Raw genomic sequence first — 72,089 nt, forward strand, 5'->3', positions numbered from 1 at the left:
ATAACATAAGAAAAATGTGGGGGTCTGAATACTTTCTGTATGAACTGAATGTGCTCGAGAAAAGGTGCATTGAGCGCCTTTTACATCACAGATATTTTGATTGTTGTGGTTTAGAATCTTCACATTTGTGTATTTAGAAACCAGGCAGTATAAATGAAGCAGTGTCCGAAAGAAAATTGTTTTAATGTGAAAATCTTTTTCTACATACAGGTAAGGTTTCCTGGCCATTCGAAATGGTCAGAATGGACCTCATTGGGAAAGTGACTGAAACCAGCCAAGTTTAGTTTTGTTTATTAGTTTATTGTGCGTGGACAGTCTCAATTAATCAACTGCATCAAATGACAGTAAAAAGGGCTTTAGCCAGCACGGCTAATATTCTGCTGTAGTCCCCGGCCAGATGACAATGGTCACCCTAAAAAACAACAACAACAACAACAGTATATTACAACACAATGATTAAAAAGAATCACTGATAGAACAGGTAGGCATCAGTACAACAATGCAGAGACAGCACATAGAAACATACAAGAGCAGCACATGCAACATACCAGTAATCACACACAATAGGCTACATCAGCACATCCTGTACTACACATTCTGGGATGCATGCAGACATCACGTAGACAGATAGAACACAGACAGGCAGCATGATCATGATGCAAATAGCACAATATCTTAGTGGGTACAGGTGTAATTATGAGCGAGCCATGTTTTTAGTTTGGATGTAAAAGTACAAGACAGATGTTCCTATATTTTATGACATCCTCCCAGCTCAGAAGCTTATGTTTGTGTAAGATGGTGCAATGATGCGAGCTGTTCGGAAAAGAAAGTCACATCATGCATAATCTAATTTGTCAATGCTGTAAATCCTTCAGTCCTAGGCAGATATTGTCTATATATTCTTGATCTATTAATTTTTTTGTAATTGTTTTTTTTTTTTTTTTTTAACAAATCTCTTAGATTTTTTGGTTCTGACATCTTGTAAATTTTGTTCTGGCAATATTTTGTGACTAGTATAGTTTTTGGAGTCTGCAACAATGAACTTTTAAAATATAAACTAAATGAATAAATAACTTAAAGCAGAAGTGAGTGATCCGGTCGTTTTGGCTAATGCTGCGTTCCAGGCAGGCTTTTGAAATCGTAAATTACAGCTTCAAGTCACAACTTACGACTTTGTAGCGTTCCAGGCAACCCACTCGTGTTTTTCCGACCTGTTTTACCGGTGAAAGTCACTATAACGGCCACTCGTAACTTCCGACCGGTGAACTCGTACCAGATCGAACTGGTACCACTTCACAGGTCGGAAAAACACAAGTTTCCTTGAACGCACCATAACAGTCCTCGTCCCTACGTCACCACATTCACGGCGTTCCTTGGCTGCACACACAGCCCTGCATGCCGTTCTCTCTCCTCATTGGATAAAAACTGTAGGATACGATAAATGTTTTCTCTTCGGCTCAGAGCAGAGCAGAGGGACTGAGAGACCCGTGTTTCAGACCAAACACTCTATGTAAGTGATTGCTGTCGGAAGATATAACTATTTAAGACTTATATTAACACAAATATATCACTCACTTCTGCTTTAATGTAACTTTAGTACATAACGGTTCTTGCTGTGGGGACTCTCTTTGTGAACCTTGGGGACATAGAGAGGAAAAAAGAGAACAAAAACAACAAAAACACGCATGTCTGCTTATTCAAGAATGCAGAAAACCAGAAAGTGCAATACATTGCTCCTTCCCTCAACAGTCCTGGGTTCGTGTTTCTCTTGTCTGTGGAGTTTAAACAGTCAACAGATTTCCCTCACTTCTTGTTGCAGCACTGAGTAACTCTTTGTCTTTCAAAGCGCTGTTGTAAAAACTGTGAACAGGACTGCTCAACTCCATTTGTTGGCCATTCTTGAAAATACCCTTTCCACATATCCAGTGGATGCTGGGATGCTCAAGATGTGGCTGAGGATAGACAGCATGTGAGGCCACACCTTTGGACTTCCATCCATCTTCAGCATCTTCTTTGAACCTCTTCAGAATGGGCTTTGCTGTGGAGCATTCACCATAAAGTTCATCCATGTTAACTTTATGGATGAGGTTGAGCTTTTTGGCTACCCTCTCAATAGTTGCATTTCCATCCACCTTTTTTTATTCGCATTTTCAAAAATTGCGAATAAATACTTGGATGGAAAAGGCAGTAAATAAGACTACACAAACATACGTTGTAATATCGTGGTATGTAACGTTTTCCACCGCTCCATTTATTGATGGATTTTTTTATCCTCTCCCAATAATCGCATAACAATAACGAATGGAAACGGGCATAAATTGGCATTTTCACAAAATCTGCTCTTAAATTCGATACATTTGGATGGAAACCCAGTTGATGTCACTGAAGGTCAAGGTGCCATGGTGCAGAGAATCGGAGCTTGTTAAGCGCAGTTTCTGGAGCAGGAAAACACACCAATCACAGCCCTCCAGCCTCCTATTTAAGCGGACCTAACCCTCCCCCCTCAGTCTCTCGCTCCTGCATTCACATTAGAATCAGAGACGCAACCAGAGAAACAAAACTCCCAGAGATCAGAGATGGCAAAAGTACCCAGATTCTTTACTTGAGTAGAAGTACAAGTACCTGTGTAAAAAACGACTTAAGTAAAAGTGAAAGTACTGATCCAAATATCTACTCAAGTGAAAGTAAAAAGTACAGGCTCTGAAATTTACTCAAAAGTATTATTAAAAGTAAAAAGTATTTCTATTGCACGATTCACTGCAAAGCTAATAACCACACGATAATTTATCTGGAATCCATTTCATCAATGTTATTGTTTGAACAAACATTGTTCACAAGTTTACCTGCCAGACACAAGATGTATCCTAATGTACTTCACTATGGTCAATCGTCGGCATTTGTATTGTACACTTCAGGTTCACACATCACACTTATGAACATTACATTTTGGACCAGGATTGGCTTCTAAACTGTGGTGTCACAAATCATGCTCATAGTCCCAATTAATCAACTTCTTTAATATCACAACAGGCAACAATTGTTTCTCACTGTACAGGTGGTGTGTTATTGTGAATGGCACACCCAGGGACTACGCATGAAAATAACTACGCAGCTCAAGTGGAGCTGCAATTTTATTTTGCTGTGGAAACCCTGATATGTATATTAAAAAAGTAACGAGCCTTTTGGGGAAATGTAAGGAGTAGAAAGTACCGATATTTGTGTTAAAAAATTACTGAGTAAAAGTAAAAAGTTTTCAGAAAAATAAATACTTCTAAAAGTACAAAGTACCTGACAATTCTACTTAAGTACAGTAACGAAGTATTTGTACTTTGTAGAGATAATGGATCTATTGTCCTTATCTCCCTCCGATGACGACTTCTTCGGAGGCAACCAATACCACCAACATGGAGGTCCACTGGAGCCACAAAGACCACCGTAACATCTCCAGTGATCTCCGTGCCCGAGACCCCTTCAACCGTGCTCCGAGCTCAGCAGAGGAAGAAGGGGACCCCAGCAAGCGGCACCGTGGTCATTCTTCTCCATCACCCTGGGTCCTTTAATATTCAGTATTTTCACATATGATTTACCGTATGTATTAGAGAAAGCTAACACAGTTATGTATGCGGATGACGCAACCATACATCAGCATCTACTAATAATAAATTAGAAGTTATTATAAATAAGGAACTGGAAAGTGTGGCTGAATGGGTTTTAGAAAACAAGCTTGTCCTGAACATATCTAAAACTAAGTGCATGATTGTAGGCTCAAATTATAATATTGTTAGAAATCCTGTATTAAATATTAAAATTAAGACCAGGGGCCTCATTTATCATTGTGGAAACACGTTTCTTTTACACCATTTTCCCCCCGTTTTGTGCGTACGCACTTTTCTCCGCCAAATTTGGGATCTATCAAGCCAAAACCTGACGGGGAAAAGTGCGGACATTTACACCCATTTTGACCCTGGCGTACCGTGATTTACACCTTTTTTGAGGAACAGGAGGAATTGGCGACACCGTTGCTGAGTCAGAGAACTGCAGTGTGAGAGGGAGAGAGGAGCGGAGTACATTTAGAAGAGCACAGTAGGATTTTATGAAGTAATTGTGGTAGTGGTGGACCGTTGATGCTGGCAATCCAACCTGCTCTATAATAACACTGGGCTCTATGTTAATTGATAAACAGAGCGGATTGAGGATTTTGCTTTTTTGATTAGGCTATGTGTGACGTCCGACAAGGATCAAACTATCCAAGTTTAAAAACACACCGGCAGCAGCGCAAACTGATCTACAGCCTAGACTGTTATTATTCTGTCACCTGAGTTAACGAGGTGCACGTGTGTTTGGAGCTGACGAGAGGAGAGAATAAAGAGTGAGACAACGCGGCCCTGAGGAGGAACTGTGAAGGACTCAGTTGTAATGGAAAATGACCTAAACCGAGTCCAGTAGAGCTGTAACTGTGTAGTGGAAAGGCGTTCAAAGTAATGGTAACTATCGTCCTGCTTTACATTTTTTTAACATCCAGGTAAAAAAATATATATATATTTTCTGGGATAAAGGGGCAGATTACATAAGATTCTTCTTCTTTCTGCTCCCTCTTGTTGAGATTTGGGAGGTTTTTGTTTTTATTGTAGCTTATTAAAATGCAAGATCATTTTTCTGACTGATTTATTGCCCGATATCGCCGTGTATCTGCTTTCGGAGAAGTTCCGCTTTTTTCCCCACCCTCCGCGCCCGTTGTCTTCGTTGTCACTTTGTAGCCGCTCCACAGAGCTCACATGGCTAATTAAATATGCACGTGCTGACCATATATAGTTGTATATAGGCGTTCCGGGGGCGGAGTAAGAGGTGTATTCACGTGTGCACCATTCTTGGGTCCGGTGTGATTTATTGCGGAGAGTTGTGTGTACGCACAGTTTGATAGATCTGAAAAAGGTGTAAATATTTTGGGTGTACGCCATTTTCGTCTTTAATAATAATCAGGTGCTGGAAAGGCCGTCCGACAGCGGGGATGTAATCTGAAGTCTATGTAAGCAGCAGCTCATTGTGTCTGGGGTCCGCAGCCAAATGACATTCATATTTAGAAGCTTATCTAGTAAATCCAAAGTCAGATCTCAAGCTCGAACTCAAATTTCTTAGTAGGCTACATCCTAGCTCTATGTGATCCTCTGTAGATTCTGAGACTTCTATGGCCCCATTTTTCCTTTATTTATCAACCAGGAGGCTGAGCAGGTATCCATGCAAATAACAAGAGAAATAGGATCAGTGCAACTTGAGTCAATGCAACAGCAGTGAAAATGTTTGAGTAATATTTGGGAACTGAGTGAGATATGAGGGAAGGAAGGGTTAGGGTTTGGAAATACATGTATTAAAGTTTTTAATCTGAAAGATCTACTGACACTGTTTCCCAGATAACATTCCTGAACAGATCTCTTTGAATGTTAATTGAAGACCTCCGCTCTATATCAGTATGTTGAAAAGGCCAGAGCGCTGATTCAGAAACACTGTCGGAGACAAGGAGAAAGGAGTGCTTCAATATGACACATGAAATGCTAGTGTTCCATGACTATTTGGAAAAATAAATGAGACAGGGAGAGGTTATTTATGCTTCGTTATTGTAGCTTTAAGTGTTGCGGCATAAAATAAATCTGGCATTTATCTTATCAGTGTCAACCATTTAAAGGTCACTGTAGTGTACCACATTTCCCTCAATGACAGTGAATGTAAGAGAGTCTGTGTCCAGCAGAATTTAATCAGTTGCAAAGGGTCTTTATATATATATATATATTTTTTTTTACAGTCACTGGGTATGTAAGAAAATGGTTCATGAATAGAATAGAAGGGAAAATCCCTTGTGAGTGGAAGGAAACATCAGTAAAGATGTCACAGACCAGTGACACGACAGCGTTACGATGTTTCTTCTGTTCTTTATGTGTTCTTTCATTTTGAAATGATTATGTGCGTGTCTGAGCATCACAAAAAGCACTACATAAATCAAGTGGATGTACATGTCACCATGGAGATGCTCGCCATACAACTCCAATCCAGCAATCTAAGCCTCTGATCATCACATCAGCTTTGCTTTGGTGTCCGAGCCAGAACCCAGAGGGAGATAAGGGTTTAAACAGCTTTAGTGTCACTCGTGTCAACGAACACCGACCAACATCCCACAACTACTATAGAAGAAAGACATCCAGCCACACTGACAATTCTACACACAAATAAATGCTGGGTTGTTTTTTCAACCCAACTGCTACGTTGAGCCTGTTGGTTAATTTAATTGGGTTATTTTCATTGAACTGGGTATTCTGAGAACCCAAGTCACTAGGTTATTTCTGTTGGGAATGGAGTTATTAGCTGTTGGGTTTTAATTTCTACAATGTTGTGTTGGTTTATTTTGGACTATCCAACACATTGGGTTGACGTTGGGGCATACGCAACCAAGCAAGTTGGGAGGTAGGTGGGAGGAGTTTCCCAGCATGCTTTGGGACAGTGTGTTTGTGAATATAAGTTTAGGTTATTTCTGTTAAATATCACCACAGATGTTATCTGCTACAGCTACACAATTCAATCAACACAATTCATTCAATGTTCTACTTAGTTTACAATTACTGTTATGTGTTTGGTTAGTGACCTTCCTTCCTTTATGTGCAGTTTGTGTGTGTGTGTTCTGAAGAAAATAAACAACATTCCTCTTGTAGTCAAGCGGTGTATGAGGCACAGGAGCTGCTACAAGATCTAAAGTTAGTCTCTGTTTGAGTTAATGTTACTATAGAACCTTAGCTTGCCACAATATGTTTTGTCAGTGAAATGGTAAGGTAATGTTTTGGAGCTGAAAGAAAAAAGTGCAGGCACTCAGGTGGGTTTGAACATTTTAGTGGGTACAAGTTAAAAAACACCAACGCGTGTCGGCTTGCGCCTTCCTAAGGGTGTATGGAAACAAGGGACAGCTCCAAGCAATTATAGTAAAATCAAGTTCAGCTGTGAATCCTTAGGTACCATATCTATTGGTCACTTATCTGTCATCTGCGTTGGTATGGACCCATGCATTTTTATTCTTATTGTCTGATGCATACTATTGGACAGTAGGGACACTTGTGGTTATGTCTACGACTTGTCGATTTTTACAGAAAATGATTTTCTCATGTTCTTTGTTTATATTTTTGTCATTGTTTTTTTACACGTGAATATTTTCAATTTTTCTATGGTGCTTAGACTTTTTTCTAGTATATCCTAACTGTTCGATGTATTATTTATGAATTTTACCTGACATGTTAATGTTAATGGGAACCAGCTGGCTCTTGTTAAAAGGGGTGTCACACCCACTAACCAGTTAACGCTGAGGACGGCTGACTGCCGAAACGCGCCCGTTTGCTTGCTATTGTGCAGCTTCATGAACTAAAGACTTATAGTGAGTGCTGTCAAAACTTTTTTGTACTTTGCTGATTTTTTAGAGTTGAGCACGCAGAGCACGAGTCTGCTGATTGAGTATATTTATTACAAAGATTATGAGACACTTGCACGACTGGTTATGGAGACTGTCACTGCTCATCTCAATTGCCAAAATTATAATGTAATAATCTTTGTTTATTCCAGATCCTAAGAAAGGGAGATACAAAGACAAGGGTGTACTACATTAATTGGACATGTGGCATGCAGCCAAAACATTTGACCAAGAAACTTCATGTGGTAATTATACTATCAATGGATGTTACTGTTTTTACTTTTTGTGAAAAATAATGAAAAAATATTTTTTGTTGTCTTTTTTTTCCTGTTTAAGTTCACAGGCTGGGATTGTAAAGGGTCATTCCATCATACTACGTGTGGCTGAGGGACATCGTCAACCAATTTTGGTACATTTGCCAGAAAGCCGAACATCGTGATATGTTCAATGTAAGTAGTGTGACATTTGGACAACACAACAACAATACATGTTGAAGTAACTATCTTTCTGCTCGGATGATTGCTACCCTACTTGCTTCTGGTGGTGGAGGAGCGTTTCTGTCACGTGACAAATGTATCTCTACTCAAAATGTTATTTTGTTGTAGGACATGGGGGTGGGGGTGCTTTATCATGTCACAGGGAAGCATGAATGGACCCGTGGCAAATGTGACCATTTCTTTTAAACTGTAATTCTAATGTTGATAAACTTCCTGTCAATCTGGCAAGTTTTCACAAACCAGCTTTACTTTCTTGGATGTTAGTCTATAAACATAATTTTTCACCGTACAAGTGTCTGATCTGGAATAATCGATATAAGAACAAATCTTTGTATTTCAAGAGAGACATCTGTACAACTATACTGAGTTTTTAATAAAGTATGCATTTCCAATTACACGTAAAGAATTGGGGGGCCATAATATTTGACCTGCGGGAGGAGATAGTAGACCACAGCTAAATGTACATTTTGAGGCAAATTTAATGTTAAATTGTATAAATTTAACAGACACAAAATGCACCAATACACATATAAGGAAACTTTGCCAAGAAACTATTACCCCATCAGCTAAACTACTCTGGAACTCAAAATGTATAGACAGATATAAACTGGAACGCAGTGTGGACTTCAAGCAACACATACTGTCACAAACAAGATAAAGGACGTTTCGTTTAAAATCATGCATTCAATTTTTCCTGTCAATCAGGCCATCTCCGAATTTAAAGATATCAATGTCAAGTGTACTCTTTGTGAACAGGAGGAGGAAAATATTTGTCATCTGTTCTTTGAATGTCGTTATACCTATTTGTTTTGGAGGGAACTAGAAGACATGTTTACATTTTTTGACAGGCATCAAGATTAAACTTAAAAAAAAAAATATAATTCTCACTTATGATAAAAGGAGAAACTTAAGGGAAAGGAACTGTTTTTGTTGAATCATTTTATTTTACAATGAAAATATTACAACCATAAAACAAATTTTTATGAGTTAATAGAAATCAGATATGATATACAGCTACTGCAAATTATGAAAGACAAAAGTATTTCTATGTATATACAGTACAGACCAAAAGTTTGGACACACCTTCTCATTCAAAGAGTTTTCTTTATTTTCATGACTATGAAAATTGTAGATTCACACTGAAGGCATCAAAACTATGAATTAACACATGTGGAAATATGTACTTAACAAAAAAGTGTAAAACAACTGAAAATATGTCTTATATTCTAGGTTCTTCAAAGTAGCCACCTTTTGCTCTGATTATTGCTTTGCACACACTCTGCATTCTCTTGATGAGCTTCAAGAGGTAGTCACCTGAAATGGTTTTCACTTCACAGGTCAGGTTTAATAAGTGGGATTTCTTGCCTTATAAATGGGGTTGGGACCATCAGTTGTGTTGTGCAGAAGTCAGGTGGATACACAGCTGATAGTCCTACTGAATAGACTGTTAGAATTTGTATTATGGCAAGAAAAAAGCAGCTAAGTAAAGAAAAATGAGTGGCCATCATTACTTTAAGAAATGAAGGTCAGTCAGTCCGAAAAATTGGGAAAACTTTGAAAGTGTCCCCCCAAGTGCAGTCGCAAAAACCATCAAGCGCTACAAAGAAACTGGCTCACATGAGGACCGCCCCAGGAAAGGAAGACCAAGAGTCACCTCTGCTGCGGAGGATAAGTTCATCCGAGTCACCAGCCTCAGAAATCGCAGGTTAACAGCAGCTCAGAAATGCCACACAGAGTTCTAGCAGCAGACACATCTCTAGAACAACTGTTAAGAGGAGACTGTGTGAATCGGGCCTTCATGGTAGAATAGCTGCTAGGAAACCACTGCTAAGGACAGGCAACAAGCAGAAGAGACTTGTTTGGGCTAAAGAACACAAGGAATGGACATTAGACCAGTGGAAATCTGTGCTTTGGTCTGATGAGTCCAAATTTGAGATCTTTGGTTCCAACCACCGTGTCTTTGTGCGACGCAGAAAAGGTGAACGGATGGACTCTACATGCCTGGTTCCCACCGTGAAGCATGGAGGAGGAGGTGTGATGGTGTGGGGGTGCTTTGCTGGTGACACTGTTGGGGATTTATTCAAAATTGAAGGCATACTGAACCAGCATGGCTACCACAGCATCTTGCAGCGGCATGCTATTCCATCCGGTTTGCGTTAAGTTGGACCATCATTTATTTTTCAACAGGACAATGACCCCAAACACACCTCCAGGCTGTGTAAGGGCTATTTGACCAAGAAGGAGAGTGATGGGGTGCTGCGCCAGATGACCTGGCCTCCACAGTCACCGGACCTGAACCCAATCGAGATGGTTTGGGGTGAGCTGGACCGCAGAGTGAAGGCAAAAGAGCCAACAAGTGCTGAGCATCTCTGGGAACTCCTTCAAGACTGTTGGAAGACCATTTCAGGTGACTACCTCTTGAAGCTCATCAAGAGTGTGCGAAGCAGTAATCAAAGCAAAAGGTGGCTACTTTGAAGAACCTAGAATATAAGACATATTTTCAGTTGTTTCACACTTTTTTGTTAAGTATATAATTCCACATGTGTTAATTCATAGGTTTGATGCCTTCAGTGTGAATCTACAATTTTCATAGTCATGAAAATAAAGAAAACTCTTTGAATGAGAAGGTGTGTCCAAACTTTTGGTCTGTACTGTATATGTCTAAAAAAATAAATAAATAAGGCAAATGTGACCATGGACCACTTGATGAGGCGACCCGTGATAAAGAGCTCATGGTGCCAGGCTCTGCACCACATGAGGCTCTTCAACGAGTCATGTTCAACAGACGCTGGTTGAAGGATGTCGCAAAGTATCTGACCTTTGGGTAAAAATAACATTGTTTCTATTAGCAGAACAGCCTGACACATTACAAATCATAAAAATGGGAATGGAGAAAAAGAGGGAATCATAAAAAATATTCTTTAAAAGTTTTGGCTTTGTTTTACATTACAGGTCAACTTCAGAACTTGAAAGTTTCCAGAATTACATTCTCATGTATGCTGGAAAAAGGTAATTTGATCTTGATATGATTAATTCAATCTTTATTATAATTACTTATTGAAATTATTGAGTTATCCTGGTCCCATACAAATTAAAAGAGATGTTTGCTTTTATGCCCAAGAGGACCAACAAACTGTTTTTCAAATTGAACACACTGAAATTATTGGACATGGTTGAACTGAAAACGACTCAGATAGCTTACAAAGCAAGAAATAATCTGTTCCCTGGTTAACTACAGAAATTGTTTAAAGAAAGAGAAGGGAGATATGAATATAGACATGCACTAAACTTCCAGCAACCTAAGGCACAGACAATGCTTAAGAGCATACAGTTAATTGAGTGAAACTATGGAATGGATAACCAGATAACCAAAATAAGTAAGAATATTTATCATAAAAAAAAAAAAAAAAAGTTTATAAAATGTAAACTCAAAGGGTATGGACAAATCTTGGATCCATATGGGCAGGCTAAGGGTCTTTGGGTATGAAGGTTTTTGTATTTCTGAGTAAGAAGGTTTTGATGTAATCACATGGCTTTAAGGCTTTGTGTGTTTTGATTTGAACATGCTCGCGTGAAGGCAAATGTTTTCATGTAAATTTACTGTATTGTAAGTTATTATAGTCATTGGTGAAATTAAGTTATTTTTCAAGCATTGTTTTACGCATCATTTTTCTCGCTTTTTATTGTTTTCCTTTGTTTATGAAATTGCTTTAATAAGCTATAGTAAGCTATTCCTCATTTCTCATGAACTGTGATGTATGAATTGTCTGATTTACTTAATCATGTTTCAAATTTGTCTCTGTATTATATGCAAGTAGCTTAGTGATCTTCAGTGTTGGGAGTAACGCGTTACAAAAGTAAGAAAATTACACTACTGTATGTATTACTATTTGCTGTAACAATGTAATATAACGCATTACAAATAAAATGTTGGTAATATTTTACCCGTTACAATCTAAGTAACGCGCGATACAACGCATTTTCATAAAAACGTGTGAAAACTTATGAGTTGCGGGGACTGTGACTGCATCTGAATGTAATAGTTTGAAAAGGAGGTGATAATCAGCGCAGCATTACAGGCAGGGGGGGGTAGCAGAGTACACAATAAAACGTTTCTCACGTTTACAAAAAGAAGCCCTCGATGCGCTCCTTTCCTCCCTCTCCAGTACCTGGCTGCTCAGCTCAGCCCGGGCTTTTAAATCAGAGTGGTGCCCGAGCTCTGCGCCGTAGCGCTGTGCCGTAGCGCGCACCTCTGGTTCAGTGAATGACAGCTGGTATCACCGCATTTACTTTCTATCAGATATTCTCCCACGGTTCTTCTTCACCGTGATAGATCAACAATATGTTCATTTGCTCCTTCGTATTAAAGCAGAAGTGAGTGATATATTTGTGTTAATATAAGTCTTAAATAGTTATATCTTCCGACAGCAATCACTTCTATAGAGTGTTTGGTCTGAAACACGGGTCTGTCAGTCACTCTGCTCTGCTCTGAGCCGAGGAGAAAACATTTATCGTATCCTACAGTTTTTATCCAATGAGGAGAGAGAACGGCATGCAGGGCTGTGTGTGCAGCCAAGGGACGCCGTGAATGTGGTGACGTAGGGACGAGGACTGTTATGGTGCGTTCAAGGAAACTCGTATTTTTCAGACCGTGAAGTGGTACCAGTTCGATCTGGTACGAGTTCACGGGTCGGAAGTTACGAGTGGCCGTTATAGTGACTTTCACCGGTAAAACAGGTCGGAAAAACACGAGTGGGTTGCCTGGAACGCTACAAAGTCGTAAGTTGTGACTTGAAGCTGTAATTTACGATTTCAAAAGCCTGCCTGGAACGCAGCATTAGCGAAAACGACCGGATCACTTACTTCTGCTTTAATTCAAAGGATCAAATTTCATTCTGCGTTTGCGGTCATCCAGCTCTCCTTCCACACTCTCCGTGGTGGACACGATTACAACGCGTAAAACTGTCATTTCAATCCTGCGGTTTACACGTGCTGTTATTTAGGCAGCTACTCTTAGTAGATTACCTGCAAAATTCAGCTTTAGTAGCTTCAGAGGCTACATCAACATCACCCTCCACTGAATGTATGATCAGCTGCAATAAACTACACTTTATAGTCATATTTATGAGGTTATTTGGGCGAAAGTAACTCAAAAGTAATGCAAAAATACAATTGTGAGACAGTAATATTGTAATGTAACTAATTACTTTCAAACGACAGTAACTAATAATATGTAATGTATTATATTTTGGATGTAACTTTGCCCAACACTGGTGATCTTGTCTCTACACCATGATTGATTGTAAATGTAACAGTTGGAGGGGGTAGGTTTCTCATAAGCCTTGGCTTCTTACCGAGAGCCCTGGAATAAGAGAGTAACGACAGCATTGGTCCAATGGAAGCGCCTCCTGATGGCGGAATATGGGTATTGCAAAAGTGTCTAAGAACTGACATCTCTGCATTGTGAATGAGCAAGTGTGGTATTTTCAATAATTTAAGGACATTTATAGATCACCCACGTTAATAGCATCATTGAGGATCCTATGACAAACTGTAAACTGTTTTCTTGTCTGTAACAACATCTATTGCACGTCTGTCCGTCCTGGGTGAGGGATCCCTCCTCTGTTGCTCACCCTGAGGTTTCTCCAATTTTTCCCTGTTAAAAGGGTTTTCCACGGAGTTTTTCCTCAGTCGATGTGAGGGTCTAAGGACAGAGGATGTTGCTACGATGCCATGTAAAGCCCTTTGAGACAAACTGTTTGTAAAAACGGGCTATACAAATAAAATTGCCTTGCCTTGCCTTTACAGATAAACATTAACACATAGGCGAGTAAAAAAAAAAAAAGTTGTCTACATTAATGTTTCAATCTACATTTTGTAATAAACAAATTATAAGTATAATTTGATATGACCAAGACACCTAAAAACAAAAACACGGCCGTTTTCATCAATTTACAAGCAAGTGGGCAACACACATACATTGGAGTGAATGGGTTTTCTGGGTGCTTTTGCAATACCCATATCCTGCCACTCGGGGCACAAAACCTTTACCACAGGAGTCAATGGAGGTGTCCTTGCTCTCTTTTCCAGTGCTCTACTTGTATCCTACAACCTTTATCCAATGAGGAGAGAGAACGGCATAAAGGGGCGGTCCTCTCTGTGTGTGCAGCCAAGCGATGCGCGTGAATGTGGTGACGTAGGGACGAGGGCGGGGACTGCTAACTCCATCCGCTGACAGGAAGTTAGACAAAACGACCGGATCGCTTACTTCTGCTTTAAAAAAAATAAATAAACAGTTTTCTACATGAATGTTTCAATCTACATTTTATAATAAACAAATGATAAGTGTAATTTGATATGACCAAGACACCTAAAAACAAAAACACGGCCGTTTTCATCAATTTAAAAGCAAGTGGGCAACACAGTGAATGGGTTTTCTGGGCACTTTTGCAATACCCATATCCTGCCACTCATAGCCCTTACCACTGGAGTCAATGGAAGTGTGACATGCAGGAATGGCAGAGGTAAAAATGATATAATGCAACACTTTTCTCACAACTAAAATGCATATCTAGACAATATCATTAAATGAAAATGAAATGTTTGACATTGTATTGACTTTGCTTGTTATCATAAGTGAAACTTTAAAAATAGAAAACAAAGTTGGTGTCCCCCTGTTTTGTATCTCAACGGGGATTCAAGTCTAGGAAACACAAACTCATGATCTCACTGCAAGAGGACAACCACGATCTTATTATTGTCAATTAAACACCATTTTTCTTCTGTGAATCATAATCAAACACTCTTGCTTGTTAATACCTTCCCTGTAGAGATGAGCTCCATTATCTCCAGTTTCATAGAAATCAACAATGTTTTGGAAAATTACGGTCATTTTGGTCTTTAAGTGGACACAGTTACCTGGTGTTTAATTTTCGAACATGCTGCCACAGCCACTCCAGGTATCCAATTGCTGTTCGTTCTTAAAAAGATATCCAATACATGAAACCACTCAGGTATGAGAATCAGTGCTTTCTAGCTTTGTTTTGTCTTTAAGGCCCTTATTTGGCTTTTTATTAGCAAAAATAAAATATTGCTTTCATACGTATTTCACTATAGTCGAATCACACCCACATACAAATGAAAGCTTTCTGGTTCCTTAGAATGAGTTGTTACAAGTCGTTACAAATACATAAGTGGGCGACGCACCGAACCGAGGCGGCCATGTTGCATCGTGACCGTAGGTAACCACGGAAACTGAGCGGGGCTGTGGGCTCGGCCTGTTAAAACTGTCACCACTGTGTAGTGTGAGGAAGGACGGAGGCACTGGTGTTGCATTCAGGTGCAGTCAGGCAGACGGCCGTCGGCAAACCAACCGGATGTCATTTTACTCCACCAGAGAAAGACGGTAAAACAATACCACATCACCATGACAACATATTGTCACGCCTGTATTGTTTTGCCATTCCAGTTGCTTTCGATTTAACCTCCTTTGAAAAAACTGGTACAACCATCTCTTCATTGTTCTAAAATTGATTAATGGTATTGTACACTGTCCTGTGATAATGAACTAAACTAAAAAAAAAAAAAAAATTCATTCCCCCTCTCTCTGCCTCCCCCTACCTGTCGATCTCACTATGTGCTATCAAATAAAGGCAAGAAGCCTAAAAATATACTTACATTTTTTTTTTTTTTTTTTTTTTTTTTAAGTGTTTCAAACTGCCAGCCTCTCGCGGAAATGCATTTCATTTCATTTCTGAGGGAGAGTCTGGCCTCATTCCCCCTGTAAGCGTTTGGGGTGGGCGGGAGTAGTAGCGTTGACAGACAACCCCATTTAGCCAATCAGCAAGTTGGTGTAGTGACGGGGCTTTGCACAAGTCGGCCCCTGATTGGCCAACGTGCTGTGTCAATCACAGCGGCGACGCTGATTGGCTCGGCCTTCTGAGGGTTTCAGGCCAAACGCTTACACCGGGGATGAGGCCAGACTCTCCCTCAGAGATGAAATGAATTGCATTTCCGGGAGCGGCTGGTTTACGAGGCTACCTGTCCCATTGGTGTGTTTTCAATATTAAGGGTGTTTTCACACATACTGGTGCGCACCAGATGCGAAAAATTATAAATTGTTTCACTGTCCAGCTCATACGCCTTCACAAACTTTTGTTTTCACTCTGGTCCATACTCTGCACCACTGGCAGAGCGTCAAGTTTCTAAGACGACTGAGCGGAAAAAGACGCATGGTACTAAATGTTTACATGATTCCTGGTTGTGAGGATGGATCTTTAACAATGGAGCTCAAACCCATGGTGTACACCACTGATTGAAACAGTACCAAAAGTGGGCACTAGGTGAAGTGGTAGGTGTCTATACTTCCATCACTGTAGGGTTCCTGTTTGGATGTCTTCAATGTCACTTGCACAAACTGCATAATCATTAAAAAAAAAAATAATAATAACAAACCATGATCATTGTATTCTATTAGTATGTTGTGTCAAAGGTCTGTGCAGTGGTTTGCAATGCATTTATGCATTCACAGAGCTGACTGCAATCAGCTCTAATTACGGGACAGCATTGAGTGCATCACAGACTGCACATTCCAGTGAGCAAGTAAATTCTATGTGTGGGCACAGAAATAGCATTTCCTTATTGTAAACCAAAACAAACAAACTTGAGATTAACTGTATTAAATGAAAATTGTGAAATGCAGTCACATAGTGTTAGAGGTTGTGAATAGCTGCCCAGTAATTACATACCATAAGTGTTTCTTTAATGCAATTTAACTTTTCATTTACTTATTTACTCTTGTGGGGATTTTTTTTCTTTTAACTCATTGAGTGCCAACCACGTAATTTCTCGTTTTTCGTTCCCATGCGTTGAGTGCCAACAACGTAATTTTACGTTTTTTGCTTTTTTTTTAAATTATGAAAATAGACACTTTAATACACATTATATGTAAATTTGGGGACTCTACGACGAGGAGAACTGAAATAGATGACGATCAAAGTCACATGACAGCTCATGATCTGGAAGTTTTTATCATAACTCGGCTTCTGCAAACGAGTTCTGCATGCAGATGCAGCGCAGCTGCTCCGCTCTCACCCGCGCTGCTGCTCCAGCTGCTCCAGCTGCTCGGAGCAGAAACAGGAAGCTCTCAGCCGACAGTCCGCCCGGTCTTCAGCTGGAGCAACACCGTGTCCTCCCCAAAGTCCTCCCGCGGTAAAATCTGATGGTCTCTGGGCCAAAGCAGACCGGCATCACCGACCCGTACCACAGAAGGACCGCGACCACCGGCGGGACCGGTCTTCCCAAGCCGCGGTGGCCGACTGACCCTCACGCTCCGCGGGGAGAAGCTGTGACACGGCACGGTGCGTCTGTGTTATTGTTGTTTAGTGGCGCCCCCCCCGCCCCCGCTGGTGGTTTTGTGAATAGAACAACAACTGTTGTATATATTTATCTTATACGAGCCCTGTGATCCAGAAATGCGAGTGTGAGAAGAGCGACAGACACAAACAGAGCACCTTTCATAAAAGACGCTCTATCTCCTTTTCTAGAAAAAAAGGAGGGATTTTGGTGAAACCCAGCCATGTTTAGCTTGACTTTTCTCAGGAACGGAGGCACGTAGAAACAAACGGTTTGTGGCCACTTGAAGCATTAAGTTAAACCTTTCAATTGAGCCACAGTATGTGTTGGTGGCAATAATATAGAATACACTGTGGCTCTACATAAAAAGTCAAAAATGGTCTAAATTGCCGGTACACTTGACTAAAACTTTGGAAAGGAGCGCGGCACTCAATGAGTTAAAATGAAATATTTAATATTTAATTACTGTCCTAGAGTCAATGCTCAGTTTCCAGTTCAGTAGCCATTTAAACAGTTCTCATCTGGTATTACCATTTGCTGACATTTGCAACCATAAATTCTATAGTTTAAATTTTACCTAATTTGATCTAAATAAAAGACATTTTTATTGGTATGGAGAACAGCAATCAGTGTTTATTTGATTGTGCTGCATGTGGCTGCTGGTGCATTGTTAGCCTTATCTAGGGTAGCAGCCATTTTGAACAGTGTTGTGATTTTTTTTTTTTTCTCACACACTGAAAGCCTGTCAACCTTTTAGTAGCTCTAGATTCAGATGGGTGATGCTGGCCTTGGTTCATAATCCCAGCGGGAAGGTCGCGGTCAGGCCAGTCTGTCTTTTCTGTCTCCGTCTCTCTCGTCACGTGCTTTTCAGTAGATACCGTTCTGTCTCTCTCTGACTCATACTCTCCACGTCCTATAACTCAAGCTTTTACCCAAAGACGTGTTTCTGTGAAAGTATATAACACAAAGTATCTCTCCATGTCCCTATAGGTTTCAGTGTCCTTTTAACTATTTTACATAAGCCACTTGACCTATTTTGCAGACTATGGTGAATACATATAGTACAGGCCTATCTCCAGAATGCATTAATACACATTCCCGCTAGTGAAAGGAATATCAGCTTTGCTTGAAGCATCTTGACATTAGTGTTTATGAAATCTCATATGGGAGTTTTGAAAATGATATATTCAGAGCTTTCCCATGCATGATGAATAGCAGGAGATATCATGAAGTTGCAAAGGAAGTTCATGATATCTCCTGCGACAGATTTATTAGGTTACGTTATAATATAATAATCATTATAAACGAGGGTGAGTATATATATATGGCACTTTATATCAAATATTTAGCTTTGGGTATAAATATTATATGAAAATATGTTATATGAAAACAATAACTTGTGAGGAAAAAAATATAATTAATTCATAATAAAACATTACATTAATGTTATTTTCTCAAATGTCTATGTGAAAGAAGTCTTTTCTAGTCATCTCCTAACTGCAGCTCCTAATGGTCCAGATCTCAGTTACAGTTCATCCCAAAGTAGTTCCCCGGGTCCTATGTTCCCCGCTTTTCCCCAAAAGGACCCGGGGAACATGCAAGTTTTGTACCCATACCTGGAAGTTGAGTTGTAACTTGGCATATTTTGCCTATTTTTGAGTGCGAAGATTAATTGTCCCATTGGTTGGGTTTAGGCAATTAAAAGAAAAAAAAGAAGAGAGGAGTTGGTTAAGTTTAGTAAAAAGACCAGGTAGAGGCTAGACAGGCCAGATAGAGAGAGAGAGTCCAGATAAGTAGAGAGAGTCCATTGACCAGCAACAGCGGGGAACATAGGACCTTTATTTTGGAAAAAGGTCCTATGTTCCCCGGTAACAGTGGGGAACATAGGACCCTTTTTCAGAAAAAGGGTCCTATGTTCCCCCAGTATGTATTGCGACCAGGGAACATAGGACCCTTTTTGGGAAAAACGGGGAACATAGGACCCTTTTTCAAAAAGAGGGTCCTATAATCCCAGACCGGGGAACATAGGTACGCTCCCAGGTCAATCCAGGGCCCTCTGCAGGACAGCCATGGTCCTTCACTCAGTTAAGCAAATCCAGTATGCATCAATTAATTGTGTTGTACCAAAAAAAACCCACCTCTTTTACAGCTTGGTGAGGGCTTATTGTGGGAGGCAACACAATACAGTAACTTTAGAAAAATACCCACTTAATATGTGCAACCAAGCCTGTTCAAACCTCACAATAGCTTCAGAAAGGATAATGACTCATGTCCCCTATTCTTTTTGTTTCGCACACATGAAGACGCACCAAGCAACTGATTTACTGTCAGTATGAAAAGATGGGATGAATCAGAGCTGAGACAATTTGTCAGTTAACATAAAATTAATCTGGGAATTTTTTCAATCAATTACATGTTTCAGTGACCTTTCAAGTAAAAATGTCAAACATCTGATTATTCCAACTTTTCAAATGTGAGTATTTGGAAACTAAGACTGTCTAATAAGCATAAGGAAAAAGAAAAAGTTATTATTAATTATCTATCTATCTATCTATCTATCTATCTATCTATCTATCTGGATGCCATATAATTTGTGTCATCTGTTAAATCTCGTCTATGTAATTAGGACCTGCTGGCGGCAGTATTTGTACTTTTTTTCCCGTCTCATCCTTTTCTCACTCTCCCTTTATTGTCTGTGGCAGTCGCTCATTTTCTCTCCTTCCACTCTAGGAAGCAATAGAAAAAGCCTGAGAGCGTGGGCGTTGATCACTGCTTCACGTTGCTGCTCAGCCGACAGGCAAGAGAGAGAGAGAAAGAAAAGACAGAGAGGAGGAGGAGGACAGAGGGAGAGAGAAGGAGAGGATATGAGATGGTGCACGAGGAAAGAGAGAGGGGAGCTAAAGAGAGGGAGTGGGAGGGAAAGAGAGTGTTTTGTGTCTGCAGCTGCTCGGCTGACGGAGAGGATGGAGAACAGAACAGAATGTGCTCTATGTGCGTTTGTATGTGTGCGTTGCCATATACAGTCGGTGTGTTGCTGGCCGACCGTGCGCTCTGTGCACGACCTTCTGAATGCATTTGCTTGGCTTTATGTGAAGAAAAGAAGCCGTGCACTGAGATGAAGAGCTTTGTTTTGATAGTGAGATGTAGGTAGCACTGACCTAAATACTAAAAGCATGTTTCACACAGACGAAATGAGGCTGTTAAACCCAAAGCAGCAGCAGCAGCTACTTAGGAGAGATTTAATGACTCAAGAGAATTCTATAGGCAAAATGTGCTGAATTATATAGACTGATTTTATTCAGTTCAGAAATAATATGTTCTGTTCAGATAATGGCTAGATTAAAGTGTAAAAGTAGCAACAAGAGAGGGAAGGTTGGCCCAAGTGCACTGCAGGTAAAAGTTTGTGTTAATACAAAATTATATTTGTATAAACTAAACCATAATAGATGAATATACATTTCCTTGTTGGGAAATCTCCTAATTCTACAGTCAGTAAAACATTTAACAACCTAATGTATTATTTGTTGAGTAATGAACAGGTGAACTCACATGTCCTGGGAGCCCTGACCCTCACAGAGTTAGGCTACGTTCACACTGCAAGCCTTCATATCATGCTCAATTCAGATTTTTTGCTCAGATCCAATTTTTTGTTTGGCTGTTCACATTACCATCTAAAATGTGGCCTATTTCAGATTCCAGTGTGAATGGTTTGCGGTTCCGAACCGACCCGCATGTGTAAAAGAACAATAACAACGACGGCAGGCGCAGCAGCTGTTGTACAGGAAACATAGAGGGAATGAGTATTTTCACTTTTATTATGAGCCAAACTCTGTGTTTTAGTTTCAGTTAGGCTACCATTACTTTAGTTTGTACCTTATATAGGAATAAACCTCCTAAAGTGTCTCAACCCGCTGGGCAGCGTTTGTTTTATTAAGAAACAACGTCAACAAGGTTATTACAACCCAAAGTTTAACACCACGTGTCCTTTTTTATTTATAATCTCTCCTTCAGAGCTCACGTTCTCACTACAGCTGTCCTGTGGTCGGTAAACACACGCCACTGCACGTCAAATTTCCAACATTTTAGATAGATAGATAGAGATAGAGAATACTTTATTCATCCCTAGCAGGGAAATTCAAGTTAGTCCAGTAGCTCACACAACAATGACACACACAAAAAAGATGAACACAAAAAATGTTTAACAAGTGTTATATAAAAAGGAACAAATGATCTCTTAAATCTTTCAGTTCTGCAGGTCAGGGAGATGAGCCTTTTACTGCGGCTGCTCCTCTGACCTGAGAGGGTTTTGTGTAGAGGGTGTTGGGGGTCACCCAGGATGGTCTTCAACTTACACCTCATCCTCCACTTAACCACGGCCTCTAGCAGCTCCGCTCCCTCCCCCATCACAGAGCTACATTTTTTGATGAGCCTGTCTAGTCTGTTCCTGTCCCTGACCTTGATGTTGTTACCCCAGCAGACAATAGCAAAGAATGTAACACTTGCAATGACAGACTGATAAAACATACGCAGCATTACATTACAGACATCAAAAGACCTGAGTCTTCTTAAAAAGAAGAGCCTGCTTTGTGTCTTTTTGTACACATCATTTGTGTGTACGGACCAGTCCAGCCTGTCATCAAGGTGTACTCCAAGGTACTTGTATGACTGAACCCCATCCACAGTCACAGGCCGGAAGGATCTCTTGGACCTGCCAAAGTCAATAATCATTTCTTTGGTCTTTGATGTATTAAGCAACAAGTTGTTCTTGTTGCACCAGTCTGTGAACGCCCCCACCAGGTCCCTGTATTCATCTTCCTGTCCCTTCTTCACACATGCCACTATGGCCGTGTCGTCAGAGTACTTCTGAACATGGCAAGATTCAGATGTGGATGTGAAATCTGCAGTGAAAAGTGTGAAGAGGTAAGGTGAGAGCACAGTACCTTGTGGTACTCCTACACTGCTCACCACTGTGTCTGACATGCAATTCCCCAGCCTCACATACTGTGGCCGCTCTGTAAGATAGTTATAGACCCACAAGATGATGGTTGGATCTACACCCATCTTCTCCAGCTTTCCTCTCAGAATACTAGGTTGAATTGTGTCAAAGGCACTGGAAAAGTCTAGAAACAGCAGTCTCACATATCGCCCAGGTTCATCCAGGTAAGAGTAAATCCGATGCAACATGTAGATGATTGCATCGTCCACCCCAATGTTCTCCCGGTATGCAAACTGCAAGGGGTCCACATGCTGTACTTGAGGTCGAAGGTGGCGAAGTAGTAGTCTCTCCAGAGTCTTCATAATATGAGAAGTCAGGGCTACTGGTCTGTAGTCACTGATTCCTGCTGGCCTCGCCACTTTGGGAACCGGCACCAGGCACGAGGTCTTCCAGAGAAGAGGGATCCTACATGACTGCAGGCTCAGGTTGAAGATGGTACGAAGAGGCACAGCCAGCTGGGCAGCACAGTCCTTAAGGAGTCTAGCTGAAACACCATCAGGGCCAGCTGACTTGCCAGGACGCAGTCTCCTCAGTTCTGCCGACACTTCCTCCAGGGAGAGTAGAGTGTCACCGCCATATGGAGCAAGACCGCCAGGTGGAGCAGGACCGCCAGGTGGAGCAGGACCGCCAGGAGGAGCAGGACCGCCAGGTGGAGCAGGACCGCCAGGTGGAGCAGGACCGCCGGAAGCAGGACCGCCAGGAGGAGCAGGACCGCCAGATGGAGCAGGACCGCCAGGTAGAGCAGGACCGCCAGATGGAGCAGGTCCGCCAGGTAGAGCAGGACCGCCAGGTAGAGCAGGACCGCCGGAAGCAGGACCGCCAGGTGGAGCAGGTCCGCCAGGTAGAGCAGGACCGCCGGAAGCAGGACCGCAGGATGGAGCAGGACCGCCGGATGGAGCAGGACCGCCAGGTAGAGCAGGACCGCCGGATGGACGGACAGACTGGGGTTTGTGGTGGCAGGGGCAGTATGTCCTGTCTCATGGGACAAACTTATCTGCCGGTGTGGCTGTCCTCTTTTCTCCAGGGCTGAACATCCACATCCTGTCCACCACAGAGATAGAGACAGGCAGGGCTGTAGCAGTCAGAGCAGAAATACAGGACATCTCCTGCTGCTTTGTTAATATTTATGCTCCGAACCAGGGCTCACACAGGCTGGACTTTTTCCAGAAATTAAAAGATTTCTTGCAGCAGTGTGATCAGAGTGAATGTGTGGTGATGGGGGGCGACTGGAATTGAACCACAGATTTCACAATAGACAGGACAGGGGAGGAGCCTCACCTGCAGTCGTCAGCTTTATTGTCACGGGTGGTTTCAGAGTCAGGACTGGTGGATGTGTGGAGGCTTAAACATCCTCAGGCGAGGCAGTATACCTGGGTAAGGGTGGTCGATGGGAGGGTGAGGGCAGCCAGGCTGGACAGGCTCTACATCAGCCATGGCTACGGCAACAGGCTACTGAGCAGCCATATTCTCCCAGTAGGTTTCACTGACCATCATCTAGTCACTGTAGAGTTTCACAGCTCACCAACCACCAGAGGCAGCTCCTACTGGCACTTTAATGTGAGGCTGCTACAGGACCAAGTTTTCTGTCAGACTTTTCAGACATTTTGGGGAACATGGAGGGACAGGAAGAGGGAATTTGAGTCTCTGAGTGGGATGGTCAATGGTGGGAGGTGGGAAAGGCTCACATTAGGGTTTTCTGTCAGCAATACACAAATTACTCCACAGCAACAGTCAGGAGAGTCATTCAGGACCTAGAAAAGGAAATTGGGGATTTAGAGAACAATGGGCCTCATTCACCAATATCTTCTTAAGAACCTTCTTTTGTTCTTAAGAGGTTCCTTAAGAAAAGCCTACGTCAGATTCATCAATGCGTTCGTAAGCCTCAGAATTGTTCGCAGCTGTGTTCTTATGCCATCTCCTCGAAAGTTGAGGGCGTGTGCCAGGTGAGTCTAATTAACATAGGATTAGCATAGGTAACCGCCCCATCAATGCCCGTAAAAGGGCATGAGACTGCAGGGCCATGTGCACACAGAACCCACAGGCGCTGAGCAGAGAAGGTGAAGTGAGAAAGAAAGTTGAAATGCTCAAATGAAAATCTGGGAGGGAGCACCAGACTCCAAACGTAAAAAGAACTTAAGTAGTGAAGTGGCGCTACTGCGGCAGGAATGAAACAAAGAAACAAACAAAAGGCTTATATTTAGTTTATATTTTTATATTTATATTTAGTAGCGTCAGCAGTGGATGCAGCTCTTCAGGTTGTTATCAGAGAGACCACACTCTCACGTGTGCCATCATAAATATCATCATATTATCACATATGAAAAAAAAACAGTTGTGTGTAGTGTGAACACTTACAGTAAGTGCACTGTTGCAGCCCGCAATTAGGGGAAAAAAATCATATCGGCAGCGCTCTCTGGCCGAGTTGAAGGTGTCGAGGTGGACCGAGTTTTTTGGCAGGGGCTCTTCTCCAGGAGGTTGTTGGCGGTCCCTGTACAACCCCCCCGTTGAAAAACGGACGGGCGACCTCCAGTGGAGGATTGTACATGGGGCCATAGCTACAAACAGGTATCTGGCACACCTTGATCCTAGCACGGGGGTTAGTTGTTCCTTTAGAACATCTCTTTGTCCAGTGTCCCAGACTGGAGCCTCTGTTCAGGCTGCTGCAGGGCTGGGTGCAGGGGTTAGGGGAGCACTTCTCTTTCTGTTTATACATCTACGGGCCACGCTACTCACGCTGCAAATAAGAAGGCAACACACACACTCATTAATTACATCTCAGGGTTAGCAAAGTTAGTCACTTGGAAAACACGGAAGAACAGGGTGAGGGGTCAGGGGTCACAGGAGGTGGTGGCTATGGTAACGGGGATGCTGGCAGCTCAGCTGAGGGTGGAGTTCAGCTTCTACAGGCTGACTGACCAAATAGAGGGTTTTGTGAAGACCTGGGCTGTAAACGAGGTTTTGTGTTCGGTCCAGGAGGACTCACTAGTCCTTAGTTTCTGAGTCTAGATACATACATACATAGATACATATACACATACATAGATAAATATACACATACATAGATACATATACACATACATAGATACATATACATACACATAGATACATATACATACATAGATACACACATATATATATATATATATATATATATATATATATATATATATATATATATATATATATATATATATATATATATATATATATATATACACACACACATATATATATATATATATATATATATATATATATATATATATATATATATATATATATATATATATATATATATATACATACATACATACATACATACATACATACATATACATACATATATAGATACACACATATATATATATATTTATTTATCTCTGTGTGGTTTTTTTTGTGTGTGTGCAATTAAAGGTGGGTAAAAAGACAAAAAAAGACTGACTAAAAAACATCTCTTACGTACCAGGAGAGAGACCTGGTTGGCACCCCCAAAACCCCCTTCCCCACTAAAAACTCACACAGAAACCGTCACAGTTAGTGATGTGTCGGTCGCGAACGATCCGGTTCTAAGAGCCTCAATCTAGATTGCCAGAAAATCACACTTGAAGATGATGTATCCCAAGCTCCATCAACGATATCAAATGGAAAGCAAGGTTAAAGAGCATTTTGTCTTTGTACTCCTACATGTTTTTTCATCCTAGTCTGCATTTTTGCTTTAGCAGAGCCATGGTTCCATTGTTAAGTGATTCACTTACTTATTTCTCCCACTTACAGCTGGGAAGGTGAGAAGGTGAGAAGCAGATGGACAGATGGAGGATGTGAAGGCAGTTGAACATCACATGTTCTGTTACATAAGGAGCTGCAAAGTTCCAGGTAAAAAAGGACTGTGAGGCATGCCTGAAGGCAGAGACTGTGGCTTTCAAAAACAGGGATGGGTGGCTATAAAATATTCCATTCACAACAGAATAATCTCATTGAAACGGAAGATGAACAGATAGGAAGGCAAAATGTGACACAATCTATATTCACTGCACTTTCAGGGCTGCACTTTTTTCCCCCCTTTAGAATGAGGGAGTAGTGTGTAAGAAAAGGTTTTGTGTTAGGCTATATGCCAATCTTTGTGGTGACGTACCTCCGCTTAAAGGTCAGCCACCGCGAACACTTCCAGTAGTCATCCACTTTGTTTGTTTTGCTAGGTAGCGGCTAAGCTAGTCGACTCGATGATGAAGGTTTAAATATCAGCGATCGTCTGGTACGAATGAATTTATGAATGAATTTATATTTATTTACGTGTCGTGCACCAATTAAGGCGCCCAGCCTATAAGGGCTTACAAGACACATTATCATCATATTTAGACACCAAACAAAATAATCAGAGCACAGACAAAACCAAACAAAAACAAAAACCACATGGAATTCACATAAATAATTCACTTTTTCTTTTTGACCAGGCACTTTTTATAAAAGTAGCTCTAGTAAAGACTTCTTTTCTGAAGAACCATTCCAACTTTACCTCATCATCAACCCAAAACAACTCCGGTTTCACATTTTGCATTTTCTGAAACAAAAACTGCCTGGCTTCGTCATATAACGGACAATGAAACACAAAATGCAGTTCATCCTCAATTACATTTAGATTACATTATGTGCATAGTCTTTCATCCTCAGGTACTGAGTTAAACCTACCAACTTCTATTGCCAGAGGGAGAATCCCAGCCCTCAACTGGGCACATAAAGATCTCTTGGATCTATCCAATGGCAAAGTCACATAGGGTTCTGAACAATATACATTTTTCAATTGGCAATAGGTTCTGAGCTTTGGTTTAGACCAGATATCATTAGCCCATTTTTCTTTATACTCAAGAAATAACTTATGTTTCACAAAATTAACATTACAACGCAAACCATTAGTGAAAATATGTTGTTGATCAGCCTCGCTAAAAATAGCTTTCATGTCACGATACCAAGGATAGTTATGTGTTTTATCCCAGTTAAAGACTTTTTTGGCTATTCTATCCTCTGGCATAGAAGACAAGCGATTCCAAAGCCTAAGCATTTCCCCTTTCTGTTTAATCAAACAGGGTTCCCAGCCCATGTCACCCTGGAGAGCCAGAGCAGGAGTATATTTATGCACACCTAGAAAACAACGAATAGCTCGACTTTGAATAGCATTCACCCTGGATGATTCCTTACTTCCCCATATTCCTGCTGCATATAGAAGAATCGGAGAGACACAGGCATCATAGAGCTTTGAGAATGTAGCATACCCTAGGTTTTTACACTTCTTCATTTTACTTATAATAGAGCCTAATGCTCTACCTGCTGTATCAGTTAGTGTATTAATACCTTCTTCAAACTTAAAATATTCATCCAGGTTGAAGCCAAGATATCTGTAAACACTGGTATAACATATTTTCTTAACTCCCACATTAAAATTAAAAGAACTTCTGTTTACTCCATGTTTTCTGAAATGTATAACTTGAGTTTTACCTTGATTAACTGACATTCTCCACTTCCAGCACCAATTATTAACAATATCTAACAGGGACTGCAATTCCTCCTCCCTCTCTGCCAGGATAACAATATCATCTGCATACAAAAGTAAATTTAGTTTCATATCCCCAATTTGCACCCCCGTGTCTTCATTCTTAATTTGCTGGGCTAAATCATTTATAAACAAGGAGAAGAGGGTAGGAGAGAGAACATCTCCCTGCTTGACTCCCACTGGAGTAGAGAACCATCCTGTCCTCATATCATTCAACTGCACACATGCAACTGGATTTTTATATAAAGCTTTAACAGCTTGGTAAAATAAACCATCTACACCTGCTGAAATAAGTTTATATTCCAGCAAATCTCTATGAACACAATCGAAAGCTTTCTGGAAATCAATAAAACAAACAAAAGTAGACTTCCCTTCAGAAATTCTGGCTCTAATAACAGTACTCAGCGTGTAGATATGATCTAGACAGGATCTATGTTTTCTAAAGCCATTCTGCTCCTCCACTAAAATATTTTCAGTCTCTAGATATTGAGACAGCCTGGCGTTTAGAATATTAGAAAATAATTTGTAAACTGTGCTCAAAAGGCTAATTCCTCTATAGTTAAGAGGGACCCTAGGGTCATTTTTGGTTGACTTTGGGATTGGTTTGATGAGTGATTTGTACCATTCAGAGGGAACTATACCTGATGTAAAACAGAATTGCAGAAGATGAGTAAGGAACTGTAACAGTTTTGGTGATACAGTGCTTCATTGGAGAGAGACTCAATGCCAGGAGCTTTTCTCAGTACGACGACAGTACGACAGCTGAGCACTGTTGTGTGTCATTGTGACAGGGATCTAGCAAGTACTTAGTTTTTTCATGTACTAGAAATGCCAAAGGCTTTAAAAACAAACTTTATTTTGGAAAAACATTTATTTAATTAATATGCTTTTCTTTACATCGATGCATTTTTTTTATACATGATATTATACTTTTGTTATGTATATAATTGTTAATGAAGTTTTTTTTTTTTTTTTAGTTTTTTCACTTTTCCTGCCAATGAGGAGATAAGGCGAAAGTGGATAGTTGCGATCTGCAGGGACAAATTAACAATCACGGCTCATACCCAGGTGTGTAGCCGGCATTTCAATGAAATAAAGAAAAAATCCGCACACCATAGGAGCTCCCTTCAGAGGATTTAATAGCGTGATGTTTCGAGCAGCAATGCTCTTTTTCAAACTGCTGTGTAGCTGGTACAGACAGGAAACTGCTTAAATACAACGTGACCCCGCCCAGGTGAGCAATCAACCAATTTGGAGTCAACCATTTTGAAAAAAGGGGGGTGTTACTTCCACAAAATATCCATATAAAAGAAAAAATTAATACAAGAAAAGATACATTTTCCATGAGGTAAGTACATGGTGGAGGAAAACATTTTTTTGTAGACAAAAGCATCATAAATCTATAAAGTACAAACAATCATCATTCTGTAGAGAATAAATAAACAGGCAGAGTCGTTGTATTATGTAGTAGGGACACAGCAACTTAACTACAGTAAAGAGGCGCCTCTGTCTATAAATTCAAGAATCAAATGACCACCAAAGGTGGATATACCGGTATACAGAAGATATACAAAATATACACATACATACATACATACATACATACATACATACATACATACATACATACATACATACATACCGGTAGTAAAAAAGTTAGGTTTACCAATATTACAAATATATTTACACATATACCGGTGGTAAAAGAACATCCCACGACAATGACCATAGTAAATAGAAAGAACAGGATATATAATATATTTACCTACAGTCAGAGAGAACCGTGACGGCAGGAACATTACAGGCAGGGTCTAATATCAAAATACAGGCGTTTCAAACCAGAAGAAGTGAGCCAGCATCAGAAACCGCACAACGTCTGTTGAAAAAGGGAGCTGTCGGGGTGTCGTTAGGTCATTTGGTTGGGCGGGTGCCCCATGGACTAAATACAGCCCTAGCCAAAATCTCAATAGATGGATGTATTCCTAGAGTCAAAGGAAGGAAAACCTTTGATTCCCAGACCTCTAGTGCCTTGGTAAAGGTATGTCCACATTTTAATTTAAGGGTTAATTAAGCGGCCACCTTCCCTAACTCCCAAACCACAGAGAACCCAAGGACGCGGGTTTGTGCGTGTATAACAAATAATGGTTTATTTACAAAACAAAACAAAATAATATGATACACAACTGAGGCATAAACAGCGTTGGTGTCAGGATGGGCCCAGGCCAAAGTAACAAACAAAACCCCACTAACTGAAGAACCAAGTCTAACCTACTTACTCAAAAACAGGAGAAACAAAGGACAAAGCCAATGGCAGCCCACCCCTACTGCTGCATGCGTAACCTGAACCAAACGGACGGGGTTGGGAGTGGAGGAGGGGGTGCAGCCAGGTCATGATCCAGACCCTGGACATCTGTGGTGGGGAGCATACCTATGTTCCCCGGGAACCCTCTTTTTGAAATTTTTTTACCAAAAAGGGTCCTATGTTCCCCGGTTGCAATACATACTGGGGCACATAGGAGAACATAGGGCCTAATTTTCAGTGACAACAAAAGTTAGAAATGTGGGAAAAAGGGTCCTATGTTCCCCACTGTTGCTGGTCGATGGACTCTCTCTACTTATCTGGACTCTCTCTATCTGGCCTGTCTAGCCTCTAACCTGGTCTTTTTACTAAACTTAACCAACTCCTTTATTCATTGCCTAAACCCAACCAATGGGACAATTACACTTCTCACTCAAAGTCACAACTCAACTTCTCACTCAAAAATAGGCAAAAATATGCCAAGTCACAACTCCACTGCAGGTATGGGACCAAAAACTGCATGTTCCCCGGGTCCTTTTGGGGAAAAGCGGGGAACATAGGACCCTTTTTCTAAAAAAGGCCTGCAGGAGCTGCTACTGGTGCCGGGGCCTCCCTCACCCTCCTTGGAATGGTTTCATGCAATTTCCAGAGGGTGTAGGGAGTCCCCTTCAGCAAGATGTATTTGCTCAGTAGCAGCGGCACGGCAAGAAGGTCCTGGGTTCGAATCCCCGGCCGCCCAGGTCCTTTCTGTGTGGAGTTTGCATGTTCTCCCCGTGTCTGCGTGGGTTTCCTCCGGGTGCTCCGGTTTCCCCCACCACTAAAAACATGTCGGCTAGGTTAATCCTCCAGTCAGCGCCCCTGACCAAAGGCACTGGCTCATAATCTGGAGTTGGTCCCCGGGCGCTGCACCGTGGCTGCCCACTGCTCCTCAGGGATGGGTTAAATGCAGAGAAAGAATTTCACTGTACTAGCTGTATATGTGACAAATAAAGTACCTTTACCTTACCTTTACCTTACATAGGGCTGAGGGAACATAGGGCTGTGGGAACATAAGCACGCTCTCGTTCTCCATTAAGGCCACGCCGGACAGGAACGCCAGGACCTCACCAGGGAGGAGGCGCTCACACTTCTCGATCCATGGCAGCTCCGCCTCCCTCAGCTTCTCGACCCGAGAACGGTAAATCAGGTCCCGGCGTTCCATCTCCTGAAGGACAAACTTCTTGATGTTTGCCAGGCGGGCCATCCCTGATGCCACTTGGCCCTCTGTCATCTGCTCGTACGCTTTTTTGTCCCAACGAGCATGCAGGTGTTTGGTCTCACAGACCCGGACCAGGTGAACCAGACCAGCTTTAAGTCCTCATAGCCCAGCTGGAGGCACTTGACAGGGTCCCTGCCAGCTTGGGTAACAATCGACTTGTTGAACACCATGGGGAAGGGGCACACATCTCTCTTCCCCACGGTGTCGATTAGTTTCCCAAGCGAGCAGGAACCTGCAGCCCCTCCCCAGTCAGGGACATCCTGTGCCTTCAGCTGGGCCATGGTGACGATACACTGTGGTTCTTGAAGGTCAGCCAGGAGGACAACCCAGAGACACGTGCCGATGTCTGAGGCCCCGTTTATACGTACCTGGTTATTTTTAAAAACGGAGACATTAACCATCATTTGCACCCTCTGTTTACACACAAATGGAGAAATCGCCCCTGAAAAAAAACTCCAGCCAGGGTGGAGATTTTGGAAAACTCTGTTTTCACGTTTGCATGTAAACAGAGAAAAACGGAGATTTGGGTAGCCGACGTCAGACCCTGATGTCTAACCGTAACCATATTACATAACTTAATAAAATAAATAAATAATAATAATGATCAAATTTAATGCAGACTGATGTGTTCATTGTAAAACATTTATTTATTGATGTAACGTTAAATGGGGTGATTTCTGTACAGAGTCCCGAGGCTGGGCTGCTCTTCTGTCCAGTAACAGTTAACACACATGAAGCTTCACTTTTCATTCAAACAAACTGCTACTGCCACAATTGTTAGATTTCATCAATGAGACCAACATTTATCTCCTAAAAATAATTTAACCAGCCGGTGGTAAACCTCTAAAAACCTGCGGGTAAGTTAATTAGCGATCGTTTTGTCCCCCGGGAGGACGACAGAGGTAGGCCGACCGAGCAGCTCTGCAGAGCGGACACTAACTGCATTTCCATTACAGATTTGCGCAAAATAAAAGCGATATTTCTGAAATTTCGAAAAAGTACAATTGCTCTTTGCGGGTGTTTCCATTGAAAGGTGATTGAAAGATGGACGTAAGCGTCTCACGTTTCCATGGCACTCTGACAGCAGTCTCAGCTGCTGCTACAGCTGTTGCTATTATTGTTTTCGACAGGAGACGAAGGAGGCAGTGATTGGTTGCTCCAAGGCAGAGCCCTTATGTGTGGCTGCGGCCACGAATGAGAGAGTTCTGGGAGATAATTGTTGAGGATTTTACAGACGAACCGTGGATAGAACATTTCAGGATGACCCGGGATACGTTCAATGAGCTGTGTGATGCTCTCCAACCTCTTGTGACACCACACGTCTCATGCCCTCGGGAAGCTGTTCCTCCTCGGAAGCGAGTGGCTATGGCCATTTACAAACTTGCAACTTGCGCTGAGTACAGAGTAATAGGGGAAACATTTGGTGTCAGCAAAACCATCGTACACAGATGTGTGCATGGCGTTTGCCAAGCCATATGTAGCGTGCTGATGAAAAGAAAAATCCGTTTGCCGGACGTGGACGAGGCCCTGGAGATAGCACAACACAATTATGAGGCACATAAAATACCCCAGGTCTATGGTGCAATCGACGGGTCTCACAGGTTACACCCCGCCTTTCCGAAGCCCCGTCTTTCCGACAATAGACTTCCATTCATCGTAATAGCGGGGTTTTCTATTTTTTCTAAAGACCCCGCTACTCCGAAAAGGCTATTGGGGGAAACCCCCAGTGCGCAGTGCGCATTGATCCTTTTTTCCTTTTTGGGGTCAAACGGATCATGTGCATAATTAACTGCAAAACAAGCAAATACTTCATATTAATGACATATAATGTTCATTATGCTTAGCCTGTCTAGCCTCTACCTGGTCTTTTTACTAAACTTAACCAACTCCTTTCTTCATTGCCTAAACCCAACCAAAGCATCTCCCTCAGTCAGCTGTCAGCGCGAGCGGCGGCTGCAGCAGCCTCGCGCCCGTGTGAGCTCAAGCCGGCTTCAGCCGCGCTCGAGCGGAGCAGAGGGGTGGAGAAAAAGAAAAAAAGTGTATTTCTTTTACTGTGTCGGGGAGAAAGTGGGACAGATCTGCCCAGTCTCTGAGCAGCACGTTTCACAGACAAGCCACAAAGCAGAATGTAAACAACGTCACGCGGTTCAGCACCTTGGACAGCTGCGGGGGGGGGGGGGGGTGTGTAGCGGTGTTTCGAAGTGGGGGTATTTCGGAACAGCGGGGTGTCGAAGTGGAGGTGTGTCGGAGTGGAGAGCTGTCCCCGGTCTCACATACCTATTCGTGCCCCAAGTGATGGCTATCGCGACTACGTGAACAGGAAGGGTTGGACATCAATTGTCCTGCAGGCAGTTGTTGATGATCGATTAATGATCAGGGACATCTGTGTGGGAACACCTGGATGATGCTGCTGTGTTTGCCACATCACATCTGGTTAGGTAACGCTTTTCTTATATCATATTTATCTACTTTGACTCAAGTCTAACATCTATCTCTATCTATCTGTCTGTCTGTCTGTCTGTCATCTAACTAAGTGAGGATAGAGTATTGTTTGCTTGTTGCTTTGTAAAAAAAAAAAGAAAAAAGAAAATATACGTACTGTACATAATGATCTTATCTTAAAAAAAAAGTATTTTACACTTGTTCCATACATTTTTTTAACCTTAGTGTGCTTTATGCTTGTAATGTGAAATATTACTTAAAGCAGAAGTGAGTGATCCGGTCGTTTTTGCTAATGCTGCGTTCTAGGCAGGCTTTTGAAATCGTAAAGTACAGCTTCAAGTCACAACTTACGACTTTGTAGCGTTCCAGGCAACCCACTCGTGTTTTTCCGACCTGTTTTACCGGTGAAAGTCACTATGACGGCCACTCGTAACTTCCGACCGGTGAACTCGTACCAGATCGAACTGGTACCACTTCACGGTCGGAAAAATACGAGTTTCCTTGAACGCACCATAACAGTCCTCGTCCCTACGTCACCACATTCACGGCGTTCCTTGGCTGCACACACAGCCCTGCATGCCGTTCTCTCTCCTCATTGGATAAAAACTGTAGGATACGATAAATGTTTTCTCTTCGGCTCAGAGCAGAGCAGAGGGACTGACAGACCCGTGTTTCAGTCCAAACACTCTATGTAAGTGATTGCTGTCGGAAGATATAACTATTTAAGACTTATATTAACACAAATATATCACTCACTTCTGCTTTAATATGTGACACCACAAAAATATTTGTGCTCTCAGATATCCAGGTAAACACCCCCAAGCAATAAAGGACATAGAAGGAGTCCAAGTGCCACTACTCCTCGCTGGTGACCCTGCATACCCACTACTACCCTGGCTCATGAAGGGCTTCTCTGGTCCCAATTTAACAGTCACACAAGGTACTTTCAATGAACATTTAAGCGCCCTCCGTGTGAAAGTTGAGCACTCCTTTGGACACCTGAAGACGAGATGGCGTGTCCTGTCCAAGCAGTCTGATATAGACTATAACTTCATGCCAGTGGTGGTGGCTGCTTTTTGTGTTCTACATAACATATGTGAGGAAAAAAGACAACATCTACCACCTGCAGCATTACATCCTGCAGGGCCCAATGCTCAACAGCCCATCATCAGGACCGGTTACATGCCGCTATTCAGACATGCCGCTATTTCGACATTGACTTCTAATTGTCGGAATAGCGGCATTACTGTAACATTATTTTTCAAGCGTCCCACTATTCTGACTTTTTTTTTCATTGTCGGAGTAGCGGCACTTTACTATTTTTCAAACATTCCGCTTTTCCGACATTGATTGATTACGTTATAGTCAGACGTGTCCTTCTGATTTTTCATCTGAGACACTGTTTCTCATACACAAATAGCCTACATAGACCTAAGAGAGAAGAAAAAACAAACCCTCCAAGTTTAAAAACACACCGGCAGCAGCGCACACTGATCTGCAGCTTCTGAGACTGTTATTATTCTGTCACCTGAGATAACGAGGTGCACGTGTGTTTGGAGCTGACGAGAGAATAAAGAGTGAGACAACGCGGCCCTGAGGAGGAACTGTTAAGACTCAGCTGTAATGGAAAATGACCTAAACCGAGTCCAGTAGAGCTGTAACTGTGTAGTGGAAAAGCGTTCAAAGTAATGGTAACTATTGTCCTGCTTCCTACATTGTTTTAACATCTAGGTAAAAGAAAAAAAAAAGATTTTCTGGGATAAAGGGCCAGATTACATAAGATTATTCTTCTTTCTGCTCCCTTTTGTTGAGATTTGGGAGGTTTTTGTTTTTATTGTAGCTTATTAAAATGCAAGATCATTTCTCTGACTGATTTATTACCCGATGCCATGTATCCCGCGTGCTGAAGGTGACAGGTTAACTTGACAAACAAACTGCAGCATAGTTCTGTCTGTTTATCATGTGTGTCAGTTTTGTTTGCGACTTGATAGTTGAGTTGTTGAGATTAAGAACATCACTCCCTCATCAAACCAGTGATAGGCATGCTGAAAAGAAAAAAAAAAGAGAGAGACGCGCCTGGGTATCGCAGCTGTAAAAAAAAAAAAAAAGATGACGTGTCGGACTAGCGATACCAAAAAGTGTCGGAATAGCGGGATGTCTAAATAGAGACATGTCGGAATAGCGGGATGTCTGAATAGCGGGCGGACCCCATCAGGACCAACCAGACCCGGGAGCAGTTGCAATCAGAGAAGCACTTGCCCTGCATTTGGTCACAGCTCATTAGTTGCTAACAAACAAACAAGGAAACCATCTGAAATATCTTTCTGTTAGCTTTTGTGTGTGCATAGTTTTTACAGTAACACAAAGGCACATATTAATGGTTTATTTCAAGTTTAATGTGTGGTTTCACAGAGCTTTTTGTAACACAAAATGTTTTCTTTTCTTTGTCATATAAAAGTAACAAATAAGTTTGGCTCCATGTACAAGAATTGTCAAGTTTGGGCCACATTTTTAAGTTTGTAGGCTATTAAAATTTGTGATTCGACAACTTAATATGCTTTGTTGCCTGCTTAGAAAAATGTATTAAATAAAAGTTCCTTCTCAAACAGAATAGGTAGCCTATAGCTCCATCTTATTGCACAAAAAATGTACATGTTGGCAACAGTTTCAGCATTCAGTGTAACCGTTAAAGGTCTCAATAAACATACACAAACTTAATGCAATTAACTGCTGACCTAGAAAGAAACATTACATATTTTTTTATATATATATATGACCTACAAATTATGGTATGTGTTGTAAGGGTGGGGATGGTTAGGGGAAGAGGTAGAAGGTGGCTGCTGCTGGTAGTGATGGTGGGAGGTAGGAGGAGGCTGATATGATGTAGATCAGTGGTTCCCAAAGTGTGGTACGCGTACCCCTAGGGGTACGTGAGCACATTGCAGGGGTACGTAGAAACATTAATTAATTTATTACCATAAGTAGACATTCCGAGTCACTTCATAAACCCATTACTGAAATGGTACGTGCGCCACAACTAGTTCCCCCCAGAAGACAACAACCTGCAGCACAGCTTTGTATAGTTGTCAAAAGTATCGATGCAAAACGGCGCATCTGGATACATGACTGATTTCTAAAAGTATCGATATTAACAGCGCGCCCCCACAGCGCCCGACGCGCGCACTCGACAGGCAGAGCAGAGCAGGCAGCGTCCAGAGCGTTTGGACCTGAGTGAGTAGTTACACAGAACTAGACGCACGTAGGGTGAACTTAGCCGTAAGAGTTTAAAACGGCGATATTAACGGCAACACTCCTCTGTCGTCTCCTCTCTTTTTCTCCGCTGTCTGCGTGCACGTGTGTGTGTGTTGAGGGGGGAGGGGGGCCCCGCCCACCAGAGGAGGGAAGTCTGGGGATCCCTGCTCCGACTGCTGCTCCCGCGACCCGACTCCGGATAATGCGGCGGACAATGGATGGGTGGATGGAGGTTTGGCATGCTCTTGACGGCACATATACAAGGGTTAGTGTAAACTTTTCTGAAAACGGACTGGTGTGCACGCAGTTTTTTTTTGGAAACGGAGAGGGTGAAATGTCCGTTCATGAAAATAACCAGGCACGTGTAAGCGTAGTCTTACATCCTTTTCCTTGTTGATTTTGTGATGGTTGGAGGAGTCTGCAGCCAGCTCATCAGGCTTGATGACTGGCACCTGGCTGGGGGGGACAGCTCTCCATTCCGACACACCTCCACTTCGACACCCCGCTGTTCCGAAATACCCCCACTTCGAAACACCGCTACTCCGACACCATCCCCCCGCAGCTGTCCAAGGTGCTGAACCGCGTGACGTTGTTTACATTCTGCTTTGTGGCTTGTCTGTGAAACGTGCGCTGCTCAGGGACTGGGCAGATCTGTCCCACTTGCTTTCTCCCCGACTCCGTTGTTGGAGATCTCCCACACAGTAAAAGAAATACCGGTACACTTTTTTTCTTTTTCTCCCCCCCTGCTCTGCTCGAGCGCGGCTGAACCCGGCTTGAGCTCACACGGGCGCGAGGCTGCTGCAGCCGCCGCTCGCACTGACAGCTGACTGAGGGAGATGCTTTGGTTGGGCTTAGGCAATGAAGAAAGGAGTTGGTTAAGTTTAGTAAAAAGACCAGGTAGAGGCTAGACAGGCTAGAAGCATAATGAACATTATATGTCATTAATATGAAGTATTTGCTTGTTTTGCAGTTAATTATGCACATGATCCGTTTGACCCCAAAAAGGAAAAAAGGATCAATGCGCACTGCGCACTGGGGGTTTCCCCCAATAGCCTTTTCGGAGTAGCGGGGTCTTTAGAAAAAATAGAAAACCCCGCTATTACGATGAATGGAAGTCTATTGTCGGAAAGGCGGGGCTTCGGAAAGGCGGGGTGTAACCCTGGCTGGGTGTGGCCATCAGAGCAGAGCAGAAAGGCTCAAAGCTCTGAGAAGCCACTCTCTCTCTGCATTCAGCCGGGTTGGAGCTCCAGCACAACCTGTGGGGGTTTTGGGGGCCTTTGTTTCTTTGTTTAGTTGCTTGTGTTGGTTTGGGTTCAAGCATTTTCACACACATTCATTCATACACACACAGTCTCAATCCTAACACATACACACACGCACCCATGCCATACTACATCCTGATCACTGACAGCGTTTTCTTGAATTCATTAATAAATTATTTTTGTTAAAAACTCCAAGCCATGTGTAGTCTCCACCTTTTGTCCAGTTCTTGGAACACGGAACATGACAATTTCAAGTTTCAATTAGTTTTTATCTGCAGGAGTTTATGTTGGATGGACAGCTTTAGGTACCGCTTCACGTCCTATGATCAGGAAATGTGTCAGAGTGCAGCCAACAATGCAGTTGTTAATGGTGGTTTTGAAAACAGGAAAAAGAATGGTAACTCACTTCACTCCTTCCAGTTGAGGATGGGCTAGTCTGCTGCAGCAGGCTTTGATTAATTTTGACACCATGAATAACATTTAACAATCAGACTTGGATCTTGGAGTATACACTGTCTCCTACAGACAGAGTCTCTTCCTCGTCTCTGTCCTGCTGGTGCTGATGACTAGGACCTTCACCCTGCAAATGGAGGAACATGAGTTATTGGAGGCTAGACTGCATGTAGTGCAGTGTTTCAGTAACAGGTTGGGACTTGCAGGGTCTTCTGGGGGCCCTGCTGCATCCTCCTCGGGTTGTGCGCTTGGGTCCAATAGAATAATTTGTTCACCCCCTTACTTCAACAAATGAGGCCTTTTCCTGGTTGCTGCAAGATACATAGTCACAGCTTTACACTTATATTGACTAATACATTTCACATTTTACTATGCATCACTTACTGTTTGAAAGAATGTTTTTATATTTTATCTTCACCTGCTGCCACGTTCGTTTCTGGCCTCCTACATTGCTTCTGTTTAGACAGTAAAGGAGGTTGATGTGGCGCACAGTGACTGCTTTGTGGTTAGTTTGTTCCTCATCCTATTGCCCCACACACACAGGCAGGTGAATTATCTCCTTTTTATGTAACAAGAGAATCAATTAACCCCTGCAAACATTTACACAGAGCTCCTCATCTCTGTTGAATGGGTGGATTAGGTAGGCTAAATGAGATGATCAACTGTGTGATAAATGTTATAAACAGTTTCATTAAAAACAGCTACTTCAACTCAGTTGATACATGTGATTACATAGCATATCACTGTAGCCTAAAACTTGTCTTTAATTTTACAGCCTACGTTACAATTTACAATTATGTGTTATGTTAAACAGGCGGTATCATTAACTTTCCGTTGGTCACATTGACAATAATACAATACTACATACTTTCATTCCAAAATAATGAATGGATGAAACGTCACTTAGGCATTTAGCCTGTCGTCGATGCTCTGCCACGCCGGCTCCCTAGATTTATTTATTGCAGCAGTGTTGCCTTTCTTAGTTATAATATCTCTGTAATCGTTGTAAAGCTCCATGAGGAGTGTTTGCTCTGATATGGAAGAGGATTCCGCCCGGTGCTTGCCGCTCTGAGCCATTTTGCGACACTTTCAACACTTGACTTGTTTGGTCTTTTTATATTCCACGGGGAGGCGCTCAATGTGAGGCTTAACAGGTGAGGCTTGAATTAGCGTCAAGTGGAGCCAGCTGATCTAATTTGATAGAACGGGTCGGGAGTTGGCGTTCAAGATTACACCATAGTCTGGATGTTCTTAGCAACTTTGATGGAATTCCATCCGATCAAAGTGGTTAACACGAATGCCAGCCTTGTAACCATGGTGACATGGTGAGGGTTCTTAAAAAAAATGAAAATGACATTATACATTATGGTATAAATCTTCTGTCCTTTTTTTTTTTAAAGCAGATATCAGCTTCACGGCCGTTTCGGCTAATGCTGCGTTCAAGGCAGGCTTTTGAAACCGTAAGTTACAGCTTCAAGTCACAACTACGACTTGGTAGCGTTCCAGGTAACCCGTAGCTCGTGTTTTTACCATCCTGTTGTCTGTGAAAGTTCCCTATAACGGCCACTCGTAACTTCCGACCCGTGAACTCGTACCAGATCGAACTGGTATGACTTCACAGGAAGGAAAAACACAAAGTACGAGTTTCTTTGAACGCACCATGAGTTAGCAGCCCCCGCCCTTGTCAGGCATCAATTGGTCCTCGTGCTACGTCACCACATTCACGCGCATCCCTTGGCTGCACACACAGCCCTTCATGCCGTTCTCTCTCCTCATTGGATAACACTTGTATCCCACAAGGAAAATTTTCTCCTCGGGTTACAGCAGAGCAGAGTGACGGAGAGACTCGTGTTTAGGCTGAAATACTTCATGTAAGTGATTGCTGACGGAAAATAGGACTATTTAGGACTTATATTAACAAAAACATTCCACTGATATCTGCTTTAAGTATATTTTTTGGGGCTTTTCATGCCTTATTTGATAGGACAGTTGAGAGAGACAGGATATGGGAGGCAGAGAGGGGGAATGAGGGATAGGGCCGCTCGACACGGGATTCGAACCGGGGCCGCCTGCAGTGAGGACTGTAGCCTCAACACATGGGGCGGCTGCTCTACCAACTGAGCTAAACACCGCCCCTACGGTACAAATCTTGAGTTGTATTTCTCTATTCCAACCAGCAGCTTTTCTAAAGCTCAACAGGTAGACAACCCTACGTGTGTTACAACTACATCGCAGTCACTTTATTTAGATGAATGTTGCAACCTGAAAATGTTACTTAAAACCACTGTCACACATAATTTTTGTAGTTTAAACCTTCGATTTATCAGAGTATAAAACTCTTCCAATTCTTGGCTTTCTGTGGCGCGTAAGTTTGCTGCTCATGAGGTCATGGATTGGAACTCCTACCTCATGTTGCATACCATCCTTACTTGCTCTCTTCGTTGATTTCTTCTGCTAATTCAGCATGGCTTCAGCAAAGGATTTCAGCATTCACCTGCATTTCCCTAATGGAAATGCTTTCTTTAGTTTGTTACAATACCTCCAGGACAGGGTACAGGTAAAGAATTTAGAGACAGCATGGGCAGATATTCACAAACGCAAACAAGAAAGACGTCATGTTGGAGTGGTAGGCAGTTTCAGAGCTGTTTCACAGCATGTAACCCTCACTCCCATTCGACAGTGGATGAACATTGTAGTTGTTGGTAAATTACACCTGCCAGTTAGTTGGAAATCATGACTTGAATAGAAACTACGTGTGGAGCTGCTGTTCAAGCAGTTGTCCCTTGTTTTATAGATGATGAAATAATAAGCGCTGTGTATCTTGAATGACAAAGATACAATACAACAATACAAAAACGAGCCATATGTATTATGATTTTTTATAAAATAATGCAAATAATGTATAAAGCTAAATTAAAGTTACTCCCTGTCTGTGTACAAAGGTTTGACATGAGTCAAAATATAATTTGCGTGATGTTTGTAAATTTGTTGTGCAAAAAGCTAGAAAAGAGACTAAAAAGAGATGTATGTCTGTTGTGGGAGTTAAACTATGGAATGACGCTAACCTGGATTTAAACGAATGTGCAGTTCATTCTCGGTTTACAAAAAAAAGGTATGCAAGGCCATTTTTGAAGGCTACAAATGTTAATGTTTATTTGTTTTCTCTGATATTTAAAAATGTATTTACTACTATTTATTTAAATACTGTTAATCTTATTGGTTCTGGTCCTTTTCTGGTTTAGTTTTGCTTTTATGTTGGGTAGCTTTATTTTATTTTTTATGTTTGTTAGTTTTTTTCTCTGCTATTTAAAAATGTATTTACTACAATATATTTAAATACTGGTAACCTTATTGGTTCCGGTTTTTTTGGTTGTTTGTTTGTTTTATACTCTGGTTTAGTTTAGTTTAGTTTGTTCATTAGCTTGTTTGTTTGTTTGTTTGTTAGTTGTTGTCTTATGTTTGTGTTTTATGTTTTATATTGTAAAAATGCTGGGTAGCTTAATTTGGTATGTAGGACAGGCATTAATATGAGCATTATGCTTCTGCCTGTGCCACTATTTTGTCGATAATGTTTGTGTCGATAATGTTTGCTATTGTGTGATGCGACTGTTATTTAAATGAGACCACAGAAGAACCATGTCTGTGTGTCAGTGATGGGACAGATTAACACCATACATCCACAAGTGCCCACTCTGTTTCCTCTCATTCTAATGAGAGGTGATGTGGATGGAGGTGGGTGCTTCTTATGCCAGGACTTTCTTTTGAGCCGTCTGGAGGTTGTGGGCTGAATTCAGTTTTACATCCCACTGACCGCCCACCTTTTAATGTGAAATCCGAGACATTGTTCTACATAGTCACTTCCTGTTTGAGTGAGTCTGTCATGCTGAAGCGTCTGACACCAGAGTACAGACTCACATGAGACTTCCCTGGATTTTCTCCCACAGCGATTTGTTCTCTTGGCTTGGAAAATTAAATGAGTTTTTCCCACATTCCTGTGAGAATCTCAAAGCCAGATCTGACACCTAAACTTAGCACGTTAGCTGGTATCTTTGAGCCCACATAAAGTATTCCTGTAATCCTGCTTCATTTTTGGACAGCAGAGAACATTAGAGGTGGGGAAGTGAGACCAGAAGGCTTTCATTTCTTTATTCTGCTGCTGGAGCAAATGCATTAATTTCATACTCCTGCAGGTAACATGTTTCCAAATGCTGCCAGAGCAGCAGATCACACATCACGCTCTCCTCCCACAGATCCACTTCTATTGGTACAGCCAAAAACAAGACCATGCCATCAATGTACAGGACACTAATGAATCAATAAGAGAGTGAGGCTTAGCCATTTGTGCTGCAGAGTGGGCAATAAGGGGGACAAACAGGTGAGAAAGCTGTGTTTCTCCAACCTTTTTAGACTAAGGACCACTTAACCCATAAAAAAAACACTCATGGACCACCCACCTCTAAATAGCCCCCAAAACAATATGCCAACTTCAACAGTTCACAAATTACAACCTAAAATTATGCTTTACCAAATATCATAGTCTCTGGACTCAGTCATTGTTGTCTTTTCATTGTTGTCTGTCCTAAGAAACTGATCCATAATTCAAAAGAGACCCTGAGGAGTTTGCTTTTGGTTATAAAAGAGTCTTATATTAATGTGGATGAATCTACGTTACCAACACTTGTTAAAGGTTAAAGGTACATTGTGTAAGAATTACTCCCATCTAGCGTTGCGGTTGTATTTTGCAAGCAACTCAATCGTATATTTCATGCTGCATTCACCTGAAATTGGGCAGACGGCGGGCAGACGGCAGACGGACGACAGCCGCTGCAGGTAACGGCTTAAACAAGCAGGAAAGGGAGAAAAGCATTAAGAAAGAGAGAGTAAATAAAAAAGGGGGGATAAACAAGAAAGGGAGAAAAGTATTAAGAAAGAGAGAGTAAATAAAAAAGGGGGAATAAACAAGAAAGGGAGAAAAGTATTAAGAAAGAGAGAGTGTGAATAAAAAAAGGGGGGAGTAAACAAGAAAGGGAGAAAAGCGTTAAGAAAGAGAGTAAAGAAAAGAGGGAGAAGTAAACAAGAAAGGGAGGAGTACCAGCAGGAGGAGGGAGATCAGTCATGAGAGAGAAAATTTAAAGTGAAGAATGTAATGAAGTTAAACAAATATACAAAAAAGTGAACAAAAAATAAGTAAAAAAGGAAATGGTAAGGATCAGTTGAGCTTCATTTCCAAACCATTTCCGTGCACACCAACCCAGTTAACATTAAGTGTCCCAAGGGAAGGATGCAGCTGAGAGGGCAAAGCTCAGTGAGGTAGCACTGGCAATGTCCCTCCCCGTAAGAGTGTAAAGACCAAGTGGGACAAAAACAACGGCCGACACTGTACTAAGCTATGTAAAATAAAAATATATAACCTAAAAAAATTAAAGGTAAAGTGGCTTAAATGTTAAAATAACCACAAATACTACAGGTACCAGAAAGTGAGGAGCCACCTCACAAAATTATAAATACAAAAACAGTATCTATAAAAAATATCTATATACAAAAAAGATATATGTACAACAACCTGGAGATGAGCAGGAGCAGATGAGTGACACGTGCCCCAGCACCTCCGTCCACAGCACCCTGTAAACTAAGCAAAAAGGGCGCAGTGAACAAGGCAAATAAAATGAATAAAATATGTACAGGAGAGAAAGTGTAGAGGACAACATGGGAAAACCAAGCAAAGTGCAAAGTCCCCCACCACACTACTGAAACGGCCCAGCAGGTGGCGGTGTGGTCAAAGTACTTGGTGGGAACAGACAAGGAGTGACAGACAGCAGGGGACAGATCTGAGGGCCACATACTTACCCGAGTGTGACCTGGCCAGGAATGGCAGTGCATGGGGACATGGGCGAAAGTGCAAAGGTGACCTGAAACTGAGCAGGCGTCAAAGTGTGGCCAGTGGGAAGGTTGATGACAGAGCTGCTGGACTGAGTGGATGTGGCGGGTGGAGGTGATGGAGTCGGCGCTAGTCTAAAAAAGCCTTCCAGTGCTTCCACATGGCCCGAGCAGCCGCAGGGGCCCAGTGGACGTTATCCGCCACGGTACTGAATTCGGCTGCTGCCAGGCAGGGAATGAAGGCGGACCTCTCCCTGATGAGGTCATTCAAGCGCTTCACATTGGCCTCGGTCCGGGCCGGCAGGTCTGGACTGACGTTCAGCAGCGGGATGTAGATTGCTGCATTGGGGAAGGCCAGCTTCGCCGCACTGTAGAGGGACCCGATGGACCTCCTCAGCCCACTCTGGTTGGAGGAGTCCCTGTCGTTCAGGCCAAATGACAGGACCGCCGTGGTCACGAATGGCGAGGGCTCCGTCTTGTGGTAGATCCGCATGATAGATCTTCGCTCCCGGGAAGCAGTCCACCTGTACCCGGACGTCCTTAATGTCCGGCAGCCTGCCCATGTTGGAGCCCCCTACCAGCATGAATGGACGGCGTGGCTCCAGGGTCCAGTTCAAGATCTTATCCCCATCGTGTGGATGGTGGATGAATAGCTCTGTCCGGAGCACATGTCCGGGCCTGGCCGCTGGCTGCTGGGGAGGTGAGGGCACTGGCGGTGGCCTTGCCGGGGCCGATGTGGATGGGACAGGAGTGGAGTGGACTTCGGGCTGCAGGTCCTCCAAGAGCGCCACTAGGGTGTCGTCATCCAGTGAGCTGAAGTCTACCACCGGCGTCTGCTGCCCCACCGCAGGGGCGTAGGGACCTGATGGACCAGCTGTGGGCCCCAGCGACAGGACCGGTGACAGCTGACCAGCTCTGAGGGGTGAATCATCTGACAGAGCGTCAGGAACCAGAGCGGCGTCCACCTCCATGTCTCCATCGAACAGCAACGGGGAGCCCACGGGGGAAGGGTGAAGTGGTTGAGGAGACCCCTCCGGGGGTGGGGGAGCTGATGCAGGTCCAGTCAGTGCGTCGACAGGCGTCGGGGGCCGTGGCGGACCGTCCCTTTGCAGGGCTGTAGGGGTCAGCGTCGAGGGGGAGACGGGAGGGCTACCGGATGGAGAGGGGGTATATGAAGACAAGGAGGAGGGAGAAGAGGAAGAAGACACCCCGGACGGCGCGGCCCTTCCCGACAAAGAGCCGGAGGGGACGGCGTCCATGGAAGGGTCCAAGGGTAAGGACAGGTCCGGTGTCGCTGGTCCAGCCACGGGTGCAGGGCAAGGGGAGAAGTAAGGGCAGGACATGATCTCCGTGAGCATGTCCCTCGCGGAGTCTACTGCCGCCTCGCGGAGCCCTGGCGTGTGGCGCCTGGTCCTGCGCACTGCCACCAACAGCGCCCGCTGCCAGTCGGGGACGAAGAGCTCCAGGATCGCCTTGACTGCCTCATTCCCCACCCTGAGGTAGTGCTCCTTGAGGGTGTCCAGCGTAGCCGCCGTCCATGCCTTTGCATTGTGGTGTGCACAGAGGCGGGTTTCCTCTGACGGCTGGTAGGGGCAGATCAGTTGAATGAGATAGGACTCCGCCTCCGCCAGAAATTGAGGAAGAGGATCCTCTGGGCCAGAAGGGAGCAGGGAGCCCTTGTGGTGGGCGAGCATGTATTTTTCAAGAGCACGGAGCAGCTGCTTGAAATCCTCTTGAGTTGAAGGCATTGCGGAACTCGTAGACTGAACTGTAGGAGGGGAGAGAGGAGGAGGAGACAAGAAAAACCACGGTCAAACAAAGTGATAACAAAAAACCCCATGAAACCAGGGCACAAAACGCCGTGAGGCCCCGTTAAAGGACCGCCCCACAGACACAGACTGGCAAGGCCAGGAGAAGTGCAGGCAAAGAATTGTTACATATGACCAAACAGGCAGACAGGACTGTAGTTGAATTGCAACGCAGCCCGAGCCCCCAGCCCATGTGGAGAGCAGGGAAACCTATAAACCTGACTCAGCCACGAAGGCAACAGCCTGAGTACAGGTGCTGTCACACCGGAGCAGAGGCCATACCTGACACCTCACTGGGGACAGTGGGTGACATTGACCGAGGAGCTAAAAAGAGAGAAATGATCATGGAGCACGTGTAGGTGGGCTGGATAGCAGGAGCAGGTCCGAGGCAACAGGCAAAAGGTTAGGCAAAGTAGAAATGTACTCCCAAAACTCCCCCTATCTGGCCAACACCAGCCTAGGATGTAGCGGGAGCTCAGCGCAAGGCATAGGCCGACGCAAGTTTGTCCCCATGCTAACTCCCACATGCTGCCATGACCATATAAGATGTTAAAGAGAGAAGAGCAGAGACAGCAGAGAGGGGGGGAAAGGGGAGGGGGGTGGAGAAGATGGTGTCCAGCCGTTTGCGTTTTGCACAGCCTCCTCCAGCGCGACAGCAGCAGATGATGTCCACTCCTGTGTCCAGCGTGAGGGTTAGCACGTAGGCGTGAACCCCCTAGGGGTTAAGGTAAGGGTCAGATGCCGGTGGGGGCTGTCAAAGGCACAGGGCAAGGAGCAGAAAGGGAGGAGACAAAGACAAGGAGAGAGACATACAGGAGGAAGGAGGGAGACACAAGCAGAGACAGGCAAAAACACAGGAGCAGGCCCTGAATGGACCAGGAGGAACAAGGTTTGGAGGAAATATTAAGTTTGGAATGAATATTAAACTGAGTGAGTTCTAGACAAGGCAGGGTGTGAAAGAAGACTATGCGCAGAGCTGAGTGGACCGCCCAGTGATAGAGGACCTCCCCATGTGGATACTCACACAGTCCAAGACACAACCAGACGCACCCTTTAAACCTGAATCCCAGCCAAAAGCCAAGACACCACAGACACACACAGAGAGTGAGTGTCTCACGTGCCCGGCCCTGGAAGGGAATGTGGGGGGGCGAAAGGAAGTGACCAAGGAGCAGTGAAAGAACCAGGGATGCCCTGCAAACCACAGGACAGACCCACCAGCCTGCCCGAGCTCTCAGCAGGAAGGCCCCGCCCAGCTGTAAGTGCAGCCGTCACTGCCTCAGACCCAGGTCATGATGACCAAGGTCCAGACAGAGAGCTGACTGCACCACATCACTGCGCTTGACCAACCCCCCACGAGACCGGCAGGGAGACGGGAGCCATATGGCCCACGAAACCCCAAAGTGAGTACTCTGCCAAGTCTGTGCCCACCGGGATACATCGTCCGTTGTGCGCCCTGGGGTCATAGGGTGTTTCGACCGCTTATCACAAGACACCCTACCCAGGGTTGGTCCCGCTGGAGCTGCGCCTTCTCCAGGGTGTATCCCATTATAAGCTACACTGCCCTACACTGCACCACTTGAATTTTAAAAGCTTAAAGTGTACATATTGACAGCAACCATACTATTAGAGAACAGAGGAAGTTAACTGTGTGTATTAAAGCCTAATCAATGTACCCAGCATTTAATTTTATATTTAAACAAAGTCAGTTCAAAGTATTTTAAGTTTATACAATTTAAAGGGTTAATTTTTTAAATGTTTAAGTTTTTAATTCTTAAAGTTATGGAAACCAGGCTATTTTAACAACGTGAACCAGACTCTTATCAATAAACAGTGCATTTTTGTAGAAAACCTATTATACCAGGCTATGTCACAAGCAAGTAGTTGAAATGATATTAAGGTCCCTGAAAGTATTAGCAGGAGCCGTGCTGAGAACACTGATACTAGGTGTGCCAGTTCAAACCCCAGGCCCAGAAGCCCCTCCCCAGGAATGACCAGGACCAGCCCAGCCACCCCCAGGGAACTGAGGGAACAGGGCCAGCAGAGACAGGCTCTGCCTCCCTGCCCCCCCATGAGGCCCCAGGAAGAGGAGAAAACCAGCACCCAGTGTTCCAAATACACCGCACAACTCCTGGGCGTGGCAAAAGATAAAAACATACTCACCAAAATAAGTTAGAAGAAAATCAGCGTCCAATCCTAAGCTACATGGGGCTCCAGGTGCCTGTACTGGCTGTGGAGCCCGACCCTTTGAGTCAGGGTGCAGATACCCCAGGAGGCATTGCGTTGGCCACGCCCCCTTCCGCTGGACGGCCGCGGAATTAATTATTAATTTATGCGAAATCAAAGTCAAAATTATGTAAACCAGAGGCCTAGTTATAAAGTAAACCTTATTAGTAAAAGGATTAAGGCCGAAATGTGAACATTAGAGTGGGCAACACTACGAAGTTAAATGAAAAGGGCTTCTAGAAAGGCGGAAGCCGGCCGCCATCTTGGTGAGGTCTGCTGCATATGTTCTCCCTGTTGGACCCTGAAGAGGAGCTATCCTCCTTATTTATGAAAAAACCGCCGTGAAAAGCGGGGAAGCCGCCCGTGGGTGGAAAGCCTGTAAGACTAGCAAGCTATTCCTGGCGGATTTGCAGCAATCAGAAACTCTAAAGTGAACTTTTAAGACGGAGATCGCCCGAGAGAATTACGGCGACGGCCGCCATTTTGAAGAGGTCCCGCCGGCGGTCCCTACCGTGGAACGATCCCCCTCCACCATTTTGTGACTGAAACGGACTGCTGTGATAAGTTTACACCAGGTAGAGATAAAAACGAACTAAAGGCGGCCGTGTAGTAATCTTAAATAAAGTGTAAAATACAACTAGTAAACCAGAATGATTAGAAAGGACTCTGAGACACAGTAAAATAATTTATAAAATAATTTATAAAATAAATAAATAATAATTTATTTCACCATTTGACCCCTGATGTAAGGGGGTGGGTCGGTGAATGACCCCCCAGGTGAAGAGCCTAAAAAAACTGTGACACTGCCCCCTAGCGGTCGGGAGCAGCATCAGTCAAAGTCAATAACCAGTGTCTAAGTCTAAATCAAAGTTATTTTTCTATGGTTAGGGTTAGGCAAGGAGAAAGGAGAGGTTAGGGTTAGGGCGTCAGCACGAGGCAAAACAATACACGTGACAATATGTTGTCATGGCGATGTCGTATTGTTTACCTGACCCACGTTTTACTGGCTTTCTCTGGACTTCTGTGACTAAAATGACATCTGGTTTGTTAGCGACGGCCGTCTGCCCGACTGCAGGTGAATGCAGCATCAACGCTCCATTCCTCCTCACTGCGTTACCACGGTGACTTTTCACAGACGCCACCTTGACCTGAGCTGACAGCTCCGTCCGGTGTCTCCGCTGAGTTTCCGTGGTTTCCTACCGTCACGCTGCCACTGAACGTAAAAACATGGCGACACCACATGGCAGCAGCACCGAGCTTACCCGCTCCATGTAGATATGAATGATATGAACGGCTCATTCAGAGCTGAAAGGAACACTTCAGTTTGTTGTTAGGGGGATTACTGGTTAATGAAAAACATAAAAAACTTTTTGTGAATAGATAACAGGAGAAGTTACACAATGTCCCTTTAATGGTCGACTCGCCCAGCATTTCCTACTTTCGGTTTCTCGGACGCTGCCCGGCGGGTCATGGGAATAACGCCGCCAAATTGCTGTTTATGGTCGGAACTACGACGGTATCTGATCGTCTTTGAACCTCCGACTTTCATTCTTGATGAATAAAAACATTCTTGGAAAATGTTTTCACTTTCTTCTTGCACCGGTTCAAGAATTTCACCGTGCGCGCGGAGTGCTCAAGGGAAATGTAGTGTGAGAACAATTCGCTTTCTGCAACTCTTCGTAGTCCATGTAACATTAACACAATCCCAAGGTGGGCTACCTGTACGACTCACATATACCCCAGGTCGTAGCACGGTCATGGTGTTTTTGATGTAAAACGGTTGCAGTGTCTGCTGCACTGCTCAAGTCTGACAACGCTGGAAAACCCTATCTAAGAAGCTGAGAACACAGGGGAAAAAACAGAGCTCTTGAATTCATTAGTTAAAGGTAGGGTCTGGAGTTTTGTTTGTTGCAGTTTGTAAACAAAACATTGAAACTCAGCCCCTCCTCCTCTGGGGCTAAGCTGTGTAGCCTCCTGCTCCTGACAGCAGCCGTTGTCATGACCACAAAGGAAAGGAAATACAGTCTGAAAGAACCGCTGGAGCCGTGGGCCGATTAGCCGACCTTTCGCCAACACCGGGAGCCTCCGTGTATGTTGTTATGCCGTTGTGGTGAACTGGGAAGCGGGTGTTAGCGGCGGATGCTAACCGCTAGCCGAAGTTAGCATCGAGCTAACTCACTACAACGGTCCTCATACTTGTTATCAGTGTCGGTGACGGTCGGGAATCGGTCCACGGCTCCAGCGCTTCACTCAGACTGGATTTATTTTACTTTGTTGTCCTGACTGCTGCTGCTGAGAGAGAGAGAGACTCATTTCATTTCTCCTTTATTTATTCAGGGAAGGTCAATTGAGAGCGAGCTCTCTTTTTCAATGACGCCCTGATTACAAAAACACAATTATACAATAAACAAGGTCATGATTCACAATTACATACAGGTTGTAAAACATTCGATAATAAGTTTTTAAAACTATCTAAGGAAATAAGATGATCCAGTTTTGTAGGTTATTCCACTTTTGGGGGGCATAAAACTGAAAGGCAGTCTTCCCCAATTCTGTCCTGATACTGGGAATTTGTAAAACCAAGGTGTCCTGTGAACGAGTGTGTAAGTTACAAATTCTAAGTGAGATTAAGCTAGTAAGATAAACAGGTAAAATTTCAAGTAAAGCTTTGTAAATAAAAACCATGCAATGTTGTTCCCTCCCTCAGTAGCATCAGAGACAGCTAGTGCGGCTAGCAGGCCTGAACCCTCCCAGTCTGCTGCACGTAGCTTCACTCTCTTGCCATAGATATCTATGCTCTCTGGCGACTCTCTAGCTCCACCCAGAAACGTCCACGTGCACAACAAAACAGAGCAAAAGACCAAAATACAGGCAGGGGGAGGACTAGAAGCCCAGAGGTGACGATTAAGACGGATTTCATTTGTACAAGTCTAAATAATGTTTGGGCACAAAACTCCAGACCCAACCTTTAAGTGAAAAATCACTTAGTCATGATGGTCCATGTATCTTATGTCATCCATGTACAATCAAATCCTTGAATTAAGGCTCTGATGGGGAAACGTTCCTCTGCAGGCTCATTTGTCTTTCAAAGTGTCCTTTGCTATTAGTTTCTGTTTGGTTAGGCATGCACCCCTCCTCCTGCTCTCATACTTATGTATTCCATGACTGATTGTCTACTATTGCGCAGCAGAGAAACCAGGGCAGAGTTACATAATAAGTAGTATGGGACCACTGTTCTGAATTCATTATTACAGGGATGTTTATTTTGTGGATTCAGCCCCCAGATGGAAGTTATAATCAGGAGCTGAGCTTGCTGTTTCCCAAATTATCAATCCCAATAGTTCCCAAATCTGCTCTGTGACACTCCAGGGTCCTGAAGAGTATCAGGTAGCTCTCATAACAATAATGATAATCATTAAAAAAAATCATATATTTCTTATGAAAGCCTCTATAGTCTCTATAGTAATCAAAGTCACTTCAGCCCAGAGGTGATCCATGCCAGGACAACGACACACACACACACACACACACACACACACACACACACACACACACACACACACACACACACACACACACACACACACACACACACACACACACACACACACACACAGGGAGAGTGCTGCAAAAAACATATCTATCCCTAAAATAAGAAGAGAAGGAGTAAGTATTTGTCATTGCACATAAAAATACAACAAAACTTTGTTTAGCAGCGTGAATAAATAGAACACAATAAAAGTGCAGTTGCGATTAAGTTAAAATGGTAATAAATATTGTTAAAAAAATGTTTTAAAGTGCAAGGTCAGTGAGTGTTGAAGTTAGTTGAGGTTTGTCGCAGCAGATCTGTGCAATATGCGAGACATAAAAGCCTTAGTATCCTCCCACTGTAGAGTTATTGTTTGGCATTTTCACATTCTCCACTTTCACGACCCTCTTCCCCACGAATGCTCTGAGTGAAGCAGCTGTAAATGGGTAATAACTAACATTTATGCTCCTCCATTGTGCTAAATGGCCAAAGTCTGTGTGCAGGTGGTTTATAGAGTACAAATAAATATCACACTCTGGGAGATAAGCTATATTTGTTTTGCCTTTGTGCTGCTACACTCCTGCTGGTCTGCAGTCATTTTTGGAACAAAAACCTCAAATATCATGAACACAGAAAGGTTCATTTATATCATTTCACACCCATATACACATATTTTCTTTGCTGCACGTATAAAAAGGACGGTCTATGTAAAAAGGCTGCATATATAAGATAGTTATAAAAGGTAATAAAAGGCAGAGGTGATGCATCTCTCAGCTGGTCCAGGAACAGCATGGAGCCAGTAGCTGGTAAGCATACATATTTGCCTCCCTGCTGGAAGCAAAAGGATGGATGGTTGATTAAGCAATGGTGCGACAAGCCTACAGTGCCTGGCAGGAGGGCGGTGATGAGTTTCACGCATATGTTGAATCTACACAAACAGTGCATCCCATGTTTGGCAATGAGTATGGAGGCGGTGTGTGTCAAAGCACAGTGTCACGGTCAAAGGAGCAGAACATGACGACATAAATCTGCCCCAAAAACTAAAGATGATAGAGAAGAAGTCAAATCGCCAGGCTCTGTTATGCAGGGTTAGGTTTATAGGATGGTATAAAAATGTGTATATTATAATACAATTGGCACGGGCTCAGGCTTTCACTTATATAAGGTAATATAGAAAATATACTGTATATGTTAATAACTTTTGGGTCTGGTGCATTTATATGTTTGAAGAAAATAATATCAAAACATAATGAACAACAAAGACAATTGTTAAAAATAGAAACAAACACAAAGTTGGTATTGTAAGAGAAGTGAGGGAAGAAAAAAAAAAGATTTATTATGATAATAATAATAATAATAATAATAATAATAATAATAATAATAATAATAATAATAATAATAATAATAATAATAATCTTTATTATGGACTCGAAAAAGTGGTCCACTCTGATACACATACACACTTAAAGCAGAAGTAAGTGATATATTTGTGTTAATATAAGTCTTAAATAGTCATATCTTCCGACAGCAATCACTTCTATAGAGTGTTTGGTCTGAAACACGGGTCTGTCAGTCACTCTGCTCTGCTCTGAGCCGAAGAGAAAACATTTATCGTATCCTACAGTTTTTATCCAATGAGGAGAGAGAACGGCATGCAGGGCTGTGTGTGCAGCCAAGGAACGCCGTGAATGTGGCGACGTAGGGACGAGGACTGTTATGGTGCGTTCAAGGAAACTCGTATTTTTCCGACCGTGAAGTCGTACCAGTTCGATCTGGTACGAGTTCACGGGTCAGAAGTTACGAGTGGCCGTTATAGTGACTTTCACCGGTAAAACAGGTCGGAAAAACACGAGTGGGTTGCCTGGAACGCTACAAAGTCGTAAGTTATGACTTGAAGCTGTAATTTACGATTTCAAAAGCCTGCCTGGAACGCAGCATTAGCGAAAACGACCGGACCACTCACTTCTGCTTTAACATACAAGACAAAACAACCAAACAAATAAGTTCAAGTTCAAGTTCACTTTTATTTGTATAGCACAGTTAAAAAGACCTGTGACAGTCGTCCAAAGTGCTTCACAGAGCAGAGACAGAAACAAAGACAAATGCATGTGCAAGAAACAAAATGACATGCATACTATCACACATTCTCACACACAGATGTATGTACATATACGGACATATGCGCATACATACACATACGCAAATGCAAATGTGCACAGCTACAGTAGTCATAGACAACAGTGCACATAGATATTTAAACAAAAAAAAAATAATAATAATAATATAAATACAGTAATTTGTCACTGTTAGTTTAAAAGAAACAGTGTGTCTGTGCCACCTAGGAACACGTAGCAACAACCTCATGGCGTCATTATGAGCCACTTTTAGCCTCTGCATACTTTTCACTCTGTAGGAAGACCAGAGATGAGCTGTAGGCTATATAGGGGGGTGACATAGGCCCTGAACAGAGCACATTTGACATCAACAGAACACACAGAAAATAATAAAGAAGTGTAATTATGGAAGTTCTAGATAAACACGGCAAATCTAAAGCTAAATATAGGGATATATAGATAGGGAAGGGCTTAAATATTATTATAATAATGATAGAGGTAATCCAAAAAACAATAATTATAAATCTTAATAAATAATTAAAACATAATGTGATAAATAAGAAAGATTTATAATGTATAAAGTAAATCGTAACAAATCTAATTCCCTTAAATACAGTAAATACAAACACACACAAAATAAGGAAGAAAAAGGGAAAAAGAGGTAAAAAAAAAAATTGTTTAATGGATAAAATTAATTCAAGTGCCCAAATAATAAGATCCTAAATTAGCCTTGACAATAGTGGTTGTGATGAGATGTCCGGAGGTGTGGTGAAGGGGAATAGGACCGCAGGTGTTTCTGATATGTAGAAAGGTAAGTTAGGACAAAACCATAACAAATAATACATTGAAAAAAATAATTAAATACATATTTAAAGTATAGGACAGTACATAATGCGAAAAGGAGGAATAATAAAGTAACATGCAATAAATCAAACAAAAGGGGTTCATGCAGAAATTTCCATCCTTTAAAAAGGTACTGTTAATAAATATTAATTATTAGAAATTCAACATATGTTTTCTTTGTTTTTCATATATATATATTAAAAACAAAGAAAACATATATAGGAATAATAATGACTCATGGAAATAAATGCTGTAATGTCCATACAGTCCATGTCCCCGAAAGCACCTGGATCAAAGAATAAGGTAAGTATTTAATACAATTGTTAATTGTGCTACCCATTTAACATGACCATGTATAACTTATTCCCTGATTTTTTTTTTTTTGACCAATTGTGTGACCGTGGACAGGCTTGTAATAATCTGACCCTCTCTTCGAATTCTTTGGTTTCTAGAACAAAGTGGGATGTGTTCCACACCTATGTATTTGAAATTGCCAATACCGTGGTACTGGAAATGCGCATTAAGAGTTGTGTCAGTGTGACCTTTTTTGATGTTGTTAATATGTTCCAGTGATGCGCACTTTTAAAGCCCTGCCTGTCTCGCCTACATACAAGAGTTTACATTGTTGACACTGTATAATGTAGATGACATTTTTGACCTGTTACCTGTACTCTTTTTGTCCAAAGCCGTATGGACCAGGCTATCTTTTAAATTAGGATTTTTTTCTATAAGCCATGATGAGCTTATAGTTTTGTAAGGGCTGGAGCTGTTGCTGTAATTGCTGAAAGCTATCTCTAAATGTCCTATTGAGAGGATTAAGATGGTGAGAGAATGTTTGGACTAGAGGAACCAATCGGTGAGTAGGGTCAGCTGTTTTATATACCTGTACATTTTGAAAAATGTGATTGACCTCATTCTTTATCTCTCTCAGAAATCTTTTGGCATAACCTCTATGTCTCAGAGCTGAAAAACAAGTGTTGGTGGCTTCCTCAACGTCATCAGGGTAAGAGCAAATGCAGTAAAATCTAATTAATTGTGATTTGATGTATGTGCTGGGTGATAGCTACACTTGTACAGGAGTGCATGACGATCTGTTTCCTTGAAAAAAACTTTTGTAGCTAACTTTTTGTCCTGACTATGAGGAACGGGGACAAAGAAGACCTGTGTGTCCAAGAACTCCACTTTCTCTTTTTGTAAGTTTCACTTTAATTTTATTTTAGGATGGTGCTGGTTTAAAGGGCAATTCCATTTACATGTACGTGGCAGCTGTCATAGCTCCCTTGACCAAGACAAATTTCCCCTGGTGGAACAAATAAAGTTTATTTGATTTGATTTGATTGATTTGGTGGCTCGCACACCACATGCTCATTGCACAAACACATAACAGCACAAACACACACATAACATAACAGAGAAACCGGAAAGAAAAGTAGAGTTGGCAGCTGTGTGCAAAGTCTGCTAGTTGCATGTAAGAAAATGAATAAATACATCATTAAAAATAAGAATTCTAATAAATATCACCATTAAAAGTACATCTCTAAGTCCCTGGGTAAACAAAGAAATACATAAAAAGTACACAGTACCCAGTGCACGCCACATGCATCACACAATTTCAGTTAAAAATTTCACATAGTTTTGTTCAGCAGTTGGATAGCAGAGTGGACAAAAGAGCTGCAGACGGTTGACCCTACTAGCAGGCTGGGCAAAACCACGACCCGAAGGCAACAGTAAAAATTCATTCGCCAAAAAGGTATTCAAAATACTCACTATCTGCTGTTCCCATAGAAAACCTAACTCTCTCTGTTTAAGTCCAATGATCTTTGAGCAGGTTTTCACATTTTACATGCTGCCCGACTGTATTCAGAAAATGTTTAATCTAAGACAAAGCCATTACTTAATTAAATTAATTGAAATTAAAGAAACATCAAAAACTCACTCATGGTGTCATGAGTAGCAACACATATGACTGTTTCTATGCTTTTGTGATCTATATTTTTGCAGTGTCTTTGGGCTCCTGGTGGAATCCATTGTAACCATCCTCAATATCTGACGTGAAAGAGCAAGAAACTTTTCAGTCTCTTTTTAAGCCAAGTATATATTCAGTGGAGTTTGTAAATTGTAATCTACAATAGTGACAACATACTTATGTGCATGTTTTTTTTTGTTTTTTTTTAATCAATTGGGATTTGTTTGAATGTATTTATGTCTGTAGGAAAGCTTGTTTTTCATGTGTAAAGTTGCTGCAAATGGAATAATGCACTCGCAACATCCCATTTTGCCTGTGTGTGTGTGTGTTTACTTGCAGTGTGATGTGGAGTGGAGCTGACAGCAATCATATTCTTCTTGTTAGAGCAAAGTCTTGTGCAGCCCACCTGCTGCAGACTGAGTTAAATGACATGCCAGCTTCCTACTACCATCCTTTTTATGTTACAACATATTAAGCCATTTTGTCTTTATGTATTTTGAGCCTGTGAGCGCCAACTGCATTGTCTGCAGCTAGAATAGTAAAGTATCCTCCATGTGTGTCTGCATCTGTACGTATACATAAATCATCAACCACACAGACAAATACATTTTACAGTGCATCCCTTTACATATTACAAAGACGTCTCAGTAGGACGTTTCTTGTGATAACATAACACATTGAAGGGGAGACACTACAGGTGAATAGGGTAAAAATTTTAACTAACAGATATCACCATGAAACTTCCCAAGTTTATCACTTACATTAAGACAAATATTTTTTGTATTACACGTTTTGTCAAATTTTATGTTTAAATATGTAAATGAGGCCATATCTAATGAAATATGCGCTAAAATTGCATACATTTCCAGGACAGAAATCTGAACAATGGATAAAGCCCCTTTCAAAATTCTTGTTTTATTTTGTTGACATATTAGAGTCAGAAGTTTTTACAGAGGGGATTTTGGATATCTCTTTTTATCACTCTGTAAATGAGAAAATACTGTCACCAGCCCTAAAAAAAAATCTAATTTCTCCATGTTTTTAGGAATAAAATGATGTATAAATCAGGCTGTGAATGACAGGAAGAAAACTGGAAGGTTTGGTGTCTGTAAGTGCTGCTGAAGTGGAGATTTCTAGCTCAGAGTCTGAGGAAAAACTCATTTTGAGAAAACGGCCTTTAAAGACTTTACTGTAAAATTCCATAGAGTGTTAAAACCTCTTCATGCAGAGGCCATTTTTGGCAATTTCCGCCTGTTTTTGTATCACTGCAATTAAAGCTTAACTCATTGAGTGCCATTGACGTCTATGGACGTCAATCAAAATCCAACGCTTGAGTGCCATTGACGTCCATAGACGTCAAATGCAGTTTTCTGCGGCTGGTAAATGGGGACGCTCTCGCGCACACTCTGAGTAATTTTGGGGCTTCTGGGATGTGTAGAACGAATGAGACTGTAGATCAGAGCAAGAAGTGAAGAAGAAGGAGAAGACGAGCGCGATCGGTACGGAGATAACAAAGTCGGAAAAAGTTTCTATTTCTAGAGAAAACGACGGGCAGAGCCTGGAACAAGTGTAACGTGGAGCTGGAGGAAAGCTTAGCCACGGATACTGTTAGCATAGCTCCAGCATGAAGTGATCGGAGGAGGCAGGAAAGGTAAACTCATCTAGATGATCAGCACCAAAATGCCGAAGCGAAAGCGGAGGCGGATCGCGGAGTCAGTGACCGACGTGACGACGAACCGAGAGATCAGCGCGGTGAGTCGCTGCCGCGGCCGCGTCCAGCAGAGAGGCTGAAGACGCCACGACGTCTCCCTCCCTCCTTCAGAGACGAGGGGAAGCAGCAGGAGGAGCAGGAGGGGAGGGGAGGGGGGAGGAAAGGGGAGGGGGGCGTAGGAGAGGCTGAGGGGGCAGCAACCGCTCGTACTTGTTGTATTTTAGTTGTTGTTGTTGTTGTTGTTTTGTTTTTTTGGTTTTTTTTTGGGGGGGGGGGGGTCAATGAAAAAACATGTGAAATTAAACTTTCAGATGTCTAACATGTTTTTGAAGCCAAAATTAAAACAGATAAATCACTATTTTTCTTGAGAGACTCTTTCACAAAAATGCATTTTTCTCAGCTTTCTAGAAAAAAAGTGGTCTTTTTGGTGCAACCAGGCTCTATTCAACTTAAAGGGATAGTTCAACATTTTGGCAAATTGGCCCATTGCCATAATCGCTATAGTCATAGCAGTAGGTTCATTACCTTTAATTGTAGGTGTAAGCTATTTTCAGTACGGCGGAGCGCAGCAGCTGGCTGCTCAGAGCTACGCTATGGAGGCTAATGGAATTTCTTGGTTTCCCTCATTAAACTCATCAAATTCAACATCCCAAAACTCCACAGCGCTTTTGTAGACAAGTTGTGACCTGCACAACCACCACGCTATGAGATAATGACGGAACGATACGAAACGGAGCCGTTTTCGAGGTAAATACAGGGTAAATACGGAGACTGCTTGCTGAAAAACTGTCCCTGAACGCAACGCGCATCAGCGGTTTTGTATGAATTTACCTCGAAAACGGCTCCGTTTCGTATCGTTCCGTCATTATCTCATAGCGTGGTGGTTGTGCAGCTCACAACTTGTCTACAAAAGCGCTGTGGAGTTTTGGGATTTTGTATTTGATGAGTTTGATGAGGGAAACCAAGAAATTCCCTTAGCCTCCATAGTAGCTCTGAGCAGCCTGCTGCTGCGCTCCGCTGTACTAAAAATAGCTTACACCTACAATTAAAGGTAACGAACCTACTGCTATGACTATAGCAATTATGGCAATGGGCCAATTTGCCAAAATGTTGAACTATCCCTTTAAGATATATCAAGAATGGAACAAGGTACAAACAAATGGTTTTTTCCCTAGTTAAATAGAGAGTCTCCTCTTTCCTTTGAGCTGTTTGGTGTTTTCAGAGTCATAGTACAAAATATTCTCTGGGTCTTGACATATTACTCAAAATGCCCCAGAACGCTGGCACATGGCACTGACCATTTTATAAAAGGGCTGGCACTCAATGAGTTAATAACCACAGAAGTACTAATCCCACAACTATGGTTAATGGCTTAAATGAAAGACAACCTTTGTCCCTTTACATCTATATGTATAAAATATTGAATTGAGTCATTCCATAAAAAAATGGGCTTCTGAAATTACTATTTTCTTTTGAAAAAAAAAAAAACGAGTTTGAAATTTTTGGTAAAAAGGTGATATATCAAAATCCTAATTATAAAACAGGTTGAATGTTACATATATGGTTCACACACTCCCTGTCCACATATGTACCAAATTTTAGGTTGATAGGTAAAACTACTGAGGCACTATAGAGTTTTTCCAAACAGTGTCCCTTGGCGATGTACAGTGTGCAAAAACTGTCCAAAATTGTCCAATTTGGCTAAAATGCACACTGCAAGATTTTAGTGAGATTTTTTTTTTCTCCAACAGATAACCTATTGGGGCCAATCACACACTTGATGGGTTTTAGGAACATTAGTTACATAAGTAAAATGCCATTTGAAAATTTAATTAATGGGGATGAATATTTAGTGTCCAAAACCCATCCAAACATGAATTTACCTATTTTCGCCTGTATTATATTGTTATTTTCCTTTATTACTCCAGAAGTAAACATCCCACAACCATCAGTGATGGCTTAAATTAACAAGGACATTTGAAATAGTTCATTTTGTCTTTTATTATTACTTTTAATTAAACTTGGGGCAGTAAAAACACACTTTTTGTGGATACTTGTATTGCTTACTTGTTGACACTAGGGGGAGAGGGAACCACATGAACCAGCTGGGTGCAGGCTTAAGCTTTGCCCAATCAGGGATCATTATATATCAGGTCACACCTTAGAGTCTCTGCTATTGGACCAAAAAGTTTTCACCCCCGTGACTTTGATTGACAGGCGATGTCAGCTGCGCAAAGCGGGTGCGCAGTCTGACGGAGAATGACTCATTAGCATTAGCACTGCGGGTAAACGTAACCACTGATGGATTATCCGGTCACGATGGATTAAATCGCCCATGCCTGTTTTGTCGAGCACATCTTCAGCTTGAAAAAGAGGGTAAGCTTGTAATTTTATTCAGTGTTTTAGTGGGTCTGTGACTGACAAATGTCCGTATTTTTCGGCACTCGAAAATGACTTCCGGGTTTGTTTGTGTTGAGTGAGCAGGCTTGTTTAAACCTTTAATGGGGTAAAAACTGCATTTTTGTGCTTTGCTTTTGTTTATATGACAGGAAACGATGTTTTGGTAGTGAAAGAAGAGGTGTACAGATGGTACATATATGTTTAAATCACCTTCGTTGTTGACGTGACGTCACTTGTGGGCTGCCGTAGTCTGATATTGTTTGAGACATTTTCAGTGACTGTGAAAAAACCGTAGCACCTAGAAACTTCATTTTTTTTCTACTTGTTGCCGAAAGTGTCCTTAAAAGGTCTGTGGTGGAGTTTTCATTACAGCATGCATACTTTTCGTTATATTAAGGACGCCGTTCATGTGTTATTGATTTGGGACGCCGGCGTCCCAACCACTAGGGGGCCTGCGTGAACAGGTTAAAGCAGAAGTAAGTGATATTTTTGTGTTAATCTAAGTCTTAAATAGGTATATCTTCCGACAGCAATCACTTACATAGAGTGTTTGGTCTGAAACACGGGTCTGTCAGTCACTCTGCTCTGCTCTGAGCCCAGGAGAAAACTTTTCTTGTATCCTACAAGTTTTATCCAATGAGGAGAGAGAACGGCATAGTGTGTGTGCAGCCAAGGGATGCGCGTGAATGTGGTGACGTAGGGACGAGGACCAATAGATCCATGACGAGGGCGGGGGCTGCTAACTCCATCTGCTGACAAGACGTTATGGTGCGTTCAAGGCAACTCGTAACTCGTGTTTTTCCGACCTGTGAAGTCGTACCAGTTCGATCTGGTACGAGTTCACGGGTCAGAAGTTACGAGTGGCCGTTATAGTGAATTTCACAGGTAAAACAGGTCGGAAAAACACGAGTGGGTTGCCTGGAACGTTACAAAGTCGTAAGTCGTGACTTGAAGCTGTAACTTACGGTTTCAAAAGCCTGCCTGGAACGCAGCATTAGCCAAAACGACCGGAGGAAATGACAATTTTTGGAGCCTACATCATTGTTCAGGAGAGAGAGAGCTTTACAATGATACCTGACATGACATTGGTCAGATAACAAGCACAGCACAGTATGTATCATGTTAACTTTTTGTAAATTTAGGAGAAATCTACTGACGAAAGAGACACAATGAAGTAAAATAACCACCTTAATGTGGATTTTCTACCATTTCTTTTGACTTTTCTGAAAGAATACATGTTAAGGAAGAAAATTACCCCAAAATCTCAAAATTGAACAGTGCATGAAAAATATGTGTTTTTCCTGTAGTGTCTCACCTGAAGTAGATTTTAAATAAACTAACATTTATGGCATTTCGGTGCAAAAAGCAGGACATTGACATGGAAAATGCAGGTTGAGGTGACAAGGCTATAGGTGGAAGTGTTCCGTTGGTTTCCATTAGCAATGCCATGTGTTCTCATGTCTGAGTTGGAAAATAATATTTAGAGAATACAAAATTTAAAAAAAATCTTACTTACTTACTAACCTTTCTGTGCATGGAATATGTGAACTGTTTTTTTTTTTTTTTTTTTGGCGTTTTTGCCTTTATTTGATAGCACAGTATAGATAGACAGGAAAGGGGGAGGCAGAGAGAGGGGGAATGACATGCAGGAATTTATTTTATTTCATCTTTTCTTAATAATGTATGAGTTGAAAATGTCCATGTATGGAGCAAATAAAATGAAATTAAATGTTTTGTTCTTTTGTATGTATGCGTGCATATAGATGTGCCAGGTGCCGAGCCATTTTTTTCCCCTCCTTTGTTAACAGGGGTTTTTTCCCCCTCCCTTCTTCTCGGCCTGTGGTTTTGTGTTGTTCCGGAAAGGGTTTATTTTTTAAGAGTTTTTTTCTTCTGCCTTTTTTTTCCCTTTCAAAATAAAACGACTGAACATTGATTATTAACAAACTGATTTTGCATTGGACTTGATTATTGACCTGCTGCCATTGCATTGAAATGAATTGTTTTGTTGATTAAGTGTTGGTTTCGGGTTGATTAATGAGCTGTACACCGTCTGTGTATTGATTTGGTTTTTTTTGATATGATTGATTATGAATGAATGTGTGCATATGTATATGCATATTTCTTGTTTTTGTTTACATGGACACTCTAGTCAGTGTATTTGAATTATGTAACCACACTAATGTTTTGTTTTCCCTCACCACTGTTCTTAGTGCTCAGTCCTTCCAGAAAAGGTTTTTTTTTTTTTTTTTGTGATTGTCGTGTCAAGATTGACCACTTCTCGGGGCACAACATCATGGAAGATCTTCGGCATGTTGTTGAGGAAGGCCTGCAGCTCAAAGGAGTTGCCCCTCACCACCCTGATCCATTGTGAACAGCCAGAGTGCTTTTGGGCACTGATTCTCCCCCAATGAAAAGTAGCTCTTGATAGCTGCCCAGCTGTCGTGTAGCCTCTGGACAGCAGGCCACAGACTCAACTCAATGTCTCTGTACTACATGATAATCTTCCCCCACAAAGGCAAACACTACTTTCAGTTCCTCTGTACGCTGTGCAGACACTGAAAAGTGACTGACAATATTCAATGTCCTGCCCGTCTCCAGCAGTTGTGTACTGTACTCCCATTAAGCTGGGTCTCACACAACCACCAGCTTTTCCAAAACGCGATAAAAAAAAAAAAAGTTTGTCTTGCCATTTTGCTGTGTACTGAACTTATTCACTGCTCTATCAACGTTTCATGTCAAATCGCTGTATTTCCCTGTTTAAAATGGCAAGGCAAGGCAAGGCAATTTTATTTGTATAGCCCGTTTTTACAAACAGTTTGTCTCAAAGGGCTTCACATGGCATCGTAACAACATCCTCTGTCCTTAGACCATCACATCCACTGAGGAAAAATGCAGTCATGTGCGAACCGCAATTTTTAGCCTAGATGCGACATGTCCGCTGTCCGCTCTCGACCAATCAGAATTCTATGAGCGCCCCATGCAGTCCAACATGGCGGTGCTCTGAACCCAGGTTTGTTTTCAGTCTTTCATTCAGTAGTTTCTGGTTTCTATGTGTTATTTTTAAATTATCTGTTGATGTGGTGGACACTGTGCCGTTAAGTAGCTACACCCCCACAGCCCCTGCATACCGTAGGGGCCCCGCCCCCGCTCACTTCATGGTAACGTCTGTATTTTGACCATTAAAACTTCCAAACCGTCCATAGTTCTCTTTGTTTAATATGTCAAGAGACTTTTGGTCAAGTACATGGGCAAACTACATCATTACCGTCAACGCCCCCACACATGCACACAGACACACACACGCAACTCAGTGTTGCATGTTCTCTTTCTTTCTTTCTTTTTGTTGGTTGGTTTTTCAAGACAGAAACCATCAGTTTTCGTCTTTTTTTAAATGTGGATTTATAGCGTTTTGAAAAAAAAATGTTGAATTTTTGGTTTAATAATCATTGTTCAACATGTTCAGACTGAGCCAACAATCATTTTAACAGGATAAATTGAATATTAACAAAATGGGTGGGTCTAGGTAAACAATGTCATTTTCTTGAAAACTATTAAAATGGATTTATAACGTTTTGGAAAAGAACTCCTCAATTGGAGTTTTTTTTTTTAAGTATATTTTCTGGGCTTTCTATGCCTTTAGTAATAGCAGCACAGTTGAGAGAGACAGGAAACAGGGGAGGCAGAGAGAGGGGGAATGACATGCCGATGCGGAATTCGAACCGGGGCCGACTTCAGTGAGGACTGTAGCCTATGGGTGTACATATGGGGCATCACTCAACCTACTGCCCCACTCGGCACCCCATGCAATTGGAGATTTAAGCATTTATGCTGCAGGACCCTGAATTTGTTAAATCTATGAATGGCAACACTATGGATACATGTCACACTCCAACCTATGAGAGGCCTTAGACAAATTATTCCAAAACATGCAGATACTAGAGGTGAACTGTATTTTACACACAAACCCATCTTCCCTCTACCAACTCTAAAATCCATGATTTTGGGAAACGCATTCAGTTTATTGAGAAATTTTCAAAGCAAAATATTTCAACAAAAAGGATGCTGTTGGATGCCTTCCATTTATCTAGAGGCGTTCACTAAGGTTGCCCAATCTCCCTGCTCTTGTTTTTAATAGCTATAGAACTGCTGGCTGTTGAAGGGTATTAAATGTGGTTTAAATGAACACAAATTAGCACTTAACAAAAAGTGAAATTAAACCCTTTAACATTCAGGATAATAACATTAGAAATCTGGCCAAACCTCGGCAATGGTTTCCAAATGGATTAAATGATCTAGGCGCAGAAATGAGAACCAAAAACCACATTTCTAAAGATAACCACATAAAATTATGTGGAAATCCAGAAATGTCTTTAATTACACAAAATGAACTCAATTAAAATGAGTGTACTCCTCAAATGTCTTTACTTTCCCCAGCATGTTCCAATTAAACTCCAAGGGAGTCTGTCTAATGAACAATATGAAATCATATCCCACTTTGTGTGGAAAGTCAAAGTTGCTAGAGTTAAGCTCTCCAACGCCAACTAAACCGTCCTAACTTCAGATTGTACTACCTTGCAGCTCAGTTGTGCTCAATATGGATATTGTTTATCTCTGAGGGCAACAAGGTCAGATAGATTCCTATTGAACAACATGAATATAAAAAAGTTACTTTGAAAGTCTTTGCTTTCGGAGCTTCCAAGAAACACTCTCAACCATCACAAAGAATTGAAATGCTTGCATTTTTGTTTAGCTTTCCTTTTTTGAGTTTGTTGGCTTGTGTCTCAATAAAAACATAATTACTCAGGCAGCTGTATTAGGGTACCTGTTGCTTTTAAGACAAGGTTAAAGGTTGACTATGTAGAATTACAAGAAAAACAACAGAAAAAGAATTCCAGCAGTCGATTGCCAGACCGTTGCTAGGTAAAACGGGCCGTTGCTAGGGACTCCGCTCTGATCAGAGGACAGCAGAGGAGGAGAACTAAGCAGGATATTTACCTTATGTTTCATTTTTACCGTCATTAACAGCAGAATAAATGACTTGTAGCTTGTTACAGGGACAGTGGAGGCTCTCTGCTTCCACACCGCTGCTGCTCAGAGCCTCCACTGTCACTGCTCTCCTCAAGTTGGAAAAAAAAAAAAAGAGCTCCGTGGCACCGAAAGTCCGCGACGATAAACGTGTTTATGACAGATAAGACTACACAAATACACCCATCCTAACATGTATATGATAATCCATTGGTCCACCGATTGATTATTAAAAAGGCTTGGTTGGAAACAAACGCATACGACCGGGAGGAGGCAGGAAAACAGCGGAGAACTGAGCCACGTGTCAGCTACAGGCAGGTACGAATGTAAACAGAACGTTGACAGAAAGTCATTGTCGAGCCCGTCAAAAAAATTAAATATAATATTTCAGACTAAAAAAATCTTTTTATGGAAAAGCAATACTTTCATTCTGTACCCCTCTAAAGGCCCCATGGATGTATTATTTTTGAAAAAAATATAGCTTTTAATAAATATTCTACATTTTCAACCTTTAATATATATATATATATATATATATATATATATATATATATATATATATATATATATATATATATATATATATATATATATAAATATATATATTTTTTTTTGGGGGGGGTCGCCTTTAATGACAGGATAGTTCAGAGAGAGGAGAGAGACAGGAAATGGGAGGCAGAGAGGGGGGGAACGACACACAGGATAGGGCCGCTCGATGTGGAATTTGAACCGGACCATATGAGTTTTGCTTTCACCGCGCACTGCTGTCATGCATGCACGCTTCTAACGGAGAAAGAGTGCTATGCGAAGATCAATGAACGGAACGATACAAAAAAATTAATGTATGGGAAACGACGTGGTTGCCATCATTTTCGAGAGAGATGTAATTTCACAATTTTCCAGCATAACATTTGGGAAGGCTTAGCTTTCCCTAGCCTCCATTACGCGCCGCCCATGATCATTACCCTTCATAACACTGGGGTCCGCCCGCTATTCCGACATGTCTCTATTTAGACATCCCGCTATTACGACATGCCGGTATTCCGACACTTTTTGGTATCGCTAGTCCGACACGTCATCTTTTTAAAAAATTTTTTTTTTACAGCTGCGATACCCAGGCGCGTCTCTCTCTCTTTTTTTCTTTTCAGCATGCCTATCACCGGTTTGATGAGGGAGTGATGTTCTTAATCTCAACAACTAAACTATCAAGTCGCAAACAAAACTGACACACATGATAAACAAACAGAACTATGCTGCAGTTTGTCAAGTTAACCTGTCACCTTCAGCACCACGGACAGCGCCGCGGATGAGCCACGGAGAAGTGCAGCTGTGAGCGTCTGGGCTCTGGGCTTAGGGCCTGGGGCCTCATTTATCAAAACTGTAAGTAAGCAGTGTAAAACTGCTGCTACTAAATGTTTTGATTAGGCCTACGGTGAAAAGACACCCAAAATATTTACACCTTTTTCAGATCTATCAAACTGTGCGTGCACAACTCTCCGCAATTTCTCTTTGATAAATCAAACTGGACCCAAGAATGGTGCGCAGTTGAACGCACCTCATATTCCGCCCCCAGAATGCCTAGACACAACCATATATGGTCGGCACGTGCATATTAATTAGCCATGTGCACTCTGTGGAGCGGCTACACAAAGTGACGGGGGGGGGGGGGGGGGCAGATACATGCCATGGGGGCAATAAATCAGTCAGAAAAGTGATCTTGCATTTTAATAAGCTACAATAAAAACAACAGAATGGGGGAGGTGGGACAGATCTAACCAGTCCCTGAGCAGCGGCTCGCGTGATTCGCAAACAAGCCGCAAGGACGCAGAGTGCTAACAATCCCAGGTAGCAGCCTTCTCCATTTCCGGGGGTGGGGGGTCTCCACGTTCTGCATTGCCACAAACCGTCTCCACAATCCGCTGCTTATCTTTTAAGCAGCAGATAAAGACCCACAGCGTGCCGCCTGTCCGTGGCCAAGTTCCATCTATTTATGGAAACCTGAAATAATCATATATATCTTAGAACAACATGCAGTGCACAAGGCCCATGACATGTCATTCCTTTGTTGCTCAGTGACATTAAAGGATAATTTCCGTTTTTTACAACCTGGACCTTATTTCTAGCATAAAATAAGATCACTTTACTCACCCAGAAACTTTGGTGTCATTTGGAGTTGTTTTGACGAAATTAGCCCCAGTGGAGCGGCGCGTATATCCGTATAATGCGAGAACACGGGGCACGCAATGCAGCCTCTAAATAACACATTATCCGCTGCAAAACTCGTTCATTTCGCCAATATTTTGTTATGATACACTAGTGATATTCCCCTCCGAGCCCGTGGTGGCATGTTATCAACATGCTGCGCCTGTAGGTTGACTACTAACCTCCGACCTGGATGATGTCATCTCCGACCGCTGCCCGGCGCGGCTAACTTGCTACGGCTAATGCTATGGTTCGTTTCTGCGTGTTTCTGACTTGTCAGAACAAAACGAGCAGCTGGATGAAGTTCAGCTTCCACAAGCTTCCTCTCCTCAACCTGGACTCACTAAAGCTCCGGCTAGTTGAGCTAAAAATGGACCTGAATGCCGAAGCAGAATGATTATTATCAGAATGAGCCGGGCAGCGGTCGGAGATGACATCATCCAGGTCGGAGTAGGTCAACCTACAGGCGCAGCATGTTGATAACATGCCACCACGGGCTCGGAGGGGAATATCACTAGTGTATCATAACAAAATATTGGCGAAATGAACGAGTTTTGCGGCGGATAATGTGATATTTAGAGGCTGCATTGGGTGCCCCGTGCTCTCGCATTATACGGATATACGCGCCGCTCCACTGGGGCTAATTCGTCAAAACAACTCCAAATGACACCAAAGTTTCTGGGTGAGTAAAATGATTGTATTTTATGCTAGAAATAAGGTCCAGGTTGTAAAAAACGGAAATTATCCTTTAAACAGATTTTGAACGAGAAATCATTCATAATAATTATAACAGTAATATTGAAGTTGTTACCTTCCACCCAGTTGTTGCTCTTGTTGTCGGAGACACGGCCATGAACATGCCACACTGTTGGCGAAAACATGGGATTTCCTCCACGTATGTTTACCATGTACTGAAGTCATCCAGTACACGGTAACGACGGAGCAGCCGGCGGGTCTGACTGGCTGTCTGCATGAGGCGGAAGTTTTGCCTCAACACGGCTAGGGGGAGGTAGCCAATGGCCATGACCTTCCTGACTCTGACTGGAAAGCGTTCATCAACCCCATCTCCAAGTCAGTGATGACTCTGTTGGGGCTCCATCTTGTAAAGATAGACACAAAAATCACTGTTGTGCTCACACCTAAAGGAGAACTCCGGTCATTTTTGACCCCTAAATCGTTGTCCTGATGGTCACCCGGTGTTGGGGGGAGCAAAAAACGCCACTAAAATTGATGCAGGCAAACCAGAGTTACACCATGGCTAGACGGTGCTAGCGATAGCCACAACGCTAAAGTATGGGGGCAACTTTTTCAACCACAACAAACACCCAAAAAAACAATCAAATATCTATGACTTGAATCCTTATGACACACTACTACATAAACTGTACAGTATAAACCGGTATAAACAGTATAAACTTTGTGTTTTTGCATGTTATCACTCACCTCAGATAGCCCAACTCTGGAACATCCTGGGAAGACATTACTATTCGATCGCAGAGCGCCTGCTCTCCCCGCCACAGAAACAAACACTTTGTCCTTGTTGTGATGATTTCTTTACAAAAATAAACGGTCAGAGATATTTTGGATATTACCACTGCACTGCTCCACCATTTATTTTATATGTGGCCACTCGGACCAACAGGTCGTCAACAGCGGCAGGAGACCCAACGCTACTTTTCGTATCACTTTTTCTTGTCTGAAAAAACTGAAATCCTCCTCTCTGCACAACATAACAAGTTGCACTGGATCAATGGAAGACCTGTTATGTGGCACAATCTCTGCAAGTGTCATGTACATCACCAATATTTTGTGTTTTTTTTTCTGCCTGACCCCAGTGGGTTCGCAACTTCAAATGAGTCCTGATACAAGATGACAGACAATAAAGATGGTGATTCTGGTGTTTTCTTCAATGTTTCTACCATCTCTCACGTCTTCCAGAACATCAGGAGTTGTTTCTGTGTCAGCTTTAGCATACTGCTCTTTAACAGAGTGATTTGATTGTATCCTTGATGGGCACATACTGATAAAACCTCTCTTTGCCTTTAGCATCAATGCCCAAGTAAGTCCTAACAGGCTCAACATAGTTAAATCTGCTCTTAAAGAAGGTTATACGGGTTTGATCTGATCTAAACACTCCTTCGTTGCACATTTTCAGAAGGTTATCTTTTGAGAGATCATCAAGAAGCCTCTTAATGTCACTTACAGGCACATTCAACTTTGTAAACTTTTAATGCATCCTAGACAAAAAGAGTCGAACCAGTGGTGTGCACCTCTTGTATTTCCTCTGTTAAGGTCTGAATTGTACTGGCTGGTAACAGCATTTTAGCCTGCAGATAAAACATGGCCAGGTTTTTCATAAAACCATGTGTCTCCACTTCATCATTTGTGTTATCATTATCATCTAAGACTCAATCAAAAGTGTGACCTAGTTCACGGTCTGATGACAGATTCAGGCACTTGATGTTAGTAGCACTGGTAGAAGTTTAGCTACTACATGGAGAACTAACTTTAGAGATCTTTTTGTGTTTCCGGTTCAAGTGTGAGGCAAAGGATGAATGGACACGGAAAATACTTTGAACAGGTAGTAAAGAGGCATGACACTTTTTGCCATCTTTAATATGCCAATTTCAGATGTTCACATGAGGTTGAAAAATTTGCTGACACAAAGCTACAACCTTGCAAGTCGAATAAACTCCATCACCTTTCATGCCCTCGTTTAATGTTAGCCGTCTTCTTGTGAAAGCGGTACATGTGGATTTGAACGGTGCCATGTGTCACAAAAGTGGCAACGCATTCTACCCCACATGGAAATCTAAAGTTAGCTATAGCTATAGTCAGCTAACTTTAATATGTTAGTTTAAACGTAATTCATTTTGATGTCAAGCTAACTGGTTAATACTTAGCTGGATACCTGTGGTTCTGACAAGGAGGCAGAGTGTAAAACTTTTTTTTTCCTTTTGCTGCTAGTGATGGTACTTGCTGATTTTCTGGTAGTTCCAGGATGGAAAGTCCCGCAGAGGCCAAAGGTGGGAGATAAAAAAACCTCCCTCACCTTTTCTCCCGTGCAGTGAACCAATAAAAAACGGCACTCTGTCTCGGCTAATGTTTAACAAAACAAAACAACACATTAAGCTAGCTACCTGTAATGTTTTCACTAAATTCCTTTCAGGCAAAAAGTAAAAGAAAACACAGACAACGCAAACACACACAAAAACGCAACAACAAGCTACTAGGGTAGGTTTAAGAAACAACAACAGACACAACAACAGACGATGCATGTAACAGTAAACAAACCTCAGGCGTGACAATATGTTGTCATGGTGATGTTGTATTGTTTACCTGACCCACGTTTTACCGTCTTTCTCTCGTTGAGTAAAATGACATCCGGTTGGTTTGCCGACGGCCGTCTGCCTGACTGCACCTGAATGCAACACCAGTGCCTCACACCTCGTCCTGACATACAGCGAGCAAGCGAAGCGGCAACGAAAACTCGCACAAAGGTGTCCTGATATGCAGCGTGACGATTTTGTTGCGAGTATATTCTATTGGTTCAGAATCCAAACCAATCAAATTATCGAGGGACGTACACAGA

Source organism: Trachurus trachurus, assembly GCF_905171665.1.
Source record: "Trachurus trachurus genome assembly, chromosome: 13".
Classification (NCBI taxonomy): domain Eukaryota; kingdom Metazoa; phylum Chordata; class Actinopteri; order Carangiformes; family Carangidae; genus Trachurus; species Trachurus trachurus.